The 72,089-nt window shown below is 40.6% G+C and overlaps 1 pseudogene; it reads right to left on the bottom strand.

Annotated features, from left to right (window-relative positions):
* Window positions 1-33,357: 33,357 nt before the first annotated feature.
* Window positions 33,358-56,785, bottom strand: LOC100606819 (annotated as a pseudogene).
* Window positions 56,786-72,089: the final 15,304 nt, after the last annotated feature.

The raw sequence follows: 72,089 nt of genomic DNA, 5'->3' as shown, positions 1-72,089 counted from the left end.
TTCAAGGACATCATCTTCTCCACTCCCTCACCTCCTTAGAATCTTTGCTTAAACTGCCTTCTCAGTGACACCCACCCTGTTCTCCCCATCTAAAATTGTAAACTGTCTCTAGCCCCCCTTCCAGGCACTCTGGGTCATTTTTTATTGTATTCTTTCCCTATCTGCTAAGAGCTACAAACTCTTAGGATGATGTTCAGGTTCTTGATATGACTGCTAGACTTTACATGAATGACATTTCCAAACGGTTACTCATAATTCTAATTCCTGGGTTTAGTTTCCAGCCAGGCACTGTGTTAGATGCTGAGGATGGGTACTTTCATAGGAACATGTGCAAGAAGTTCGAAGAAGCTCTGGAAATGAAACAGGAAGACAGTATGAAGAAAGGGTAAGGGAAAAATTCAGAAGCAGCAACCTCTGAGTTCAGGCGGCAGGATGGGCAGAAGTTTTTGAATCAGAAGGTAAAGCATGTTTTTTTATGTAGGTAGGAGTAGAAGTAGAAAAGGCAGAGAGATGTGGAGCAACCCTGGATCTAGACCACAGAAATGGGGTATAGCTTGAGAAATGGGTGTGTGGGAGGTGGTGCTGTGGTGGCAAGAGATGAGGTTGGACCAGTGGGCGGGGCCAGATCAGAAAGAGCTTTACATCCCATTAAGAAGCCTCAACTTGATCATATAGTCCATACAAATCAATAAGAGGGGAGGGGAAGAGCGTGCACGAGGTTTAGAAATATTTTCCCAAAGGCTTGCAGGGTGGACGGGATAAGAGATAACGAGGCAGGGAACGCAGTTGAGAGTCCTTCGTGACAGTTCACCTATGAAGCGATGAGGACCCAGCATTTGACAAGCGCAGTGACTATGGAGAAGAGAACGCTGGCAAATAATATTGGCAGGACTCAGTGACCCATCTATATAAGGAGGTGAGAGATAAGAAGGACCTCAAGATGGAGTTCATTTTTTTTTCTGGCCCAGGTGGATGGAAGAGAGGATGTACAAGTGGAGAGGATGTCTGAGTGAGGAGTCTGGTGAGGGTGATATTTGGCTCTGTTTTAAGCATCTAGTTTTTGAGGTTCCAGTGAAGGTGTCTGGAGGGTATGGCGTGCAAGGAAGAGAGAGGTTGGGCTAGAGGAGAGATGTGGGAGTTAGCGGCTAGGATTTGGGTCCTAGAGAGAGGACGAAGAGAACACCAATATGTAAACAGTGGGCAGAAGAAGGAGCTGAGCCTGGGCGAGGCAGGAGGGAATCTGAGAGGGAGGTGTCCCAGAAGCCAAGCGCAAAGCTCAGAAGATGTGCTTGGGGGTTAAGGTCAGCTATAGAAGCAGGAGGTGGGGGTAAAGTTTCTTTGTTGCACTTGAGAGGTCACTGGAGACCTGGGGAGGAGGGCATCCTGTCACAGTGTGACTGAGGTATGGAGAAGGGGATGAACAAATGGATCAATTGTGCATCACTCATTCAAGAAAGAAACTTTGCTGTGAAACAATGGAGATCTTGAGGGGAAGTCAGCTAGGGAGGGATGCAGAGGGCGTGGAGCATGATCCAGAAAGGTTGGGAATAGAGGAAGGGGAGTGGACAGACCCCAGGTGCTGAGAGGAAGGGAAGGGGCTCCTTCAAGAGCATGTGGGCGCCATGATAGTATGCCTGACCACAGGCTACAGTTTCAGCACTTCGGTGTGGTTATGTTTGGACATGACTAAAAAATGTCAAGGAAAACTGGGATCCAAATTGTTCTTCTGGGGTGTGACAATGTTGTAAAATGGAATCCTTTAAAGTTTTTAGGTCTTTTTCTGGTCACCAGCGAAATAGTATCATTCTTAGGATAATTGATGTTTTGCTTTCTAACCAGGCAATGGTTTTATCAGACTTGCACTGAATTTGGCTTCTAGCAGAGCACGAGTTTGAAGAACCAGCCCTTCTCTGGATTCCCTGTGAGGTAAGAATTTGAGTTCTGTTTGCCACTAGAATCCACAACTGCAAATTGTTTCTATGTTTAAAGGAATAATTATATTCATCAGATTGGCCATGCCTAAATCAATGAAAAATTAATGGAGAAATTTTCCAGATGGAAGTTTGAGAAGTCACAATACAAAATTAAAATTCAGTTTCTCTAACTCACTCTATTTTGATATCAAACTCCAGAGAATCAGAAACATTAATGGCTCTCTGTGACACAAGAGAGGGTATACACTAGCATTCTCTGTCCTAACATCTGGAATCACTGAGATACTTCATTTAAAACTTGTTTCCCCAAAAGATTTGATGTGTTGATTTAAAAAAATCCAAATTAGGATCATAAGCTACACCAAAGACATAAGTAAAATACACATTCTTATCAAAGAATGCAAGGTATCTATATATTTTACCTTTATAGATTAGGCAAGATTTGCTGGAGAAATGACACCAGGCCTCTAACTTTCACCTGATCTGTTAGTGTTTTTTTGTTCTTATTTATTGGCTTGGTTCAGCCAAGGATAACCCCTGCTCTTGCAAGTTCGCATTATAAATTGAGGTTGCTAGACATGGAGGATGATTTCCTATTTCCTCCTCTTACCTTTCCTTTTTTCTTTCTTTCTTTTTGATATGAGGAGCAGAAGGATTGTGTGTGTGTGTGTGTGTGTGGTGCACATGTACCTCCATCTTTGTATGTCTGTCTCTCTTTCAAATTTTGAGGATAAAATAACACAAAATTACCAAATGTCCAAGTGAAGCCCATAGTTTCTCTTTTCTGGCTCCACAACCCTCTCAGCTCCCCAGTGAGGAGGAATGTAGCCCTGGTTTAGAAAGGCAAAAGATCCACACCAGGCCACCTGTTTTGGAGTGGTGCCTCGGTGGAGGCATGAACAGCATGGACAGGGGCCAGCACCTCTGTGTGTCTCTTCATTCCGGGCTGCTGGGTTTGAGGAGCCCAGGCCTCTTTCTCTCCTTTTGTTTTGTTTGGATTCACCGCCCATCCAGCTCCAGCCCAGGATTCAGGAGGGAAACTTCTCTCCTCCTTCCTTTCTCCTTCTTCAATTTTTCATTGTTATGACATATTCTTGCAACTAACCATTGCTATCTTGCTTTCATACCTCACTTGCTTTCTTTTAACTTTTTTTCCATTTCTTGTAACCTTTTGGAATTTGGCTAAGCTGGACTATCCAAACTCTGGCTAATTGTATCTTAAAAAAAAAAAATCAAAGAAGCCAGAAGTTCACTTTTGACTTAGAGGTATACTGCATAAGATTATTACCTCTCTTCACCTTTTTTTTTTTTAAAGGAGGGTCACTATCACAACCGAATTTAGAAAGAAAGTAGTACTACCTTTTTCCAATACTAACTCATTCAGCATTGGGGATTTATCTTGAGTTGTGTATGATTTCTTTGATTAAGAAATGCATACTTTCCTCTAAGCCAGCATTTCTTATGTACATAGGAAGTTAAGGTTTAGAGAACAGGATCTCAGCACATGCTTTCACCTGAGTAAGAAAGAATATCATGTATATAAACATTCTCATGGAAATATATGCATGGGTCAAATGAAAAGCTACCTTGCTGTATCACAGTATCTTTAGGTGTTTGGCAAGAAACTAATAATTTAGCATGTGGAAGAGATGTCTCCATGAGAAATAATGAACCTGAGATGATTGGGTTTTCAATAATTTCTTCTTATTATTATCTTTTAAAGAGGCAGGTTCTTGCTCTGTTGCTTAGGCTGAATTGCAGTGGCATGATCATAACTCACTGTAACCTCAAACGCACCACCGTGCCTGGCTAATTTTTTCTTTTTAAAGAATTTTTTGTAGATATAGGATCTCGCTATGTTGCCCAGGCTGGCCTCGAACTACTGGCCTCAAGAGTTCCCCCAACCTCAGCTTCCCAGAGCACTGACGTTACAAACAATAATGTCCAATAGCTCTTTTTTTAATTACAGAAGTTTCTTTAGTAATTTCAGTAAATCCAGATTATCAGAAGAAAACAAAGCACAAAATTAATCTCCACCATCTTTCTCTTTATACCCTTCTTGAACTCCTCATTCCTGCTTGATCAAAACTATAATTTTTTTTTTTTTTGCAGATTTTTTCTTCAGCAATGTTCAGATATCTTGGGCCCTGACTTCAATAATGTTTCAGTGGCTCAGACTGTTCAGGCCACCACCGAGTTCTACGGTGGCCTGAATGTGACAGGAAGCAAAATTTTCTTTGCCAAAGGTTTCGTGGACCTTTGGCATGCTTTGAGGGTCATAAAAGATATCAGTAAAGATTTGCCTGCTGTTTACATTGAGGGTAACACAGTTGTTAGTATTTGTAGGGATACAAAATGAACGACTTTGTCAACTATTGGGCTTAAAGGTTTTTCGATAAGTGGTTTACGCAGTTTCAGATAATGTGACGTAAGGTCACATTCTTTCAGGACTCTTGTTACTCGTTAAATTGAGCTATTTTGTCTACATAAATTTGACTTGAAGGCAGATGATGTACCCAATGATGTATCTACCTAGTTTTTAGTGCAATAAATTCATGAGAGATGCAAGGAAACTGTGACTGAAAATTAAGTTTTCTTTGTTGGAAATTATTGAAGTAAGCTTTAAAATAATCCAGAATAATCCATTTTTCGTATTGAGATGTTCATGTGTTATGCCACTTGCAAAATGAAAATCTTCCGTTTATTATGTTAATGTATTTGCAAAGCTATCACCTTGATTTCAAGCCCAAAGTCCTCCCAAATCCTTGTAAATCAAAGAAAAGTCAGGTGTATGTGCATGGAGGAGGCTTCTATATGTATTTCTAGATCACTGTTAAGTCAGGACAGATAAAATACATGTCCTGGTGACCTGGCTTCATCAACACGTGACTTTACAAGTCACGTAAACTATCTGAGCTTCGGTTTTGTTTTGTTTTCTTTAACCTGAAAAAGAAAGGAAAAAAAATTTATTAAACATAGCTTAAAATTCTACAAAACTATAAATCATGCTTTTGTTCTTATTTTAGTAGCTGTTAACTTTCTACTTGTAACTTCCGGGGAATAAACTCATATCCTGAGAGCTTAATTTATGTCATACTTTTGAGTTGAAGGATGAGATTATTAAAAACATTAATCTCTAAATTGGCAAGATTAGGCAATTTCCTGTAGTGTTCATCCATTCGTATCACTTGATAATAATAAGCAATACATGTTTTAAATAAATATTGGACCAATTAATTGAGAATTTCTGGGAATTGTCCTGGACAAGGTATTTTTAAAAGCTCCCCAGATGTGTTGATGTGCAACCAGAGTTAAGAATACTTGCTGTAGAGGTATTCTGATCTTTCCTTTTCACATTTTAGGTGAAGCTCACTGTGCAAATTTGTATCCAGCCCAAACTACCGATTCAGCTGAACTAACTCGTGATGAGAAAAAAATCTTCTGAGTTTCTGCAAAAGTGGCCAACTAACCCAAGTGATCAATGAGAAAGGAAAGCTCAGTGGAATGCAAAATCTGCCCTCCATTTTCTCACCAAAACACAAAACCTCAGCAAGGATGAAGTTAAAGGAGATGGAAGGACAGTACTTTTAGATTTAAATGGTGTGTGTGTGTTTTATATTTTAAATAGTTTTTTAAATCAAGTTCTTCCTTTGTGATGTTTAGAAGCATCAAACCATTCCAACACTTAGAAATTCATTGTACTGGAGGATCATGTGCATGCTAATTATTGGTTGCTACAGAAACAGACTGGATTTCCTAGAACTATGTCAATTTCATGTAATCTTGTTGTTTTCAAAAAAGCCCATTTATGAAATGCACATATATGATTTGATTAAATCATTTTGTAAGCCATCTGTGTGTGTGTGTGTGTGTGTGTGTGTGTGTGTGTGTGTTTGGTTAGGAAACTTTCTGGGCCCAGGTGTCCCTTTATGAATTTTTTATACCTGGGAATTTTGCCATCAATGTCCCGTGTCTACATCAGCCAATCAGAAAGGAACTTGTAAAGCATACTAGAATCCCTAGGAAACATTAGTTCCTAATCCTCTTGGAACTTGGAGTCTGTCATCTACTCGCAATAATACCAATGGTAACATTTCATTAAAATTCTGTCCAGATTAGTTTATTTTCAGTTCTGAAAATAGACTCAGTTAACAAAATTCCATGAATTAAGAATTTTTTAAGTTGGATTTTTATAGCACGTATTTTTCTACAGAGAGCAATTCTGTCATTGTTAGTCATATTTATTCAAAATTCAAGATTCAAGAGAAAGCCTTCTGAAACAAATGCATAAGCACATTATTGGATTACTCTGCAGCTTTCCTTAAAGATGCATTTTGTCCAAGTACATTTTTACCCTGAAAATGAATTGCTTTTAACCTCCATTTGAGCTGCGAGAGTCATTCAATGGCTTGCCATTGCTTTCAAGGTGAAGATGGACTTGGTTCATCTGGTTTCAAAGGCTCTGAGTAAGTCATCCCACTACCAGCTTCTCTACCCTTGTTTTAGACCAACTTTTCTCCGTTTCTCCCTTCCAGCCACACTGTCTTCTTCAGCCCCTCATAGTCTTCACGCTTTGCTGGCCTCAGGACTTTTGCCTATGCCATTTTTACCACCTGGATTGTTTCTCTTGGCTTTTGTGACCTCATTATCTCCCATTCACCTTTGAGATCTTACCGCAAACATCTCTTGTTCAGGGTGGGCTTACCCAACTTTCCTTCCAAGATAAAATCTCCTCTCAGATAAGTCAGGATCCTTAATTCCATCTTCAGCCTTAATTGTCTTTTGCCATGTAACCTGATATATTCACAGGTTGCAGGAATCTTTGAAGGGACCATTATTCTGCCACAGGTTCCTCGTAAGTATGGGCCTCTGCTCACAGAAGCATCGTAAGCAGGGTCTTTTCTCCTCCAGATGTGCCTTCCAGACATCAATTTGTATGTCTTTCACTTTATTGCCAACAATTGACAACAGGACTGCTTACAAACCTATCTAATTTGTTACATGCCAACAGGTATTCTGAGAAAAAAAAATATTAGAAGGACAGTGAAAGGGAAGAATATAACTTTATTTAAGCTAATTGACTCTTTGGAACCCAGTTCCTTTCCTTTCCCTCCCTTCCTTCCTTCCTGCCTGCCTGCCTTCCTTCCTTCCTTCCTCCCTTCCTTTCTCTCTCTCTCTCACACTCTCTCTTTCTCTCTTCTTTCTCTTGCTTGCTTGCTTTTTTTTGAGACAAAGTCTCACTCTGTTGCCCAGGCTGGAGTGCAATGGCACAATCTTGGCTCACTGCAACCTCTGCCTCCCGGATTCAAGCTATTCTCATGCCTCAGTCTTCTGGGTAGCTGAATTACAGGCACGCACCACTAAGCTCGCCTAATTTTTGTATTTTTAGTAGAGACGGGGTTTCACCATGTTGGCCAGGCTGTTCTCGAACTCCTGACCTCAAGTGATCCACCCACCTTAGCCTCTCAAACAGGCATGAGCCACTGAGCTCAGCCAGCTTTTATTATTTCTAAATGTAAGGATGGAATTAGGTATTCTATAAAGTATGTTGAGGTCTAAATCTAGGAATCTTTAAGCATAATGTAAGAATGAGACTTTATAAAGGTTATGATTTAGTCACCTTGAGAGTTTTAAATGACATTGTTTCAGAGAACTAGAAGCTTAAAAAATGCTAATCATCTTGATGACTTCTGTTTTTGTCTCACCTACTCTGCAAACTGACTCATAGAGAAGTTTGGCAAAATAAATGAGCATAGTTGGAATCTAATTTTAAAAAATGCTTTGATAAGCTTCTAATTAGCTAAGAAAAAATGTGGAAAACTTGTGATACACAGGATACTGAGTTTTTAAGTATTTATATGATTGTTTTAAGGCTAATATTAACTGATTCTTTGACATAAAAAACATTGATTCTTGGCTCAGCTCACAGACCCTCCCTCCACTAAACCTCGGATAAAAGGGCTTCTATCCCAGCTAGACTCCCACTGCACTAATTCAGTACCTCTCTTAGTATTCATCACATCTCAAGGTTAAGTGCCTTTTCCCCACTGCTAGGTTAGATTCCAAAGAACCTGGAGGTTTTATTCCTCAATGTTTCTCCTACCGAGCCTTTGAACATAAGAGGTGCTTAAGCAAGATTTGTTGAATGGGCACATTTATTCTAAATGGTATTTTAGGGAAAGCTGGAGGTAATAAAGAGGCACTTAGTATCAACTCATGGTAGTAAATGGAGGTCACAGCTGATGTTCAACAGCTCATCAATGCTGTCCAATGGCAAATGGTAATATCCATCAGCAGTTGGTCAAGCCTGTAACTTAGTGGATTAAACATTAATAGTTCCTACTTTAAGGTCAAAAGAGAGGAGACATTCCTTCAGTTGATATCATGGGTCATGGTCATTATTTTATAAACTATTTCTGCACAAATCACTGGTCAAGCACTGGTAAACCACTGCTAATCAGGCTTTTTCCACCTTGGGGCTTTGTTCCTTCCATCTGAAATATTCCTCCCCGCACTCTTTCAGGCTGGCTTCAGATTAGATGTCACTGCAGGTTCAGGTCAAATGTTACTTTTTAAGAGACATTGACCCTTCACATCTTATATAAGCAGCTCCAGTTCCCAGCTGAGTATGTGGCACACTGTAATTCCCTTTTATTTCTTTCTTTCTTTTTTTTTTTTTAGATGGAGTTTTGCTCTTCTGGGCTGGAGTGCAGAGGTGCGATCCCTGCTCACTGCAAGCTTTGCCTCCCGAGTTCAAGCGATTCTCCTGCCTCAGCCTCCTGAGTAGCTAGGATTACAGATACCCGCCACCATGCCGGGCTATTTTTTGTATTTTTAATAGGGACAGGGTTTCACCATGTTGGTCAGGCTAGTCTCAAACTCCTGACCTCAAGCAATCCGCTTGCCTTGGTCTCCCAAAGTGCTGGGATTACAGGCGTGAGCCACTGAACTGGCCTGCAATTGCTTTTTAAATATTTTGTTTTCTTCATGCACAGCTAAGGGTGGGGCAAAAATGAGGCTTTGCACCCTGGATGCCAAAGGCGAACCAGGAACCATGTCCACAGCTGCCTGGGCTCTGGGGCTCTGTCAGCCCTCCCCCTCCCTTACTTGCACCTGCTCCTTCTCCATTCCCAAGGCTGCACTTCTCTTGCTTTCCTATTAGCTTTGTGCAGAGCTGGATGCCCAGTTTGCCTGACCCAGGACAAAGTGAAAATGTAGGGCTCTTTGTTCAAAAATCAGGACACTTTTTTCTGATTCAAAAAGAGAATACTTTTTTCCCTGGTGTCTCTTGACCTGCCGTGTTGTGTTTTATTCACTAGTTAGTGTTGCAATTCCTCTACACTGGGCTACTCTTGAAGGAAGTGTGTGTCTACCCTAGGCCCCACCCATGTGCATGCTCAAGCCTCCATCTGGAGGTGGGCGGTTGGGGACAACTCCAGGTCTCTCTCGGGAGGTGGGGAGGGATCAGGAGGTGGGACACACCTGAGTAGAGGCTCCAGCCCTTGTGCAGCCCATAGGACTGTAGACAAATTCAAAGATAAAATTATTAAGCATTTCAAGACAGTGACCCCAGAGCATTACACCCTTAGCTCAGGGTCCCCCTTTCTGAGTGTGGCACCTTGGGCGACAGCTCTAGTCCCTGGTCCACGAAGTCACCCTTGTTTTGTACTTAGCTCTCAAAGTCTCCCTCCCTTCCTGTCCCCTCCCCTCCCCTCTCCTCTGCTTTCTTCTCCTCCCCTCCTCTCCTCTCCTCTCCATTTGATTCGATGTGAACAGTGAAGTCACACACTTGAAAATCACTTTCAGTGTTTTGGGTTTCTCATTTCTTCAAGTCACACCTCCTGACTCTAAGAAGCTGGCAGCCTGGCAGGGAAGGAGGGCAGCACCACCATCCTCAGACTGCAATGCTCACAGTGCAAGGCTGCTTGGGACAGGGGGTTACAGAGAGGCAGGTTTTCTCTGGCCAGGAGATGCAACCATATTCTGTCATTGCAACAGCCAACCATACTCTGTCATTGCAACAGCAAAGCAGCTGTTTGAATTCCTGGGGACCCCTGTGGTGGTTGATTCCAGTCTGCAGATCCATTGGAAGCTATCGTGCATTTTATATTCACAGAGAATTTTGAGTTTTATTTCCTTTTGGCTTATGCAGTCATTTGTCAGACTCCAAAAGGCTATTTTCAGCAGGATGTTTTATAGACCATATAAATCTCTGCCTTGTTTTCCCCTCTACCATAAAACTGTCACTGTTGGTGGCATCTAGGCAAGGGAAGCCAAGGCAACTTCTTCCTGATGGCTCTTCACTGCAGAGGGTGGGTTAGGTCTCTTTTATTCTTTTCTCCTGGATCTTGTCTTATCTCCTTTCTCATGTGCAGGGAAGTAACTCTCCCACCCCTATGAGTGTATTGGGGTGGGTGTGGGGAGGGAGGTTGAGAGGTTGTGCGGGGGTAGGAGGAGGCAGGGGGCCGCTTCCCACCGTACAAGCTGAAACTCCAGATGTTTGCCTCCCTTCTCTGGCAGTAAGGGCTGGGGACAGCAGGCAACCTTGGCAAAACAGATCTGTTCATTGGAACTGTGGCTGTGGAGCCAATCACGGAAGACTCAGAGTGAGGGGATAGCCCTCCAGCAGCTGGTAGCAGCGGTGTGAGTGCCAGTGTGCTGAGTCCAGGCCCAGGCAAGCTCCGGTATGCAGCCAGAATGATGCCCCTCAGGCCTGATATTGTCTCTGGTTCTGGCTGCGTCTCCTCGCTTTGTTTCTGTGCCTTATCAGTCTTGTTTTCCAGCCTTATCAGCTGTTCCATGAGCTCCTCAATATCTTAACAAAAAAAGTTTTTCAGGTTCTACCTACAGCAGGCTTCTCACTATTCTTTAAACATGTACAGCATTCTTAGGGCCTCTCTCCTGGAGCTTCCCTCCTCCTGGATGGCTCTCTCCCCACAACATCCAGATGGCCCTCCCTTTCTTTTTTTATTATTATTATTATACTTTAAGCTCTAGGGTGCATGTGCACAATGTGCAGGTTTGTTACATAAGTATATGTGCGCCATGTTGGTGTGCTGCACCCATTAACTCGTCATTTATGTTAGGTGTATCGCCTAATGCTATCCCTCCCCCTCCCCCCACCTCACGACACTCCCCGGTGGGTGATGTTCCCTTTCCTGTGTCCAAGTGTTCTCACTGTTCAGTTCCCACCTATGAGTGAGGACATGGATGAAGCTGGAAACCATCATTCTCAGCAAACTATCGCAAGGACAAAAAACCAGATGGCCCTCCCTTTCACACCTTCACGTCTTTGCTCCATGTCACGGTCTCGATGAGACCTACCCTGCTCACATTACACCCTCTTTAAAATTCGCAAACTGTGCCTCCACCTGGAAATCCTGATTGCCTTACGCAGCTTGACTTTTCATTTACCCACAGCACTTACCAACTTCTACCATATATTAACATTTATGTATATTAGTTGGAGTCATATGACATTCATATTTGTTCATTTTTTTGCCCACAAAAAATGGCAATTTCATATCATTCAACTTAATAAAATATACTTATCTTTAAAATAATTTTTTAAGAGATGGAATCTCACTCTGTAGCCCAGGCTGGAAGGCAGTGGCGTGATTATGGCTCACTGCAGCCTCGAATTCCTGGGCTCAAGCGATCCTCCCACCTCAGCTTCATGAGTAGCTGGGGACTACATTTGTGCATCATGCCTGGCTAATTTTTTTTTCAGGTTTTTAAAGATAAGATCTCTCTATATTGTCCAGGTTAGTCTCGAACTCCTGGACTCAAAAATATAGTTATCTTTCACTGTTCCCATTCCCATGTGAGCTGGAGAAGAGCAAAGATCTATATTTTATTTTAACAACTTTATTGAAGTGTAATGGACATAGCATAAATAACCAGTGTTGACTTAAGCTCAACAACAAGCTGCATATATTTAAAAGGTATCATCTGACAAGTTTCAACATGTGAAACCACCATTGCAATCAAGATAAAGAATGTGCTGATAATAAACGTGAACCCCCTGAAGGTTTTCTTGGGCTCTTTTGTAATTCCTCTCTCCTGCCTCTTTTCATATCACTACCCTCTCCTGTCCCCAGGCAACCACTCATTTGCTTTTACTGTAGATTAGTTTGCATTTTCTAACATTTTACATAAATGGGATCATTTAGTACATACACTTTTTTGGTCTGCATTATTTTATTTTGAGACTCATCCATGATGTTGTATGCATCAGAAGTTCATTGCTTATTTTTTTTTTTTTTGAGATGGAGTTTCGCTCTTGTTGCTGAGGCTGGAATGCAGGGTGCAATCTCGGCTCACTGCAACCTCTGCCTCCCAGGTTCAAGCAATTCTCCTGCCTCAGCCTCCTGAGTAGCTGGGATTACAGGCATGCACCACCACGGTCAGCTATTTTTTTTTATTTTTAGTAGAGACAGGGTTTCACCATGTTGGCTGGGCTGGTCTTGAACTCCTGACCTCAAGCAATCTGCCTGCCTCAGCCTCCCAAAGTGCTGGGATTACAGGTGTGGGATTACACTGTACCCGGCCTCATTGCTTTTAATCAGTGAGTAGTATTCTGTTACATGGATATATCACAATTTGCTAGGAACATTTATGTAAAAGTCTTTGTATAGATATATGCTTTCATTTGTCTTGGGAAAGTATCTAGAAGTGGAATAGCTGGGCCATATGGCAGTTTCTTTGTTTGACTTTTGAAGAAATTGACAAACTGTTTTCCAATATTGTTGTACCATTTTACATTCTTACCAGCAGCAAATGAGAGTTTCAGTTGCTCATCTTTACCACTGCTTGATCTGGTGAGTCTATTTTGTAAGTAGTGGTATTTCTAGTTTGTATATAGTAGTGTCTCCTTGTGGTTTTATTATAACTTGCATATCCTTAATGACTGGTGATACTGAGTACTTGTAATGTGCTCATTTGCCATCCATATATTTTCTGTAGTAAGTATCTCTTCAAATCTTGTGCCCATCTGTTTATTAGGTTTGCTTTCTCATCAGAGTTTATTAGAGTTTTGGTATATTTGACATTGAATTCCTTTATCAGGTAGGAGATTTGCAGATATTTTCTCCCAGACTGTGGCATGCTTTTCATTTTATTAACAGTATCTTTCAAAGAGCAGAAGTTACTCATTTTGATGAAGTCCAAATTTTTCCTTTATGGATTATCATTTTGATCGTATCTAAGAATTCTTTGCCTAACCCAAGGTCATACAAATTTTCTTTTATGTTTCTTCTAGAAGTTTTATAATATTACATTTTACATTAAGGTCTATGATCCATTTTGAGTTTAGTTTTATATAGCATAAAGCATATGTTGAAGTTCTATAGGAAACAAAGCATGCTGGAAATGGTAATTGTGTGGGTACAAATACAATTTTTTATTATTTAAATTTATTGTTTAAAGCAAAAACATCACAATATAGTTTGGTGTTTAAAATATAGGTAGAAGTAAAATTTATAACAACAATGCCATGAAGACAGACAGGAGAAATGAAAGTTCTTACACAATACGTGAAACTTTAAATTGCTTTAAAGTTCTTATGCAACACATGAAATCTACTTGAAGGTAGACTGTGATGGGTTAAAAAGTATGCTATGAACCCTAAAGCAACCATCACATAGCCATGCAGAGTTATAGCTGCTAAGTCAGCAAGGGATCCAAAAGTATGTGGAAAACAAGGAAAAAGTGAACAAAGAACAGATGGGACAAGATGGTAGATGTCAACCCAACTACAAGAGTAATTACATTAAACCTTAATGGTCTAAAGGCATCATGAGGGTTTTCTGTTCTCCTCAACAAAGAACTCACAAAGAAAAGCAGCTGAACTCAACAATCATTGATTATATTGCACAGTTTCTGAAAACCAAGAATCAGGGAGCAGCTTAGCTGGGTCGTTCTGGCTTAGGATGTCTCACCAGGTTGAAGGTCAAGCTGTCAGCCAGGAATACAGGCATCTGAAGACTTGACTGGGCTGGAGAATTTGCTTCCAAGCTTTCTCACATGGCTATATGCAGGAGGCCTCAGTTCCCACTATATGGACCTCCACAGGACTGCTCCAGAGAGACAGAGAGTGAGAGAGAGTGGGAGAGTGAGAGGGACAGAGACAGAAAGAAACTAAGACAGAAGTCTCAATGCCTTTTATAATGTAATCTCAAATATTTATCCTAACAGGAGGGATGCAGGCACAAGGGTAGATACGGGCTGTTGGAATCTGTAGAAATTTTCTTTGATTATTTAAGTTTTAAAATGTTGAATGTAAAATCTTCAGCTGAGAAACTGTCATCGAAGTTTGCTCTCTGCTTTCAAGCCAAGCATCATCCTGAATTTATTTTTATTTTAGTAATTTTGGCCTCAAATAGGTGAGGCATGAAAAAATAAATTCCAGATAAACACTAAACTGCCTCTAATTAAAACGGAAAAGTAGGGAGTTAAAATTTGTTTTTGACTGCCCTAAATCGAGAAATTAAAACAAAGGAAAAAAAAGAATAACACATAGCTAGGAATCTGCTACAGGTGCAGCTGCCTCATCCATCTAGAATGCTTACTGGGGATTGATATTAATGTGATAGTTTCCATTTAGACTTCTACAGCTGCAAAGACAATTAAATCACAGCAGCAGTCCCCCAGCAGTTTTGAGAGCATGCGTGGGTCCATCCTCGTGCTGCAATGTTTAGATTCCAACTAGCCTATTAAGGAATGCTTCCTGAGCGCCTATCAGGCAAGCAGTGCAGTGCTAGACACTTGAAATATTCCTCTATTCAGGACTAAGCAGTGTTAAATTAATTTCTGTGACTTCCTCCTAAGAGAAGATGTCTCATAAATTCAGAAAAAAAGGGACATTTTTTCCTGGAACTCTCCAAAACAGGATTCCTGGGGAGCTCTGTTTTGATGGCTTTGCATATCATGCTAAAGGAGCAGAGTTTTAAACGGCCCCATAGGCACCACGGAAATGATCGCCATGCGCAAAACCATGTCTATTTCTGTAGACCTCACTTAACAAGTCCTAACGTAATGATCTTAAAGAATAAAATGTAGCACAGGATCAGGACTCTGGGGAAGGTTGTACATTTGTGAGCAAAGCCCTACTTGAATTGATTCTCATCAGTTGTGATGGGCCAAATTTGGTTTTCAGTTACACCTGTGAAGGCGTCGGTATGTCTGGAGCAAAAGCAATTTAACGCATAATTTAGCTATGTGAATATTTACAGTTTGCAAATGGAAAGGGAACATTCCAGTGTGACAGATAACGTTTGCCTCCTAAGATATTTCCCTTACTTATGATCCTATCACTTAGAAAAGATGCTTAAGTATTGTTGTCATCTGAATCATCTCTATTAATTTAAAAAATGCTACACCTACCTCCTTTGGATCTAAATAGAGAGGATACCATGTTGTTGTCCTAAAAACTGCATGGCTCTACCATACCACATACTAAAATTGAGTTTATAACTATCTTAGCTTTTAGGCAGTGGTTGTGTCTGTATTTTTGTAGCTATGTGTGTGTGCATGTGTTCACACCTACAGAACTGACCCTTGGTTGTTTTTTGTTAGAGAAAACCAGCATGACAGATTTAATAAATTAGTGTTTCCTCTCTACTGACACATACGACTGTGATTATAAGATCGCTGCTACTAATAGAGATTGTGAAGGGGAACAAGCTCAGAGATCAGGGAGAGCTGGGGAAGGCGTTAAAAAATGTGTCGCAGTGGCTCAGTTTCCATCCTGTTCGGTGTCTGCGTCCTAGTTTGTGCTTCATTATAGTTGCAAGAAGGTCTGGAGAGGACCAGTGTGCCAGGATGAATGATGGAGAGGTGGCAGCAACGCCCTTTGGTTCAGTTCTCTCTATGTGAGAGATGTCAGGACAAAGAAGCATTCAGTCTCTGGCCTGGCGATTTTCTTAGGTGGATGAGGTGATGCACTGAGGAAGAAGGGATGAGTGATCCTGTATTCCGTGTTCCCGGGGGATAAAGTTATGGAGTAAGGAAAAAGTACCTAGTCAGACTGCTAATCTCTGTGACCAATAGCCACAGCAGCTGTCTCCTTTATAGATGGAAAAAGCATCCAACCAATGTTCCCTGAAGCTCGGTAGCAGAATTGCCTGGCATCTTAGACAATGAGACTGGAAGCCTGAGGCTGTGTAAATTTCCAGTGCAGTAATAGTCATACCTAACATTTATTGTGCATCTGCTATACACTAGGCTGTGTCCTAGACCTTACATGCATTCACTTGTTTAGCCTTTACACCAAACCTATGAAGTAGGGACTATTTTGACTGTCTCTGTTTTCAGATGCAGAGCTGAGGCCCAGAGAGGTTAATTAGCTTGCACAAGGTCACAGAGCTGCTAATGGGCGAAGCCACAATTTGAGCACAGGACACAAGACAGATGGCATTCACATGAGGAACAGAGATCCGTGGACATACCTGAAATTGATACTACTCAGATCCCAACACACACATATTGAAGTATACAGTGTTGCATATTTTTGGGGGGAAGTCCAGGAGTACATTAATGTAGTTCATTTGTGTGTGTGTATGTGTATCCACAATCTCAAAGGTAATTTCATGGAAAAAACAAATAAATATTACCCATTTAATTACAATGGGAAGAAACTCTGCAACATCCTGCCTTCAGTAATGCAAATTTAGATACAATAAAATTGGTGATTGGCTTCCCTCCTCTAAGGCAGGCTCACACCAATCATTTTCTTATTCACGAGGATTTTCACAGCATAATTATTGTACTTCTAACATGGAGAGGTATATGCACTGTCCATAGTTTGTTCTATCCCTGATCTTCTTACTTAATGTAAATTTATCCATGGTTAGAGTGATTAGAAAAAGGCAGACAACTGCAATGTCACACCTCAGTAAATGAGAACTAGTCTATCTCTTGAAACATCAGAAAATAAGTGCATTAAAATGATGCTGTCATAGGGGTGACTTTGAATCTTACTAGTAGAAAACAGATTATTCGCAGGATTGTATCACGTTATTAATCACAAAACACATTACTTGCACAACTTACTTTCATGGTATTTTAGATGATATCTTCTAAAACATCATTTCTAAATTGTGTGTTGTAAGAAGATAGAATATGTAATAAATGATTTTTTTTGAGATGGAGCTTCACTCTTGTTGCCCAGGCTGGAGTGCAACAGTGTGATCTTGGCTCATCACGACCTCCGCCTCCCCAATTCAAGCGATTCTCTTGCCTTAGCCTCCCAAGTAGCTGGGATTACAGGCACCCGCCACCACACCCGGCTAATTTTTTTTTTTTTTGTATTTTTAGTAGAGACAGGGTTTCACTATGTTGGCCAGGTTGGTCTTGAACTCCTGACCTCAGGTGATCCACCCACCTTGGCCTCCCAAAGTGGTGGGATTACAGGTGTGAGCCACCACACCCAGCCAGAATATATAATAATTGATTTTTTTTGTAAGCAAATCTTTGTATCCAGCAAATTTGCTGACTTCTCCTATCAATAGAAGAGGGAACAGCCCATGCAAAGAGTCTTAGTTGGGAATAAATTCTGAGTGTTCTGCAGATTGAATGAAGTTTGCCTGTAGCTGGGGTGTGGCTGGCAAGGGACGAGTGAGAAGTTGGTGAGTCAGAGTGAGGAACTGGCTTTTATTTATGGTGCTTCTGAAGGACTAATTGGATGGTTTTCTTCAAAGGAGCACCTCAATCTGATTTGCAATAAACAAGCAAATACAGAAATAAGCAAGATACTTTCAGACCGTGACACAAATTATTTAGCAAGTAAATAAATGAGATAAACAAGGTATAAAGGATGACATGAATCCCTTATTAAGCAAAATATGTAAATAAACAAGATGCTTTTGGAAAACCACCCAAAACCAGTCAACATTGTGTGTGTATCTTTCTCTCCTCTCTTTTAAAAATACTTCCACAGCTGGCTGGGCGCAGTGGCTCACGCTTGTAATCCCAGCACTTTGGGAGGCCGAGGCCGGCAGATCAAGAGGTCAGGAGATCGAGACCACGGTGAAACCCCGTCTCTACTAAAAATAGAAAAAATTAGCTGGGCGTGGTGGTGGGCGCCTGTAGTCCCAGCTACTCGGAGAGGCTGAGGCAGGAGAATGGCGTGAACCAGGGAGGCGGAGCTGGCAGTGAGCCGAGATCGCGCCACTGCACTCCAGCCTGGGTGACAGAGCGAGACTCCATCTCAAAAAAAAAAAAAAAAAAAATACTTCCACATCTAACTTCCTTTCTCAGATCTCTGCTTTATTTATGGATAAAACACTTCCAAATACAAGGTGCCACCCTTCTGTCCTTTCTGAAGGATGGCATTTTGCGTCAGGTATAGATTTTTTAATTCGCTAGCCATGAATCTCACTTATCAAATTTTGTAATATCTTTGAGGGTTTTATTTGTTTATTTATTTCATTGTACAAAAATTTTAAGTTCTTGCTCTGCTAGCTACATTTGTGTGCGGCTAAGATAAACAGGTAGAGAAGAGAGGAGGGCAAATGGGGTGATGTTCTGAAGGTCAAGTATTCCAGGAGAGCAAAGAACACAGTTTGGATGCTTGGTGTGGTGCATTTGGAGAAGGAGAAAGGCCTTGGCCTTGATTGATGGGCAAGGAAAGTGGCCTACAAAGAGGCCCCAGAGACAATCAGGCACCCAGAGCATGAAGATCCTGGCAGGCCCTGAAAAGAGATTTAAATGTGGTTCCTGGAGAAAATGGATGTATTGAGAAAGCAGATCTAGAAAACATCACATATTCTTTTTTTTTTTTCTGAGATGGAGTCTTGCTGTGTTGCCCAGGCTGGAGTGCAATGGCGCGATCTTGGCTCACTGCAACCAATGCCTGCCAGTTTCAAGCGATTCTCCTGCCTTAGCCTCCTGAGTAGCTGGGATTACAGGTGTGTGCCACCATGCCCACTGACTTTTGTATTTTTAGTAGAGATGGAGTTTCACCATGTTACCCAGATTTGTCTTGACCTCCTGACCTCAGGTGATCCGCCTGCCTCAGCCTCTCCAAATGCTGGGATTACAGGCATGAGCCAAAATATCATGACATATTCTTCATTGTCAAAAGGAAAATGAAACAGTGTATTTAAGGGAAATATAGATAGCACAAAACTTTTATCTAGACAAAAAACAATACCTCCTTCTATTTTGGTACTTATTCAACTGGACTCCAATTAATGATTTTCCTTTAGATCCATTTCTTGAAGGAAGATGGTGTGAGAGCCTAGAATCAGCAAAGGCTGCTGTGCTGCCCCAGCCTGAGAGCATGCCGTGAGGAAGGAGGGAGGGAGCAGGCTCGGGAGAAAACTGGAGGCTACAGAGACACATCAAGGGCTGGGACCCAGGAGGACGCAGATGAGTGGAAAGGGGCTAGCAACCCCAACCCAAATCCCTGTGGAGGCACAACCACTATCCTATGGCTAGAGCCTCCTAAGTCCGAGAGAAGAGGTGCTGAAGATCACACTTGGGCACAGCATGGGGAAGTGAGTGAACTGAGCTTTGGCCAGGCTGAGAACTAGGACAGATGGTATTGTCCAATATAAATATAATACAAGGCACACAGGTAGTTTAAAATGTTCTAATATCCACATTTAAAAATACAAAAAAGAAACAAATGAAATTATTTTTAGTAATGTATTTTATTCAACCCACTGTATCCAAAATAGGATCATTTCAACATACAATCAATATAATGAGACATTTTTCATTCTTTTTTTTTTCTGCTAAGGCATCCAAATCCAGTGTATTTATAGCATCGCTCTAGCCACATTTCAAGTTCTCAAGAGCTGCCTGTGGCTGGCGGCTACCGCATTGGACAGTGCAGGCTGAAGAATTAGGGGTCGGTTTAACCAGCTAGATGCGGTATGAGGCCAGACCACTCCCTAGAGAACACTACAGCAGAAACGTTCCTGACCACACTGTGGCTTGCAATAGTAGCTTGTTGGGAAAAAGAAGGGAACTTCTAGATGACATTCATCAGAAAAATTCCCAGATCACACTTACTGTGGAACTCTAGGCCACTTCAGCCATGAGCCATCCCAGGTGCTTTCTGTAGGTTTGACCTTGTTCTTGAAGCTATGAGCCTGTGTCAGTTGGGTGGAGGGCAAGTCTGAAAGGACCACATCAAACCGTGCATCACTGAGCCTCCCTTAGACTTCTAACCAAAATGCATTCTATTAACTTGATTACATTGAAAAATGTAAAGTTCAATGAGAAAAGGTGTCATATATGTTTAACACTCTATTCTCACTATAATCAGTACTCTCAACTCAATTTTGTAGTATTTAACCTTTACAAATTCCCTTTGAATTGGGTTCATCCATTTTAAGAGAGAACAGCTTCATTATAAGCCAAGGAAAGGTCATTGTATAACACCTGCCTAAAATACATATTATCCTGTCTCCTTGGCTGCCCTTTATTCATTTTCTTGTTTTAGTTCTCTGCAAGAATTTACGAGCCTTTAGGTTAAGAACTCGAGGAATTTATTGTCCTTAAAGGGTCAACCAACCAAACAAACCTTGAGCAGGCCAGACGTGTACAGAAAATAGAGTTCACGGACTACCTGTCCACTTTGCTCCTCTCACAGATCAGGGTTCACCTGCTCACCCCTTGACAGGCCACTTCTGATTTGATAAGTCTCAGGCAAACTGTCAAGCCCTCAAGTTGTTAAAAAAAAAAAATCCATTTTAAAGTTCATTAACAAGCACATCTTTAAAATATCCTTTTGGGAAATCACCAGAATTTTATTTGCAGCTTCCTTCTTTCTCTTAAGTAAGAAAACCAAAAATTCAGCATAGCAGTTCTTTTGTGAGTGAGGTTTATGCCAAAGCTCAGCTACTACTTTGCAAAGCTCATCTGAAGTTAACCCTCCCTCACCAGCTGAAAGTGAAGCAAACATGCAAATATGCCTGTCACAGGAATAATGTCACCTTAATCCTAAAAGCAGTATGAATGTTTTATATATTGAGGAAAGGATCTGGGCCAGGGATTTATCATGTAGTAAAAGACGATGTATTATTTATGTCATGGGCCCCTATTCAAGGCGTGCTAAATTCTTCTTCATCCGTTGCTGACATTGCCTCTGACACTGTGATGTGTAAGGCAGAGGTCTCCAACCTTTTTGGCACTGGGGACTGGTTTTGTGGAAGGCAATTTTTTCATGGATAGGATAGGGGGATGGTTTTGGGATGAAACTCTTCCACCTCAGATTATCAGGCATTAGATTCTCATAAGGAGCGTGCAACCTAGATCTCTTGCATGCACAGTTCACAATAAGGTCACACTCCTATGAGAATCAAATGCTGCCGCTGATCTAGCAAAAGGCAGAGCTCAGGTCATAATGCTCTTTCGTCTGCCGCACACCTCCTGCTATGCAGCCTGGTTCTTAACAGGCCACGTGGTACTGGTCCGTGGCCCAGGGGATTGTGGACCCCTGGTGTTAAGGCCTGACTCACAATGAAATTTCCTCCCTGGTGGTTACCATTTTTGTGGCAGCAGTTGCTGACTTTATAAGTATTTTTCCTGCTCTTTTTCTTTTTCCAAATTCTACCCTTTTTATTATACTTTCCTCTCCTTAATGCACTACAGAAGCATTTCATACAGGCACAAAAATCTACTAAACATCGTAGCTTAGCTTAGCTGTGATGTGCTTAAACATGCTCACAATGCTTACTTTAGCCTACGGTTGGGCAAAATCATCTAGCACAAACCTATTTCATAATAATGTGTTGAATATCTCATGTAATTTACTGCTGTTTTACTGAACGCATATTGCTTTCACACCATCATAAAGTTGAAAAATTCTAAGTTGAACCATTGTTAAGTTGGGGATGGAGTGAGTGTAGACTTTGCAATCTGTAACTTTTTTTTGGTAGTTGATGATTTGCAATTTGTATATTAACTTTATTGAGCTGTAATTTATATCCAATCAAATGCCTACATTTTAAGAAAAATTTCCTATGAGTTTTTGAAGATCAGCTTTATTGTGGAATAATTTACATACAATAAAATAGCCATTTTAAGTGCACAATTCTGTATGTTTTGACAAATGTTTACAGCTGTGTAACTACCACCATAATCAAGACCTAGAACATTCTCACTACCCCTAAGATTGCCCTTATAGCACCCATAACTTTTTAAACAATATCTTCTAGTTTTGACAAGAAATATTATTTGCCAAGCATGAAAGGGGTAGGTGGGAGACACTGAGTCATTCTATTCTTAACAGTAAAATATCAGATAATAGACTTTTTCAGATATTCCTAGCATTACTGAAGGAGTAAAAAAATTACTGAGAACTCTAACATCATTGCTTATTTTCTAGCATCATTACTATGATTTGAGACAGGGCCTCACTCTGTCAGCCAGGCTGGAGTGGCCACATCACAGTTCCCCGCAGTCCTAACTTCCCAGGCTCAAGCCATCCTCCCGTTTCAGGCCCCATCCCCTGCCCTGAGTAGCCAGGACTGGAGGCACACGCCGTCATGCCAGGCTAATTTTTAAATTTTTTTGTAGAGATAGGTTTTCACTGTGTTGGCCAGGCTGGTCTTGAACTCCTGGGCTCAAGCAATTGACCTCCCAAAGTGCTGAGATTAGAGGCGTGGGCCACCATGCCTGACCCCAGCATTATTACTGGGGGAAAAATAAGAGCTATTTGGTTTTCAACAGGAAGAATTCCCTGATTAGATGATTGTAAAAGTCAGAAATTTTAGGCTGAAGGCTCTTCAAACAGCTATGTAACCTTGAACTTCAGGGGGAAAAAATTTAAAAGACTAGGATGAGACACTTTGCTGAGATCAATTCTCAAATCCTTACTCCCAGCTTCTGTGAATATCTGAGCCTGTGTGGAAATGAGGAAGATGCAAATTATTTCACTGCTCCACAATGAAAACCATATAATAGAAGAGTCAGAGTTCCTCAAGGAGAAAGCATTTATTTCTGCTCTTGAGTTACATCTATCTCCAGGGAAGGTTTGATATCTGAATATATATTTCAGAAGATCTAGATTCACTGCCAAGGGAACGTGTCTGAAACTTCGAGTATAAGCACTATTCTTCTATGTAAGTAAAATAGTAGCGAACATTATACCATATAAGATTTATTATGTGCCCAGTGCTGTCTTAAATCCTTTTGCTATATTAACATTATATATATATATATAATTATATATATATAATTATATATATATATATATATATATATAGAGAGAGAGAGAGAGAGAGAGAGAGAGAGATGAAGTCTTGCTCTGTCACCCAGGCTGGGGTGCAGGGGTGCGATCTCGGCTCACTGCAGCCTCCACCTCCTGGGTTCAAGTGATTCTCCTGCCTCAGCATCCCGAGTAGCTGGGATTAGAGGCACGCGCCACCACACCCAGCTGATTTTGTATTTTTATTAGAGACAGGGTTTCACCATGTTGGCCAGGCTGATCTTGAACTTCTGACCTCAGGTGATCTACCCACCTCAGACTCCCAAAGTGCTAGGAGTACAGGCATGAGCCACCGCGCCTGGACTTAAACTGTTAGTTTTAATAGATCAACTTTACAACAAAAAGAGAGACAACCAGACATTTTAGGTCCCTGCCTTGATGCAATAGGAAATCCACAACTTCACTTGTGAAGTATTCTTGCCAAAAAAAAGGCCGGGTGCAGTGGCTCATGCCTGTAATCCCAGTACTTTGGGAGGCTGAGGCAGGTCGATCACGAGGTCAGGAGATGGAGACCATCCTGGCTAACCCGGTGAAACTCCGTCTGTACTAAAAATACAAAAAATTAGCCGGGAGTGGTGGCATCTGCCTGTAGTCCCAGCTGCTCGGGAGACTGAGGCAGGAGAATCGCTTGAACCCTGGAGGTGGAGGTTGCAGTGAGCAGAGATCCCGCCATGCACTCCAGCCTGGGTGACAGGGCAAGACTCTGTCTCAAAAAAAAGAAAGAAAGAAAAGAAAAAGGAAAAGTACAATCAAACCCATAGATATAACTACTACAATTTACAAAAAGGCACAAGGGATAGAGAAATATGTTAAATGACATCAAGGAAATACTCTAAGCAAAATTCAGACTATAAGAGATTTTATTGGACCAAAAAAGGGAGGAAAGACAGAAAACCAGAGACAAAGAAAAAGGAAAGAAATAAAGAAAAAGAGAGAGAAAAAACAAAAGAGGATCTATCAAACATTCTGAAATGATGGAAATATTCTATATGTCTGTCTGTCCACTAAGGTCGCTATGAGCCACATGTTAGTATTGCAATGTAGCTAATGAGCTCCAGGAGCTGAATAGCTGAATTTTAAACTCTGTTCAATTTATATTGATTTATGTAAATAGCCATGTAAATAGCCACATATGACTAGTGGCTACTAAATTTGATAGCATAGCAAAACCCACAAATCCAATACTTAGGAGATAAATCAACTAATTGCAATGTGTGGACCTTGCTTGAATCCTGATCTAAACAAACTAACATGATGTTTAAGTATAAAAAACAATGATGGCACCATTTGGAAGTTTGAAACACAAAGGGATATTTGATATTAATAACTTTTTGTTAATTATTTTTATTTATGTTATTGTGGCCGTGCTTATTTACTTGTTTGAGTCCATATTGTTTCATAAAACAAAATGAAGTATTTATGGATAAAGTATTATTGTGCATGTGATGTGCTTCAAAATAATACAATGGGGTGTCTGGTGGGGCGTGTGTGTGTGTGTGTGTGTCAGACACCAAAATTTGGTAATAGTTGAAACTGGAGTATTAGTTGCCTATGACTGCTGCAATAGTTACCACAAACTTGGTGACTTAAGTCAACACTTATTTATTCTCCAACAGTTCTGGAGGTCAAGGGCAAAATCAGTTTCACTGGTCTGCCGTTGTGGTACCTGCAGGGACTGCTCCCTCTAGAGGCTGTAGCTGAGAATCCATTTCTTTGACTTTCCCTGCATCCTTAGCTCATGGCCCCTTGCTCCATCTTCAGAGCCAGCAGCATAGCATCTTCCGACTCTGCTTCCCATTGCTTCCATCAAATGTCTTCTTCTCTTTTGTCTGAAGTTAAGTTTCCCTCTGCCTCCTTCTCAAAAGGATACGTGTGATTACATAAAAGGACCCACTTGGATAATCCAGGTTACTCACTCCATCTCAAGATCCTTAATATAATCACATCTGAAAAGAACATTTTTCCATATAAAGAAATATTCAACGGTTGCATGGATTAGGGCCTGGATATCTTTGGGAGCTATTTTTCAACCTACCATACTGGGTGATGAGCACATGGAGATTCATTATTTTGGTTTTTGTACGGTAGTATTGTCAGAGGTGTTTGAACCAGACCAACTCCATCTTGAACAGGATCTGGGTAAAATGAGGTTGAGACCTACTGGACTGCATTCCCAGATGGCTAGGGATTCTAAGTCATAGGATGAGATAGGAGGTCAGCACAAGATACAAGTTATAAAGACTTTGCTGATAAAACAGGTTGCAACAAACAAGCCAGCTAAAACCTACCAAAACCAAGATGGCAATGAGAGTAACCTCTGGTAGTCCTCACTGCTACACTCCAACCAGCACCATGACAGTTTACAGGTGCCGTGGCAATGTCAGGTAGTTATCCTATATGGTCTAAAAAGGGGATGTGTGAATAATCCACCCATTGTTTAGCATATAATCAAGAAATAACTATAAAAATGGGCAACCAGTAGCCCTCAGGGCTGTTCTGTCTATGGAGTAGCCACTCTTTTATTCCTTTACCTTCCAAATAAACTTGCTTTCACTTCACTCTGTGGACTTGCCCTGAATTCTTTCTTGCAGGAGATCTGAGAACCCTCTCTTGGTATCTGGATCAGGACCCCTTTCTGGTAACAGTATCTGTTGGAAAATTTTTAAATTAAAAAGCAAAAAATAAATGTGCCCAGTGTACACGCATAGTAGCTTGTGCAGTGTCATTGATTTAGGGGGATCTCAGGACCCATAATCTGCAGGACAGTTCTCCAGGTGGCTTTGGACTGACCCGGTTCTCCCCACTTTCTTACTTGAAGTTCTCGAGAATAACTGTAGAATATGCGGGGAATGTAACATTCTGAGATAGGGAAGGAACTGGCCAGGACAGCCTGAGCTCTGCTCCTCTCTCCCCTAGAGACAGGATGGCCTTCAGCCCTTTAGCCCAGCGGGACACATGGCTCAGAGGTATGCAACTTTTCACAGTTCCTGAGCTTCTGTGCAAATGAGGCAACACAAATGAGCAGCTTTCCTGAGTTTAAGGGGCCAGCTCAGAATGACTCCTAGCCTTCTGCTGTCTCTCATTGTCTACCTGTAAGTAAAGACCTGCTTCATGTAACTTGTATGTGTGGGTGTTCCACCTCGCTGGACTCAGACACATTGGTCATCAGTGCACAGTGAACCTGCTTCATCCAAATCTTTGCTCTGACAAACCAAATTGTGCTGCCACCCAGTTATCACAAATCACAAACAAATCGCAGGGCATGGCAAATTAATGACCTAAAAGAATGTTTTTTTTTTACAGAGATATTTCATTAACGGTGACTTTTTTTGAGACAGAGTCTTGCTCTGTCACCCAGGCTGGAGTGCAGTGGTGCGATCTCAGCTCACTGCAACCTCCACCTCCCGGGTTCAAGCGATTCTCTTGCCTCAGCCTCCTGAGTGGCTGGGATTACAAGTGCGCACCACCACGCCCGGCTAATTTTTTGTATTTTTAGTAGACACAGAGTTTCGCCATGTTAGCCAGGCTGGTCTCAAACTCCTGGCCTCAAGTAATCTGCCTGCCTCGGCCTCTCAAAGTGTTTCTAATGATTGGAGGGTGACAGCTGCCAGTAGAAACTCAATGTCCTGACTGTCCCCTGCGTTACTTATACCAAGAGAACTTGAGGCCTTCTGCTTACTTCCAGCACACAGAATTAAAGGGCACAGCCAACCAGCAGAGTAACCTGAAGGGTTTCCTTTTCGTGACTTTCATGCGCGTCCCTGTGAAGAGACCACCAAACAGGCTTTGTGTGAGCAATAAAGCTGTTTATTTCACCTGGGTGCAGGTGGGCTGAGTCCGAAAAGAGAGTCAGTGAAGGGAGACAGGGGTGGGGCCGTTTTATAGGATTTGGGTAGGTAAAGGAAAATTACAGTCAAAGGGGGGTTGTTCTCTGGCAGGCAGAGTGGAGGTCACAAGGTACTCAGTGGGGGAGCTTTTGAGCCAGGATGAGCCAGGAGAAGGAATTTCACAAGACGATGTCATCAGTTAAGTCAGGAACAGGCCATTTTCATTTCTTTTGTGCTGGAATGTCATCAGTTAAGGCAGGAATCCGCCATCTGGATGTGTACCTGCAGGTCACAGGGGATATGATGGCTTAGCTTGGGCTCAGAGGCCTGACATTCCTGTCTTCTTATATTAATAACAAAAATAAAATGAAATAAATGGTGAAGTGTTGGGACAGTGAAAATTTTGGGGGATGGTATGGAGAGATAATGGGCAATGTTTCTCAGGGCTGCTTCCAGCGGGATTAGGGGCGGCGTGGGAACCTAGAGTGGGAGAGATTAAGCTGAAGGAAGATTTTGTGGTAAGGGGTGATATTGTGGGGTTGTTAGAAGGAACATTTGTCATTTAGAATTATTGGTGATGGCCTGGATACAGTTTTGTATGAATTGAAAAACTAAATGGAATAAGAGAAGGAGAAAAACAGGTATAAAAGTTCTAAGAATTGGGACGACTCAGGACATCTGATTAGAGAGTGCCTAAGGAGATTCAGCATAGTCCTGCCAGCAAAGATTATTTATTTACTTCAAGAGTTAAGAGTGGCAGTCTGGGGATAGCACCAGGAGATATCAGCTGTGATGGCTTGGAGAAACAGTGTAAACTGGCAGTGTAAACAAGAGCAGGGCATGTATGAGTAATTGAGAACAGTGAATAGGAGTATGACTAGACAGAAGATAGTAGGGATGACAAGTTTTTTGGGGCACAGTCCAAGTTGGTCTGGTGTCTGGAATGAGACTGGGGCCTAATAAAAAGGAGCTCAAATGGGCTGTACCTTGTAGCATTCTGAGGACAGGTCTGACTTCTGAGAAGGGAAAGTGGTAAAAGTATTGTCCAGTTCTTTTTAAGTTGGTGGCTGAGCTTGGTGAGGTGTGTTTTTAAAAGACCTTTAGTCTGTTCTACTTTTCCTGAAGACGGAGGACTGTAAGGTATATAAAGGTTTCACTGAATACTAAGAGCCTGAAAAACTGCTTGGCTGATTTGACTAATAAAGGCTGGTCTGTTATCAGACTGTATAGAGGTGGGAAGGCTAACTGAGGAATTATGTCTGACAGAAGGGAAGAAACGACTGCGGTGGCCTTCTCAGACCCTGTAGGAAAGGCCTCTACCTATCCAGTGAAAGTGTCTACCTAGACTAAGAGGTATTTTAGTTTTCTGACTCAGGGCATGTTGAGTAAAGCTAATTTGCCAGTCCTGGGTGGGGGCAAATCCCTGAGCTTGATGTGTAGGGAAGGGAGGGAGCCTGAATAATCCCTGAGTAGTAGTAGAATAGCAGATGGAACACTGAGAAGTTATTTCCTTGAGGATAGATTTCCACGATGAAAAGGAAATGAGAGGTTCTAAGAGGCGGGCTAGTGGCTTGTACTATAGCATAGCCTGCCTTTGCTGGTGTGTGGCGATTAGGCCTGGTGGAACTGCCATCAATAAATCAAGCATGATCACGGTGAGAAACAGAGAAGAAGGAAATATGGGGAAATGGGGTGAATGTCAGGTGGATCAGAGAGATACAGTCATGGGGGTCAGGTGTGGTATCAGGAATAATGTGGGAGGCCGGATTGAAGTCCGGGCCAGGAACAATGGTAATTGTGGGACTTAACAAAGAGTGAGTACAGCTGAAGGAGCTGGGAGCAGAAAGTATATGCATCAGGTATGAGGAAGAAAATAGATTTTGGAAGTCATGAGAAATGTAGAGAGTGAGTTGAGCATAGTTTGTGATTTTTAGGGCCTCTAAAAGTATTAGGGTGGCAGCAGCCGCTGCACGGAGACATGATGGCTAGGCTAAAACAGTAAGGTCAAGTTGTTTGCACAGAAAGGCTACAGGGTGCAGCCCAGGCTCTTGTGTAAGAATTCTGACCACACTAACCACGCCTAGGAAGGAAAGGAGTTGTTATTTTGTAAGGCATTGAGGTTTGGGAGATTAATCAGACACGATCAGCAGGGAGAGCACGTGTGTTTTTATGAGAATTATGCTGAGATAGGTAACAGATGAGGAAGAAATTTGGGCTTGACTGAAGTAATGGGGGGCTGTCTGTGAAGCTTTGCAGCAGTACAGCCCAGGTAATTTGCTGAGCCTAATGGGTGTCAGGGTCAGTCTAAGTGAAAGTGAAGAGAGGCTGGGATGACGGGTGCAAAGGAATAGTAAAGAAAGCATGTTTGAGATCCAGAACTGAATAATGGGTTATAGAGGGAGGTATTGAGGATAGGAGAGTATATGGGTTTGGCACCATGGGGTGGATAGGCAAAACAATTTGGTTGATAAGGCATAGATCCTGAACTAACTTGTAAGGCTGGTCTGGTTTTAGGACAGGTAAAATGGGGGAATTGTAAGGAGAGTTTATAGGCTTTAAAAGGCCATGCTGTAGCAGGCAAGTGATAACAGGCTTTAATGCTTTCAAAGCATGCTGTGGGATGGGATGTTGGCATTGAGCGGGGTAAGGGTGATTAGGTTTTAATGAGATGGTAAGGGGTGCATGATCGGTCACCAAGGAGGGAGTAGAGGTATCTTATACTTGTGGGTTAAGGTGGAGGGATACAAAAGGAGGACGCAAAGGAGGCTTTGGATTGGGAAGAAGGGCGGCAATGAGATGTAGCTGTAGTCCAGGAATAGTCAGGGAAGCAGATAATTCAGTTAAAGTGTCTCGGCCTAATAAGGGAACTGGGCAGGTGGGGATAACTAAAAGGAGTGCTTAAAAGAGTATTGTCTAAGTTGGCACCAGAGTTGGGGAGTTTTAAGAGGTTTAGAAGCCTGGCTGTCAATACCCACAACAGTTATGGAGGCAAGGGAAACAGGCCCTTGAAAATAAGGTAATGTGGAGTGGGTAACCTCCGTATCGATTAAGAAGGGGATGGACTTACCTTCCACTGTGAGAGTTACCTGAAGCTCGGCGTCCGTGATGGTCTCGGGGGTTTCCGAGGTGATTGGGCAGCGTCAGTCTTCAGCCGCTAAGCCGAGAAGATCTGGGAAGGAGTCAGAGAGCCTTGGGTGAGAGTTCCAGGGGCGCTGCCAGTGGCTGCCAGGTGAGTTGGACAGTCCGATTTCCAGTGGGGTCCCGCACAGATGGGACATGGCTTGGGAGGAATCCTGGGCTGCAAGTGTTCCTTGGCCTGGTGGCCAGATTTCTGGCACTTGTAGCAAGTTCCTGGGGGAGGAGGTTCTGGAGGAATACCTGGCCACTGCGGTTCAGGCGTTTGGAAGTTCTTGTGTGCTGGAGATGTGGCTGGGGTTTGTCTCACAGCGGAGGCAAGGAATTGCAACTTTTTTCTATTATTGTACACCTTGAAGGCGAGGTTAATTAAATCCTGTTGTGGGGTTTGAGGGACGGAATTTAATTTTTGGAGTTTTATTTAATGTCGGGAGCAGATTTGGTAATAAAATATATTTTGAGAATAAGATGACCTTTTGACCTTTTAGGGTCTAGGACTGTAAAGTGTCTTAGGGTTGCTGCCAAAGGACTCATGAACTGGGCTGGGTTTTTCATATTTGATGAAAAAGCCTAAACGCTCACTGATTTGGGAGAGGTCTGATAAAGAAAAAGGAGCATTAACCTTGACTATGCCTTTAGCTCCAGCCACCTTTTTAAGAGTAAATTGCTGGGCAGGTGGGGGAGGGCTAGTCATGGAATGAAACTGTAAGCTGGACCAGGTGTGAGGAGGGGAGGTGATAAAAGGATTATAGGGTGGAGGAGCGGAGGCTGAGGAAGAATTGGGACCTAGCACAGCCTGGCCAGGAGGGGAGAGGTCAGATAGGTCTGTAGAAAAGGAAGATTAGAAAGACTCAGTGACGCTTGGGGTTGGGACTGAGGGGACAGGTGGGAGGGAAAGAAGGAAGATTTGGGATGAGTTGCATTGGGCACAGAGACTAGGTAGGGACCAATGCGTGAAAGAATGCCTGGACATCAGGCACCTCAGACTGTTTGCCTATTTTACAACAAGAATTATTTAGATCTTACAGGATGGAAAAATTGAAAGTGCCATTTTCTGGCTATTTGGAACTACTGTTGAGTTTGTATTGGGGTCAAGCAGCATTGCAGAGGAAAAGAAGATGCTTAGATTTTAGGTCAGGTGAGAGTTGAAGAGGTTTTAAGTTCTTAAGAACACAGGCTAAGGGAGAAGAAGGAGGAATGGAGGGTGGAAGGTTGCCCATAGTGAAGGAGGCAAGCCCAGAGAAAAGAGAGAATAGAGACACGGAGGGAAGGGGTTTGGGGATACTTACCCTCTAGGAAAGGGGTCTGGGCACAGAGATATGAGGTCAGGGCATGGAAATAAGGGATTGGGGCACAGAGTTATAAAGGTTGGGATGCGGAAATAAGGGGTTGGGATGTGGAAATATGGGATTGGGATGCAGAGATATAAGGGGTCGGGGTGCAGAAATAAGGGATCGGGGAGCAGAGATACAAGGTTGGGGTACTTGGCCCTCCCCTAGAAAAGTGGGACTTGCTGCTAAGGGTGAAGGACCAAGGCAGGCTCCCATGCATGGTTTGACACTTCTGAAACCTGGGTGAATAATCAGAGAGGCGTCCCTGCAATGATTAAACACAAGGGAAGGCTGCCTTCCCAGTCTGTGACCGGTGCCGGAGTTTTGGGTCCACGGATAAAACATGTCTCCTTTGTCTCTACCAGAAAATGAAAGGAATTGAAATTAAAAGAAGGGAGAGATTGAAGTGTGGCGCCAAGATTGAAAGGAGAAAGAGGTTGAGGGATAGTGAGGGAGGTTGGAGAAGAGAGTAAAAAGAGGTCATTTACCAGATTTGAAATTGGTGAAATGTTTCTTGGGCTGGTTGGTCTGAGGACCTGAGGTTGTAGGAGGATCTTTTTCATGGAGCAAAGAGCAGGAGGACAGTGGATTGATCTCCCAAGGGAGGTCCCCCGATGTGAGTCATGGCACAAAATTTCATGCGCGTCAGTGTGAAGAGACCGGCAAACAGGCTTTGTGTGAGCAATAAAGCTGTTTATTTCACCTGGGTGCAGGTGGGCTGAGTCTGCAAAGAGAGTCAGTGAAGGGAGATAGGGGTGGGGTTGTTTTATAGGATTTGGATAGGTAAAGGAAAATTACAGTCAAAGGGGGTTGTTCTCTGGCAGGCAGAGTGGGGGTCACAAGGTACTCGGTGGGGGAGCTTTTGAGCCAGGATGAGCCAGGAGAAGGAATTTCACAAGACAATGTCATCAGTTAAGGCAGGAACAGGCCATTTTCACTTCTTTTTTGGTGGAATGTCATCAGTTAAGGCAGGAACCGGCCATCTGGATGTGTACGTGCGGGTCACAGGGGATATGATGGCTTAGCTTGGGCTCAGAGGCCTGACAGTGACTGTTCTTGTTGCTGTTGCTATACTCTCTCTCTTTTTCATGCACTTTTCATTCTTCATATGCCTCTTTCAAAAAGCTGAATATTTGAAAATTCAAACTATCACAAAGAAAAACTGTAAGTAGGCTGGGCATGGTGGCTCACACCTGTAATCCCAGCACTCTGGGAGGCCAAGGCAGGCAGATTACAAGGTCAGGAGATCAAGACCATCCTGGATAACATGGTGAAACCTGTCTCCACTGAAAAAAAAAATACAAAAAATTAGCTGGATGTGGTGGCAGGTGCCTGTGGTCCCAGCTACTCGGGAGGCTAGGGCAGGAAAATGGTGTGAACCCAGGAGGCAGAGCTTGCAGTGAGCCAGTGAGCCAAGATCACACCACTGCACTCCAGCCTGGGTGACAGAGCGAGTCTCCGTCTCAAAAAAAAAAAAAAAAAAAAAAGAAAAAAAAACTGTAGGTAGAGGATGGGGATGGGGCAACTTTCTTGATGAAAAGATTCACATGAAGTTTCTTTCAAATAAAATGTACTCCTTCTGTACAACAATTCCATGGATTTTCCTGAACATATTTAGCAACATGGTATACCTAGTAATATTTTTTCCTCCAATGGAATTTTAAATCTTGAAAATTGCTCTCACCAAGGAAGCAGGGGTGACTTTTTGTTAAAGCAACTCGTCAGTGGTAACCAGATGCCCTACTAAAGTGCAGATTGCAGTGGGAGATTGAGAAGCAAGAAAATGAAGACTATTGTTGCCTTGATAGTTTATTCTTGCCCCCTACATTGTTGGCTTTGTCAGTTGAAAGATGTACACTTAGTTTTCTTTTTGTTATTGTTGTTCATGTTTTTTATTAACTCATAGACAATCACTTGCCTTCTGGTTTGTTGAGGTGATAAGTCAGACACCCTGTGCCACAATAATGTGTCAAAGTGGCTAGTCATAAAAACTCTAGGGCCACATTCATCTGAAGGACACTCCCAACAGAGGTGACTAATTTTGCCATTGTCATCCATCCTATAGTATTTCAGGACAGCCGGCTTCACCTTCTTTCTTTTATGCTTATTGTTCTTGGGAGGAGTGTAAGACTTCTTCCTTTTCTTAGAGCCACTACAAAGTCTCAACATGAGATGAAGAGTAGACTCCTTTTGAATGCTGTTCTTATTGTTCTTGCTGTTCTTGGGAGGGGTGTAAGACTTCTGCCTTTTCTTAGAGCCACTACAAAGTCTCAACATGAGATGAAAAGTAGACTCCTTTTGAATGTTGTAGTTAGAGAAAGGATGCCCGTTTTTATTTTCATGCTGCTGATAAAGACATACCCGAGACTGGGTAATTTGTAAAGAAAAAGAGGTGTAATGGACTCACAGTTCCACATGGCTGAGGAGGCCTCACAATCATGGTGGAAGGTGAAGGGCACGTCTTACATGGTGGCAGGCAAGAGAGAATGAGAGCCAAATGAAAGTGGAAACCCCTTATAAAACCATCAGATCTCACGAGACTTACTCACTACCACGAGCACAGTATGGGGGAACCACCCCCGTGATTCAGTTATCTCCCACCGGGTCCCTCCTACAGCAAATGGGAATTATGGGAGCTACAATTCAAGATGAGATTTGGGTGGGGACACAGAGCCAAACCATACCATCCATCTTCCAGTTGCTTGCCAGCAAAGATACGTCTTTGCTAACCAGGAAGATTTCCTTCCTTATCCTGGATCTTGGCCTTTACATTTTCTGTTGTATCTGAAGGTTCAGCCTCCAGGGTGATGGTCTTCTCTGTAAGAGTTTTTATAAAATCTGCATTTTGATGGTGGTTCCACTGCAGATGGTGTATCGAAAAGCTTGTTTTCCTGTTTATAAACTGTTCATTTCATAAAGTAAAGCAAATAAAATGAAGTTTAAAAAGTACCCCTGAAGGTTATGAAAAATCCAATGTAATGTCAAAGTCTTTTATTCCCATTTAAATAAGAAGTAAGGATTGCTTTTTACAACCCTGAGAATGTGATTAGTGTCAGTGAAGTGATACCTTTATTATATGAGTCATAATTCTTGGTACTGTTTATCATGACAGACCAATAATTACTTAAAATTCCACCAACCTCTTTCTAGCTGTGACTCCACAAATGTGATTTTGGATTCTAAGTCATTTAACTTTTGAAGGGGAGGTGACATTCTAGTAATGTCATTATGGCTACATTTCTTCATTTGAAACTTAGGTTTGTGTGTGGGTGTTAACAATATTTGATATCCTACAAATAGTTTTAAATCTGGGTTTTCTTTATTAATCTCTCTAAGGAAACAAAATAATTTTCAAATATGGGATAACTTATGTTGAGTGAGATTAAAGCAGTTTGCCATACAAGTCATCTTCATGAGGTTGAAAACTCTTGCCAGACTCAACTTCTTGATTTCATTATCCTTCAATCAGTTGTTTAGGGAGGGGGAAAAGATGATTAACTTCTGAATGTTCTGCACATCCCCCTTTCCCCCAAAACGCTAATGGAAATTCTTCATTGGCCTGGCTCCTTTTTCCTGACCCTTTTGAGACCCATGCAGAAGAGGCTAAACTGATTTACATAATAAAAGTCTGGGGGCAGAAGGAGAAGAAGCCCTTGTGTTTGGGTTGTAGGAGAGAGTCTAGGGTTTGCCTTATACAAGATTTCCAAGCAGGAGCACAAGGGAATGGAAGCAGAGGCTTTTGAGTTTTTAATTTAGGTTATGTTTGAATCGCTTTAATCTTTTTTGAGAGGAGTCAATAAAGAATGAAATTTCTTACCACTGGCTGTTAAATGATGTGTCTGTAAATTTGACTTAGCCACGAGCATGGAGCCTTCAAAATTGTCCTGTAGCTCACCATCCCACCACTGATCTATTATAAGTCTTTCTTCATTGATCTAGCTTTGAAATCGCCATAGGGTTTTCTATGAGTTATGCTGGTCATGAAACGAACAGTTTTGTTTTAGAAAAATCAATTTGTTTGGAAAAAAAAATTTAACATTATCTATGTGAATGTAATTCAGCAAAAGACTACCAGGAATATACCTGTAGTTAAATAAATAAAATTTATAACTCATTGCAGCCAAGGGAACATACACCATGGGGGTACTGGGGCATCTCAGTAAAAAGGTGTTAGAATCTACAATGGAATTTGCACCTTGATGGAGTAATTTGGGGGGAGTCTAAGGAAGTGGGGAGACTTGGGTATCTCAATAAACCTTATCCACATGGTGGGGAGAAACAGCAGTTATTCATTTTGATCCAAAAGGAGTATGCTTGGTATTTTGTAGGTGACATGATGACCTTGTTTTTCTCTGTGCGTAGACAAAATTAAGAAATTATGAAGTGGCCTTTCTTGGTCCCTTTTTATCATGGTTTCAGGGTAACCTTGTCTGAGATTGAATTTCTATGAGATTATTTAGGAGATTATTTACCTAGGAGAAAACATGGACTAGTTGTGAGTGCCAAGCCAGCTTCTAAATGTCAGAGGCAGTTTTTTTCTTTTTGTTTGTTTTTTGTTGTTTGTTCTTAATTTCTCCATTCCTCTTTTGGCCAAGGGCAGATGAAGTCACAGTATAAGACACTGACCTATGATATCCAGATTTTCACCATTGCCAAGTTTTGTTAATTAACATTAGAACAGTGCTCACTGAACATAATCTAGTGATCCAGGATTAATCTTTCATTGTGCTGTGGGATGAGTTGTTGACCTATTGAAGAGACAACGGCTGTATAGTAGCATTTAAGGCTCTGCAGCAGATATATTGGTTAAATGTAGCATAGTCAATTTTAGAAACAAAATATTATTAGTCTTTGTAATAGATCTTGAAACTAAGCCCTACCTTATAATAGCAAGGCAAGAAAACATATCCCAGAATCTAGCTGCATCTGTTTTAGAGAGCCAGGTGATTTTTTAAAGAAAGCTCTGTGATAGACTGTTCTATTTGCTCTGTAGTATTTATATAGGTGGAACAATAGTATTTGCTCTAGTACAAATTCCCCATTGGCCAGCTAAGAGAAAATCAAAGAGTATATGACAGTCTTTGACAATTGTGGTTAATTGATTTAGACCAGAGAGTTGGGCTTTCAGAGCAGAAGTGGTGTCATTTCGTGTCTTCTGATAAGATTAGAGACAAGATCTGGGTCACTTTTTATAATTGTATTATACCTACTCTGGGAACTGTAGCTATAGGGTCCGCATGAAGCGTGAATCTGTAATCCTTCTTGTAAGTTGCTTCAAATAACCTGTGCTTGCTGTATTTTGGAAGCTTCTGGTATTATTTTTAAGGAAACATGATTTCCTGGGGGGATGGTAGTTTTAAATATCTGAAAATCTCTAACAATGACTACAAAATAGACAGGGTACATTGTATGTGGTAGTCAGGTATACGGAGTAATATCTTAGTGGAGCATAGATTGTGTGGGGAGTATAAGTATTATTTATTACAAGAGATGGGCGCCAATTTTGTGTCCCTCGAGTTAGACAAATCCTAGAGTGAGGTTGAACAGTTCCTGCAAGACAGGCTGAAGTGTCTCTGAAGAAAACAAACTGACTATTGCAGTCAGGATAGCCCCCATATTCGTGCTTATTCTTGATTGACTAGATCTTGCTGGTAGGATTGTGTTGATGTCAGCAAAAGCAAATTGTCAATATGAGTTCAAGGTCTATTATTTGCAAGACTGAAAATTGGGATTGATGATATTGGGGAAATGTATATACTAGAAAGGCCCTATAAAAGGGAATTTGCCTTCTGAAGTATGTAAAGGATTAGTTACTAAATTTTGTCAGGCATGTCAGGTAAATGGTGGTAGATCCAGCACCCATTTGACTCAGTGGTTAACTATAGTCGAGGAAAAACGTGTAAGAGAGTTTTATTTTTCCTTAAGTGGTAGGAGACCATCGGGGTCAGAAATAAGTGGACGAAAATAAGGAAAATACTACTAGTGTTTTAGAGGGCACCAAAACGGAACAATAGGCTGGAAAAGATGTTGAGGAATTATAAGTTAATCTTGTTCCACCTTGGGCAGAAGGTGTTCAATTTTGAGGTTTGCTACTCGTTCTAGTTATCCTGGGCAAAAGCTGTCCACCTCAGAAATCAGCATCTTCTAGAAGATTCCTGAGAATCCTCAGTTTACAATTTCCAGAAGGAATGGATGTCAAGTAGTCAAGGGAAAGGTACGTGTCTTTTTTGAGCTGGGAAACATGAGAGTGAGGAGGAATATTTTGGGGTTTTACTCTTGTGTCAGTTGTTAATGCTCCCTGATAAGGTCGTCTTCATCAGGACCTAAGGGCAGTTTTTCGGTAGTGTCTTTTTTTGGAGACTACATCTCCAAATTGTAGATTACATAGAGACTTTAGGTGGGTAGTTAGAAAAGATAGTTCATACCTGTTGCTTATAGAGCTGAATGTATCGTCTGACTCCCTTGTAGTAATCAATCATATTTCATTGTAATTTGGTAGAATTTAAGTTTGGGGGTGAAATGTCTACATTTCTTGAGGTAATCTGTTATTAATTAATAGAAGTAGAATCTGTGGGGTTGTGAAGGGATTGACCTTATAAATATTAAAACTAATGGCAATGCTTTAGGACACGGGAGTTCAAGGATTTCTAAGAATTTTGCTAATTTTGGTTTTGAATTCCATTAGTTCTACTTTCCCTCCCCCCTACTGAAAAGTATAAATAAGAAGAGTAAAGTTTCTGTAAGAAAAGGCAAACCTTTATCGAATTTCTTAATAAAAGTACCAGTAAGACAAGTGTCTCTGTCACAAAAGAAATAAATGGGAATTCCTTAGGGCAGAAAAGCAAAATCAAGTATTTTTTTATTTCTTCAGTAAGGGCTTATAGGCTTAAACCGATACTGAGAATAAGCATACAATAGCCATACATAAACACACAATAGTCATTCTGACCTACCAGAGGCTAGGCTGTTATTAAAAATATTTGCTTACTTTCTTAAAATCTTTTTTAACGTTTAGCAGATGGCTATCAAGTAGGTGGCTAGGTGACTTATAATTTCCTGGGATAATGGGCTATATTATTTGGATAAATCTTTACTCTGAATGCAGGAGAAAAGATTTAAAAACATCTTAAAAACATCAAAGAGATTAGAAAGTAGTAAGAAATTGCAAGGCTAAAATTGAAGGGGAAGTGGGAAAAGGGGAAGAGTGGAAAGCTGGCAACTGCTTTTTCCTTGAGGGCACTTTTGGTGCTGAGCAATTTGAACTTCTGTTTTGACAGCCTCATGGGCAAGCAAGACAATTCAAAACTCAGGGCTTGCATAAAGGTGGAATGTGTAAGGAAAGACTTCCTCACTATAAGCAAGGAAGAATGAATGAATCCCAAGCAAACAAGCGCTTACGTATGTCTGTTTCTTCCGGATGATTAAGGGAATCTGGAGCTATGGATTTGTTTAAGGTCATCCTAGATTACTGGTACCTCAGGTAACTGGAAGAGGCAAACACACTCATCTCTGGAACAAAGTATCTGTATCCTTGACTTTAAATTATTCCTACAAATTATTTTTAAAGTAAATGACCACTACACAATTAAAAATAGCAACTCATGCAAAGTCAAGACCTTGTGAGTGAAAGCCATCAAAAAACCAAAGAGAAACAGAGCCACAAAAATTTCATAGGTTGGAATTATCAACGCAGATTATGTATGAATTATGATTATCATGTTTAAAAACATAAAACACATCTAGGGCCGGGAGCAGTGGCTCATGCTTGTAATCCCAACACTTTGGGAGGCCAAGGTGGGCAGATCACGAGGTCAGGAGATCGAGACCATCCTGGCCAACATGGTGAAACCCCATCTGTACTAAACATACAAAATTTAGCTGAGCATGGTGGCACGTGCCTGTAGTCCTAGCTACTTGTGAGGCTGAGGCAGGAGAATCACTTGAACCTGGGAGGTGAAGATTGCAGTGAGCAGAGATCGCCACTGCACTCCAGCCTAGTGATAGAGCAAGACTCTGTCTCCAAAAAAAAAAAAAAAAAAAAAAAAGAAAAGAAAAAAAACCACATCTAAAATACCTGTGACTAGAATAGAAAAGTAAAAATAAAAAGTGACAGCAGATTTGAATGAGAAATATAATTTTAGAAATAAGATAAATGTAACAAGCAAAATTATAATCCCCGTAGAAATAATCCACAATACAACTTGGAGGAAAATAAAAGGAAAATAAATTCTAATGAGAGATTAAAGATATATGTTTCATATTTTTCTTGAGTTTCAGAAGGAGATATAAGAGAATGAGCTCCACACCTAGACATATCATAAACATCTCTTCAGAAAATCAAAGAAAAAGGGAAAAAGGATAATCTTCAAAGGGCCAATATTTAGAGTCATAGCTAACTTCCAAACATCAACAAGGAAAATCAAAAGAATGTTATCTTGTATATATTTTTGAATGAAGTCATTTTAAACAAATGAAAGAGTTTTTCTATAAGTGGACCCTCATTAAAAAATTACAGGCTGGGCGCAGTGGCTGACACCTGTAATTCCAACACTTTGGGAGACCGAGGTGGGAGGATCACTTGAGCTCGAGAGACCAGCCTGAGTAACATAGTGAGAACCGTCTCTATTAAAAAGAAAAGTAGTAGATGGTGCATTTCAATCAGGATAAAACTGATTGTATATGGAAGAGTTGAGATGTAATAACAAAGAATTAAAAAGTGAACTAAAATAATTGTGGAATGTAATAATAATAATAATAATAATAATGAATTATAATACACCCCATAATAATATATACGTTGGAAAGGGATAAGTTGAATTGAAAAGTTTTCTTCAAGGTCCTTATATTTTGGAGAAAATAAAGATGCTAACTGTAGACATTGATACGTTAATACACAAGTTGTAACTTTGGGTAATAATTAAACGAATAAAAGAACAACGCATAATTTCTATATTACCAGAGAAAAACAACAGAGTGATTAAAAAATTGATTTATTCAAAAGAAGTCAAGAAAGAAAAGGATAAAAATAGGTAAGATAAAATGCATTGGTTACATACTGCTACATAACAAATTATTCCCAATCTAGCAGCTGAAAACTACAGGCTGAATACGAAAGTGGAAATATCTAGAATTTGTTTACAAAATAGATATGTGAACGAACAAGTACGAATAAGTACTAATACATTACTTTTAGTTAAAATGAAGATGTGTGTGCTTGTGAAAGACTGTATTATTCTCCATTCCCCTAATTAGCATATGTCATGAGCTGTCAATAAATATCCTCAAAACTAAGATTCTCATGACTCCATGACTGCATTGTAAAGTATGTTGCATCAAATGAATATAATTTATATAATTGTTCTTTTATTATTGAACATACAGATATTTATCTGCTCTTCACAATGGTGAACATAAACATTCATGAACATGAAATTTTAGTGAATTTTTAGCATATATTTCACATTGGTTGTGAGCAACAGAGAACCAAAATAACAACAGTGGCATAATGACAGGTGCTTTTTATTTCTTTGTAACACAAAATTCTACATTTAACCATCCCATAGAACCATGAGTGGCATTGCATCTCCTTGGTCATCTGGGACCCAAGCCACTTCCAGTTTTCTCATCTAACACTAATGGGGTGAGGATCTCATCTTCACGATCCAAGATGTAGCCTCACCATCCATTTACATTCCAAGTGGCACAAAACAGGAGAAAAGACATACTGCAGCTGCCTTTTAATGACTTTTTTTCGGGAGCTTATACATAATACTTTCAGTTATATCCCATTGGCTAGAATTTAATCAGTTTGTGTCTGACTGTAAGGATGGCTGGGATATGTAGTGTTTATTCTAGGCAGCCACGTGCCCAGCTAAAATTCAGAATTTAATTACCTAAAACTTAAAGAGACAATGGATATTAGGGGGAAATTAGCAAGTTCAGCTATGGGTTCTCAGCTGTGGAATTCTGGAGCCAAGCTATAATTTTGCTGTTTGAAGCCCTTGTTATATATGAGGACACATTGGTACCAGAACGTCTCTACTGCTTAATCCTCCTTAAGCTGTGCATGAGAGAGTCTGCACACTCGTCACGTCCTTGCCAACACCCAATACTATCATCCAAAATAAATCTCTGCCAGTTTGATAGGAGGGAAAAATATCCTGTTTATATTTGCATTACTTTGACAATAAAAAGAGCTAAACTTTTTCATATATTTGCTGGTCATTCATATTTCTTTTTGTGAATATCCTATGTCCTTTGTCTACAATTAAATTAATATTTAGCTAGCTATGGTATTATATGGTTTGAGTGTGTCAGGAGGAAATTTTTCTTTGCAGTAATTAGGATTTTGTAAAATCCTACTTTTATAGGAAACCTTTTTATGGAAAAAACCGCTGAAATTTTTATGTAGTTTTCTTATGACTGAGAAAACTCAGACTCAAATATAGCTTTGTCTGATGTTGCAGGCAAACCAGTAAGACGGGAAAATAACATCAAGTACAATCAGCTATGAGTTTTTTTAATTCTTTGGAAAGAGTTAAATCATTGACATTTTAGCCCTTTCAAAAACAGGCTCTTCTCTGGGTTAGGTTGATCATTTGATGGTCGTCGTTCATTTCAGTGTATGAGAAAAGTCATCCTATGGGTAGGGACAGGCACTTGAATTGCCTTCCTAGTGGTGACAAAAGGAAATGCCATCATCCAAATGCGACTGCAAAAATGCTAGTGATTATTGCTAGCTCCTGCATTCAGTTTCCTTGTCATCCAGATTATCCTAATGAAATTTTCAAGTTGAACCTGGTATAAATATACTTTTAAAATACACATTTTTATTGGATAGTCAAGCCGATTGCACTGTTTTCATAAACAGACTTTGTTTATGCTTTACTTCGGGCGATCTGAGCATGCTGGCCTTTACTGCCTCAGCACAGGTAGCCTTGGCAGTTGTTGTCCCCTTCCAAGTGACAATAGCGAGGATGTGGAGCTCACCACCATATGTGGTTCATGGTGGTGGTTCTTATGCAGGATCCCTTGCAGAGTGGTTGAGGATAAAAATTCCCACCTATTTCCTGCAGCCTTGGACAGCAATCATCACTCCATGCAAAAGTTGTTGCATGTTGAGTGCATATGTAATCTAAAAAGAGTTTCTGTAAGTGCGTAAATTATCTTAACAAGTGGACCTATAATACACAGTTCACCCTACTTGAGCTGGGTTTACGGATCCCCACTTACCCCCACCACCATGATACCATTTCATAAGGGAATCCTAAGATGCCCCCCGTTAGTAGCTGTTATCCATATCTGCAGATACTTTGTTAGTAATAGCTCCTTAATGGGTGGAAATAGTAGGGTAAGTCTTAGCTGTTTATATTCAAAGAAATGAGGAAAAGCTCTTTTTTTTTTTTTTTTTTTTTGAGACGGAGTCTCTCTCTGTCGCCCAGGCTGAAGTGCAGTGGCGCAATCTCGGCTCACTGCAAGCTCCGCCTCCCGGGTTCCCGCCATTCTCCTGCCTCAGCCTCTCCGAGTAGCTGGGACTACAGGCGCCCGCCACCACGCCCGGCTAATTTTTTGTATTTTTTAGTAGAGACGGGGTTTCACCATGGTCTCGATCGCCTGACCTCGTGATCCGCCCGCCTCGGCCTCCCAAAGTGCTGGGATTACAAGCGTGAGCCAACGCGCCCGGCCAGCCCTTGTTTTTAAGGAATAACATTTCCTGTTTCAAATTTGCTTTTCAATTCTCATTCCTACTATTTGAGTGGATGACAAATCATTTATAATTAATGTCCTTAGGATTTTTCCATGTGGATAAATACTGGTGATTGGCAATTTGGGCCTCTGCATACATGCTCCTGTTAAGATGAGTTAAGAGATAAAAGTACTACTCAATTAAGTTTTCCTTGTCTAAAAAAACACAGACAAACAAACCAAACCACACACATGAGAAAACAACCACAAAAATCCAGAGACACATTCTGGGTAAAATTTGTTTTAATATTTCAACTTTTCAGAGGGGAACAAGTATTTGGTTATCATACTAGTTCAGGTTTGTATAAATTTAATATAACCTTATCTAGTCTATCGACTCTGAAAGCTGGAAAATTGAAGTACTTCTCTCTCTGTCACTTTTAAAGAGTGAAGCCATGTCCCAGTTGATCTATAGATCAGAATTTGCCAAACATGTAAGTCTCTGATTGCTACTGACTTTTCTTGCCATCCTGGCAAAATTGTTTAATTGTGCAGTTTCTTAGATGTGCCATTTTATAAGAGAGATAACTGCAAACTTACAAGAGTTGCATTGTATAAATGAATACAATTAAATAATGTTAAATGTACTGGCTTATTATTATTTTTTATAGTCTCAGGATACCTCCAAGTAGTTCAAAGGTCTCTGACCACTCCTAACCAACAAATGTCCAAAAGTAGTGAAAGATACCTCAGATACCATTGAGAGGCTGAAATATCCAGAAAGCTTTGCAAAGTTCACAGTCAATTTCAAGTCAGTAGACTGGTTTCTGTGTGAGAGGGTGTATGCCAAAATGGTCTAGTGTTTACTTGAGTTTTACAGCATTAACATCCTTCCCTTAAGTAGGTCTTGTGTCTACTTACCTGGGAAGGAAGAAAGATTTTGAACAGTTTGATTCTTTTTGGATATTGTTTATGTTACCTTTTTTATATCATACAGGAAGGGGGACTAATATCACTGCAGATGTTTTAAAATATGATGGGAGTGGATATTAAAGGAAAAAACTGTGGGAACAACAGTGAGATGGAGGCTCGCAGGGAAAAGAAAGTGTGAATTTCACCACTGGGATTTCTAGGTAGCCAAGGGCACCACAAACACATTTATTCCTGGAGAAAGAGGGTTAACCAAAGAGAAAGGAACCTGAAAAGAAAGCGTGCCATTTCCATGAACCAAATCATGTTGATGTTGTCCACAGGGTTTGGACTACTAAGACACGATGTGACACTGGAGCCCTTCAAGCACTGAATGAAAGTAGATTTAGATTTAGATTCCCCCTCGTGCTGTTGAATAAGGAAGTCTATGTTGTTCTAAGATCTAGACTAGAAATTTCCACGGTAATGGTGGAAGCTCTTTTTTCCAAAGTAGGAGAGTTCCTTGCAACTGAATTTGGCAAAATAAGATAACCTAAAATGACAGATAAGAAATGACGGTGTTTGTCTTTACCTTGAAGAATGGAAGAAAATATGCATTGGGAGACAGGCATCGAAAGGCATTACACAGTTTTACTGTAGTGGTACTCAGGTTAGAGCAAAGAAAGGAGGTGGTAATAGCTTCAGGATTAACAATATATAAAGCCAAATATCAATGAAGGATGAGGTGAAGCTCTGGAACTAGCAGAAGACCTGCTGGCAGGAATCACAATCTTGCCTAAATGTCTCATAGTAGCCACGCTTAGCTCTCGGATATTATAATAATTAAGTTCTGATGATGATAAAATTTACCAGCAGGGGGTGCCATCTCCTCAAATTTCCTTTCTTGGACAATAAAGGTCATTCTCAAAGGTTTTAATGTCTTTGCAGACAAGCCAAGGCTAATTGTAAGTTCATCAAATAATTGAGGTCTCTCAGTCATGGCATTGTCTAGACTGGGTATTATCCAGATGAGATGGGAGCATAACTATCATCTTCACCTACCTTAGGCAACTGGCTTCTAAACATTCACCTTTGGCCACAAGGTGACAGGAGGAGACTGTGTGAATGGGTTAAACACCTTTTGGGAGGCTGAGGCAGGTGGATTACCCGAGGTCAGGGGTTCGAAATCTGTCTGGCCAACACAGTGAAACCCCGTCTCTTCTAAAATACAAAAAAATTAGCCGGGAATGGTGGCAGGTGCCTGCAATCCCAGCTACTCGGGAGACTGAGGCAGGGGAATTGCTTGAACTAGGGAGGCTGAGGTTGCAGTGAGCCGAGATCACGCCACTGCACACCAGCCTGGGTGACAGAGCGAGACTTTGTCTAAAACAACAACAACAACAGCAACAACAACAAAACCACTTTTCATGGGAAACTGTCTCAACCTACACTGTCTGCCAATGGAAAGTCAAGGCATGTGTTGCCTTCAGGTCAACATCATTTAGATTTTTGTTTATAGATTTTAAATGCTAGTTGGGGAAGAAGGTCTGCAAACTTTCACTCACAAATCATGTTTTACATTTAGACTGCAGAATTAAGTTGAGGCACATTATTACACATTTTAATATTAAGTTAACTTTTCCTCCAATAATTTTTTCAAGCTTTTCAGTTTGCTTCATGTTCCCGTTCATGTTCTTCAAGATCTCAGCTGTCCCCCATAGGGATCTCCTGGGACACTCAGCCAGTTTGCTCCAGGCTAGTCCAGGCAGCAGTCCCTGTGTGAGCTGAGACTTGCAGGGAAGACGCCATCTGCTGTGGTCTTGAGGCTTGCGTGATGTGACTGCTCACACTAGGGGCATGGCTGCCATGACCCCATTTGCTCATAACCTTGCTGGCTGAGCAGATTCTCCTCCCCAAAGCTCTGTGGGTGGTCGGCTGTCACCCCCACATCAAGGGTGGAACAAGAGAGACCAGAACTTTTGGGGCTTCCTGAACCTAAGCTCCCAAATTAGAGCCACTTGCCACTAGTCCTTGCCCTGCTAAGCCCTGGACCTGGAATCTAACTTGAGCTTGGTTTACCCTTCAAAGCCCTCTAGGTTCAAAAGCAGTGGATTAGGGTTCAGAAGAGCCAGGCTACGCTTGCGGGAGTTAAACAAGATGCTGCCCAGGCCTCACTCACACCAAAGCGCTTTGCTTTTCTAAATTCTACTAGGACTCTAAATGAAACTGTCTTGTCTTTTCTCCTCATTTATTATTTTCCTCCAATACCATTTATGCTCTCTCCTTTTTCTTTCTGTTCTGCCAGCTTTTCCTTTGTTCTGGCTAGAATAAAATATTCCAGAGACCCTTGATGTACTAAGGCAGCAATTCTCAGCCCTAGATAGGGATTGGACTGTGGGATGCTTTTTAAAAATACAGAGCTCTATATCACTCCTCCCACCACAGACCTACTGGATTAGACATCAGTATTTCTAGAAAGCTCACCAAGACATTCAAGGGCACAGCTGAGGTTGAGAATTACAGAAAGGTGGGGATAGATTCCAGAGAAATGTAGTCCCTGGGAAAGGAAGGCTTAAATATTAAGTAAATATAGTAAAGGAAAAAGTAATTCCGCCAAGGAAAAAAAAAAGCTGGTAACAGGATGAATTAAAGCTTTCCTCTCCACTGATAAAAACTGGCATAGATATATCTTTCTCTTTTATATTCTTGCTCTTTGATGTTTTCCTTCCTTTTCCCCCTTTTCATTCTCCTCCTGGAGGGAGTAAGGAAGGGAATCAACGTCAGGTTGAAGAAGACTGGGCTGGGTTGAGATGGACTGGAGGACTCCGTTGAAATGGAAGGCTGAGGGTTTGCAGGCATAATGACAAATTCTGACATCCTAGCTTGGGCATTGGCAACCCAGGCTGGTAGCAGAGGGGAGATTTTCAGGGGCACAACATCTGTTCTCAGGGCGTGGGCAATACAGCGAAGTAAAAGTTCTCAGCAACTCTCATTTCTTCTGACTTTCCAAAATCCTGAGCTTTTAAAACTCTACCTTTGCCCAATGTCCCCTCCCTCCAATACTACCTCTTCCTTCTTCTACTTCCCAAAGGAAAACGGACTGGGATCTCATTGCTGCCAAGACATAAGAACCTTGACCTGACAGTTGGTCATTAGTTGTCTTTGACATCTAGGAGGTAAGATGTGCCATGGTGTTGGTAGCATCAGTGTTCCCAAACTTTATTACTTTACTAGATGTGAATACATTAAACTAGCTTAAAAGGCAGATTACATACATTTTATTGGTTAAAGTAATCACAATATATGCTTATTAATAAATGTTTCATAGAGCTGGATATTTTAAGAGAAAATTCATAATAATCAGTAAATTCACAGAATCCTAGAAGCTACTCAGAGAATCCCCTGGCTATGCCTCTGCTTTTATAGATGATGCCAGAAAATGGGGAGTTTGGGTGATTTTGCCCAAAATCACAGACCCAGGAACTAACTGTGGTCTCTGGTTTTCAATTCAATAATATTTTTAATCAAAATCATCTTATCATAGGCATTGAATCATACCAAAGTTAATTCTCAATTAATTGCATTTTTGTGGAACTTCACTATTTAAGTGGACACTGATTAACCATTATTATTCTCGATATTAAGCAGAACGACTTGTTGGAAAAGCATGCTACTTGGAGATGCCTTTTTTTTTAATACACAGAACTCGCCAATATCCAGTTTCATTTTCCTTCCTTCTCTTTTTGATCCAGTTGTTCATCCATTCACCCATCCACCCATCAACCATCCACCCAACCCATCCATCCATCTATCCATCTATCTATCCATCCATCCATCCATTCATCCTGGACACCGTGATAGGCACTGGAGATAGAACAGGAAGAAAAAAAATGAACAAAGTCTCTGGCTTTCATGGAATTGATAGACATGTAAATGGACACAAATAAGATATCAACAATAAGAATTACAATTACAACCTAAGGTAAACCTTCTAAGAAAAGAATGAATAAGATTCTACAAATATCTAGGTAGGGCATGGCGGTTCACCCCTGTAATCCCAGCACTTTGGGAGGGGGAGGCAGGAGGATTGCTTGAGCCCAGGAGTTTGAGACCAGCCCGGGCAACATAGTGAGACCTCACCTCTACCAAAAAAAAAAAAAAAAAAAAAAAAATTAGCCAGGCGTGTTGGTACACACCTGTAGTTGGAGGCTGCACTGAACCATGATTGTGCCACTGCACTCCTGCCTGGATGATAGAGTGAGACCGTGTCTCAAAATATATATATATATATATAAAAAATAAATTTTGAACAAAGGAAAGAAATTATCCTAGCTTGAGGGTAGGATGGTAGACTTCCCCAAGGATGTGGCCCTTAACCTGCCTTCTAATGTATGGGATCTATATAAAGGTGAAGAGAGGCAGGCAGAGAGTATTACAGAGAGAGCAGCGAGGACAAAAGCCCTGTAATTCAAGGAACTGAATGGAAGCCAGTGGCTGGAGAGCAGAGAGCAAGAGGCAGCGTTTCCGTTGGAGGCAGGACTCTGCCGAACCTTGCTGAATATGAGATGGGAAGTGTCTGGCTGATTTTAAGCGGGGAGATTAGGGGTGTCATAATTATGTTTTCATTTTAAAAAGACAATTGGTCTGGGCACAGTGGCTCACTTTGGGAGGCTAAGGAGGAAGGAGGGTGGATAACTTGAGGTCAGGAGGTCAAGACCAGCCTGGCTAACATGGTGAAATCCCATCTCTACTAAAAATACAAAAAATTAGCCAGGTGTGGTGGCAGGCTCCTGTAATCCCAGCTATTTGAAAGGCTGAGGCAAGAGAATTGCTTGAACCCAGGAGATGTAGCTTGCAGTGAGCTGAGAATGCGCCACTGCACTCCAGCCTGGGTGACAGAGCAAGACTCTGTCAAAAAAAAAAAAAAAAAGAGAAAAGAAAAGAAAAGACGATTGGCTGTTGGGCTGAAATGGACTGGAGAGGAGTTGGTATGGAGAAAGGCAAACCAAGGGACAGACTTTCATAGAAATTACAGTGACTTGGACTAGGATACTGCTCTGGAGATGGCAAGAGATTTTAGAAAGATTTAGGGGATAAATATCAGTGATGAATTGGACATACAGTATGAGAAATAAGTAGATGTCAAGAATAATTCCCGAAATTTTGGCTTATATAACTGGAATGAATTTGTCCAAATTTTGGCAAAAAGTACAATTTAATTACATTTAATCAGTCTTTACTATTCCTAAGCACTAAAGGGGTTACAAAGATGAGTGAGACATGACCGAAGTCTAGTAGGGTCACCATACCCTCAAAAACAGGGCAACATTCAGAACACTATAGTAAGTATTTCCTTTACATGGACACATTCTAGAAATGAAGCAGCTAATAGAAAAATTCCTATTTTAGAGTTATAAATCAAAAGTGGGTAGAGACAGAGTTGTTTAAGCTTTGGGATATATATAAGACACTTGCATTTGTAATCAAATTCCTACACTGGATGAGCAAATGTTCCAAGCAAAATCAGACTAAATATAAATGCCCAAAGCAAACTTGCCTTATGGGATGTATTGTTCAGTGTTAAGAAAGTTTGGGTTCACGTAGATGTACAGAATTGCTGAAGTCCCTTTTTATACTTTTGGGAGGGCAAAATTTTATGCCCAGTAAATAAAATTTTGCCCAATTTCAACTTGGCTGGGGGAGTTGGTGAGATCACGGATTCGTTCTCACAATGGACTAAGGTTGCAGATGTCCATGTATCTCAGGTGGATGCCAAGGCCACCCGTTTGTCCACTGAGACTCAACTCCTTTTCTGCACCTTTTATACACCTTTAATTGAGTCCAAAGGAAATCAATTTCTGTCTGCTTTGTTAGATTTCTGAACTATGCCTATGCTGCCTAATGAAAAAGGCCCGCCTTTTAGTAAATCTGCAGGCTCAAGGCTTTCCTATTGAATAGCTTACCTACCTACCACCACGGAGCAATATTTAATTCCTTAAATTGCTTATGCAAAATGAAAGACTAGCTTTTTCTTACCCAAGGGCTTGATATCATAGGCACTATATAGTGACTATGATAACAGGGCACTTAATTCCTTTGGTCTGAGTTTTCTTATACGTAAAATAAAGGGGTATTATCTAATATCACTACCTCCAAATTTTGGGATTCTCTCTGCTTTCCACCTGCTGCTCCAAATTCTGTCTGCAGCATGTGCCTCCCTGAATTATTTTTTAAAATGTTTTTATATCAACCTCTAACAATTTATGTTAAAATATGTTTTCATAGAATCATGGAGTAGCTAGAGTGTTAGTGCTATGAGTACATAAATAACATCAGTTCATTGGCTTACTGTACCCCAAAATTGATACATATATTCACATGCGATATGTTTTGACATACAGATTCCTGGGTCTCCATAAACCTACTGACTCAGAGTCTCCAGGGAAACAGGAGTAGAAACTGCATTCTTTCTCTGGTTACATAGACAAAATATTCATTATATGAGACTATGTGTCTTCTTAGTAAGTTGGTATAAAGCTTGAAAATTTCAGTAACATTTGTCTCCACACTGTGTCATCATTTCTGCCTCTGGGTTTGTACACATGTTGCTCCCTGTTCTGGAATGTTCTTTCCCTTCGTCTTAGCAAAATTCTATCCCTCAGTCAGAACTTTGATCAAGTCCTACCTCCTGAGTAAATAACAGCTTGTAACTACATGCCAGACACTGTGCTAAGCATCACTCAGACAAGCCTCGTGATAGCCCACAAGGGAGGTGCTATTCTTATCCCCATTATACAGCCAAGGGCACAAAGGCTTAGAGAAACCCAGGGTTAGGTTGTTAGCCTAACCATCACTCCATGAGTATAGACCGTGGGGTCTGAGCATGCTCTGCCTCACCAAGGACCTCTGTCACCCTCTGCATAGATCACCTTCCTTGCTCACTGCACAGTACAGCTCCCAAACATCTCTCTTGTCTCTTAACTCCCCCAGAACATGCAGTCTGAGCCCACGTGAGCACCTATTTCCAGGCTTTGCTATTCTTTCCTTGCATCTTCTGTCTTCCCAACTAGACCACAAATCCAGCAAAGGCAAGGGCAACATGGTAGGCTTGACTAATATTTCTCAATTGATTAAACATGAACTGTGAAAATGTGCAAGATTGTTATCATGTTTTAACCACAGAAGAGTATCAAGTAGCAAGAGAAAATATCAAGTGCAGCGTCAATCTTTGTTTTAGAAATACATTTTTTTTTCTTTACGTAAGTTTAGGAGTTAAGAGGAGATGGAATGACAAAAATCACAGTGGAAAGAAATCTATTTCCCAATGGCCATATTTAGCTTCTCGGAGACTGCGCGCACCTCTAGGACCACTCTACTGTATGGATTGTGCTGACCCAGAAAATATGAGAATTGTGGTCTTGTAAAATATTTTTTGGCTTAAATCAATTCCATATGAGGACAGCAATATAAGCTCCCTTGTAGATGTTACACCCTGCAAAGCATGCCCCTAATCTCTTAACAGACAATTGGGTAGAAGAATTTGTTGATGGAGTTACAATTTTGAATTGGGTCACTTTATGAAATGAATGAATTAAAATGTGTTTTCTTTTGTCTTAGGGAAAATAATTTTTTCATATTTATTGGTACTTTCCACATTTGACTTAAGAGTAATGTTGGTTTCAACATTAGTAACTAAAGTTAAGTTATATTTAGAGAAACATTTTTAGATAGCTTCTGACCTAATGTGAATTCTATTTGAGGGCCTTTAAATTCTCCTAAGTGGAAATTAAAGATATTTGCTGGAGTAAATGTGTGCAATGCATTATTGAGAGACTTCTGTTAACGGTAAAATGTAATCACCTGTACTGTTCTTTTTTGTCTTCTCCTACTTTAAAATATTTTTCTCTAATTCACCTCAGTACACACATAGATTCAAAGAAGAAAAACTTGTAATGTATATTAGCAGTTTTATTTCCCTAAGCTTTTAAGCATCTAAAATCATTCAGGCAACTTTGAGTTCACCTTGTGTATTTTTGAGTATTTCTCAAGTTGGGAAAGCTAGGATACTAAAATAGATTATTTTTATCATATTTAAAAAAATCGATAGCTAGTAGTTCCTTTGAATGTTTATAATGACTTAAGTTAACAAAGTAGTTTTTCTCCCAAGGGTAAAAATAGATTATGAGATATTTGAACATTAATTTAATTGTAGAGTTATAATTAGTAGCAGTAAACATGTAGAAAGATAAACATCTAAATTTCTTAAATGTCTATACAGCTTTTATTTTGGCTTTAGAGGTAATAACAAGTGGCAAATTATTCAAGATGTTACTCCAAATATAATTTAGAAAACTTTTCTTGTCTCTTAATCATGGAACTAATATATTTAGTTAGGTTCCATTAATTTTTCAAAACATTGTTCAGAAATTAAGTTTTATTTCTTAAAAGCCCTGTCACCATACTCTGGAATTTTCAGCCTGCTGTCACTGTCTATTACCAAAGGCTTTCTTTTTGAGGCCCTACAATAACAATTTAAACTCAAGGACTGACTCCAGTTTTTATTTGCTTCTGTCTTGCTTTATTAGTAGTAATTATTTTTATTCTTTGTGTGCTTGTTGTATGCAGGGCATGGCTCATGATGGAGGCTTTAAAACATTTTGAAATGATGAATTTCACAGAGAATTATAGGCATGGAGAAGGTCTTAGTCTGTTTTTGCTGCCTTAACAAAATACCTGAGGTAGCTTACAAACAATAGAAATTTGTTTCTCACAGTTCTGGAGGCTGGGAAGTCCAAGATCCAGGTGACAGTGGACTTGGGTGTCTGGTGAGGGCTTCCTCTCTGCTTCCACAGTGGCCCCTTGTTGCTGCATCCTCGCATGGCAGAAGGGATGGAGAAGGAACAACCTCACTCCCTCAAGCCCTTTTGGTAAAGGTATTAATCTCATTCATGAGGGTGAACCCTCATGGCTTAATTACCTCCCAAAGGCTCCACCTCTTAATCCCATCACCTTGGGGCTTAGCTTCCAACATATAAATTTTGGAAGGACACATACATTCAAACCATAGCAGAGGGGCCCCCAGTTTTAATTCCACATATATTTAATTTGGTATTTTAGGTGTTACAAATTTATCTACACGTGGACACATCGGGGGATCAACACACACTGGGGCCTGTTGTGGGGATGTGGTGGGAGGGGGAGCATCAGGAAGAATAGCTAATGGATGCTGGGCTTAATACCTAGGTGATGAGTTGATCTATGCAGCAAACCACCATGGCACATGTTTACCTGTGGAGCAAACCTGCACATCCTGCACATGTACCCTGGAATTTAAAACAAAAGTTGAAGAAGAAAAAAGAAAATGAAAAAAGTATTATCTATGTGTCAGTCAGTCTAGAGTGTGTACTTGAGTAATCCTAGCAGGTGACATACTTATTCTTATAATATTGTCATTATTCAAAACATTTACTTTCCTTGGATCTTATTTGGAACTGCCCTAGAGTCAGTTTGCACACTGGAGAACAAAGCTCACCATTTCACATTTTGGATCAAAGTGGAATTGTATGGCTCAGTTGCCCACTTTAACTCATCTGACTTGGAGTTAAGTGACTTTTCATTGTTTTAAAAAAAAATCATACAAAGGAAAAATTTTATCATTATTAAGGGCAGTAAGCAATGTCTCTAATGGCAATTCAAAAAAGCAGTTTCCAAAAATAACTTTTAGATGGCTGAGGCACACTTCTGGGATGAGGGAGCCATCTCTCAAGGACACTTCTTTGAAAAGACCATACCCACTTGTTATGTGTGCTTTGAAACTAGACACATTATTTTATATCATACCTCATTCATTTAATTTATCAATCCAGATACACTTCTGTTAGGAGCCTTTGGGAGTGCGGTTTGATTTTTTAAAGCATCACACTGTGCCCATATTCTACATTCCACAATGAGAAATGTGGACTTTAGCTTCTATCTTTCTTTAAGAATTAAGTTCTGTAGATAGGTTACAATGCTACAAGTGGAGAATAAGCAATATAAAGGGCTTAGTGAAATATGAACTTGGGAAAGTGAGCTGTTAGTGTCTGAATGGTATTTTAATATGTCAAAATTAAGTTTTGACAAATCAGACTGGAGACATGTCATAGAATTTAATTAGTGCAAGGGCTTTTAGAGATCCTCTAGTTACAATCCCATCATCTTTTGGATTTAAAATATTGATGGCTCAAGCTTACATGACTAAGATAAGAGAAGTAATTTTCAGCCCTCAGAACTAATGCATCAACCTTTGAGCAGAATATCATCCTCCCATCCAAACTGACCCAGTACTGTTAGTTCCCCCATGGTACCCATCGCTGAAATACTTTTTGAAATTGTGCATTGATGAAGACATCTACATTTCTTTAGCTATTTTTTAATATATGATTTTTTATTGTATAAAGAAATTAATATATCTCATATTTGATTAATCTATAGGTGCATTGATTTCTATGTAATGTGTGTATTTGACTTTGCATTTTTGGTACTGCCTGTTTTATTAATGAGCTAAAAATTGCCCTTTTAAAAATATAGAGTAAGGATTTTGTTCACAGGTTTTGTATGTATGCAAGAATTTTGCTTTTTCAATGTCATCTGTTTAAACTAGATGAACTTCTTTTCATCCTTTAAGTCTCATAAGTGTCAGTTTCTTGGAGAAGTCTTCCCTCATTTTTCAAACCTAGTGAGATGCACCTGTGCTTAAACCTTGGCATTGGAAACCTATACTCCTTCCTTGCAACTCTCAACATATTTGTAGTTAATTGTTCATGGCAGTCTTCCTTGGTAGACTCTGGACTCCACAAAGGCAGAGACCCCAACTGTTGCGGACCCCCATGTCTCTCCAGCATGTAGCATGCACGTGGCAAGCATTTCTTCTCTTCAGAACTCTGGGTTACAAGGTTACAACTCACACCAACTTATGCAGGAAGAAGGAACCAGTGGCTCATGGAGCTAAAATGTCTAGAGATAAAAGTGTGTTGTTTCATCACAGCTGCGTTCCTGGACTTAAGTTTTGTCCTTAGGATGATTTTTCCTCTTGTTGCTTTTACTCTTAGATATATTCTGTCTTTGTAGTGGCCAAGATGACTCTGGTTGTTCCAGGCTTACCTGATCCTTGGTACCCCATGTCTCACAGGGGTATCAATTCAGCAAATATTCCAACGAGAGTTTTCATTGTTCTGCTTGGGTTGTGGGCTCATCCATGAGCCCCCCACGGCTGAAGAGCCTGGTGCTCTGACTACCTTAGTCAGGATTGGGAGACATTCCAAAAACTTGGAGCAGAGGTCAATCCCACCTGACCCATAGAGATTGACAGTGACTTCTAAAGGGAGAAAAGGAATTCTCTTATCAGAACAGGGGGAATGAATACTGGGCAAGCAGAAACATTAATAACAATATTGATGACTTATATTTATGCAGTGATCTATGTGGATTTACTATTTTTTTTTTAGACAGTGTCTTGCTTTGTCACCCAGGCTGGAGTGTAGTGGTGTAATCATAGCTCATTGCTGCCTTGAGTTCCTGGACTTAAGCAATCCTCCCATCTCAGCCTTCCAAGTGTCTGAGGCTACAGGCATGCACCACCATGCCTGGCTAATTTTTGTATTTTTTGTAGAGATGGAGTCTCACTATGTTGTTCAGGCTAGTCTTATACTCCTGGTGTCAAGCGATCCTCCCACCTTGGCTTTCCAAAGTGCTGGGATTAGAGGTGTGAGGCACTGCACCCGGCTTTTACTAATTTAAGATGTGCACTAAAATGCTCAGAAAACTGTTGTTGAGGGAATGAATGAATAATACAAAGTTTTATGACTAAGGCCGGCCTATATTTCCTACTTATGGCATATTGGTAATATTATGATTATATGATTATTACTATTACTATTTATTGACTGCCAGAAACTTTGCAACTGGATCCCTGTACAGTGATAAGAGATTTTTCTATCATTTATTACAAAGCAATCTGAAAGGCCAGCATCCCTCTAATTGTTTCTCATCCCATATGTATTTGAAGAACTTTGTACATGTCTTTGTTTGTGGCTTGCAATTTGCATCTAATTTCTGGCGTTTATTTTTTTCATTTTAGCACAATCACCTGCTATCTCATTGTCTTCTCTTGGGTAAGCTGACCAAGTTTTTCTTATAATTTTAATTTGTATTTCGAATGTTTGCATAATTAATTTGGCTTCTTCCCACTCCTTCTTCACTTTTTCATATAGGATAGCTTCCCATCCCCGACCCCTAACTCTTGGGATCTTTTTATTGTTCTTTTGAGAAACACTGAGCTTCACTAGATGAGTTTTCTGTTAAAAGTCTGGTCCAAAGAGATTTTGCTATTTTACTAAGCCTATTAATTTTGGCATTCGCTTTGTTATTAATTTTTTTCTAACTTCATTTCCCCCATAGTTTTCTTAAGTATTCTAAATTCCACACTAAGACCTTCCTGTTTTTCCACTGAGTTTTAACCTTCTTTGAGGAAATGTAGCAAAGTTCTTAAAATGGATTCTTGAAATCCCTGAGACTGCGAAAACTTCTGCATGAGCATTCCCAGACACAATTTCCAGGGGCAAGGATGATATCTCTCATCAGAGTTCAAGTTTACGAAGCATTAATCTTTCAGAGCTGAGGTCCTCTCACCACAATCCCGCTGGTAATTGATGAACTGATCTTCAGCTTCTCGTATAGAGGATGAGGGCCAGGGCTTTTTGTCATGATTGTGTCTTGGACTTTCGCCCTGTTCTCTATATAGGGAGGGTTTCAAAAGAAGAGGGCTCAGACTGTCAACAAACTTATCTTCTGTCCTGGGTCAGTGACTTCAGAGGGTCAACTTCTCAGTATGACACGGTCTTTGAAGACTTCTGCGACCCTGCTACTTTGTGGCACCCTCTCCAGATGCAGCACTGCCCGCCCCCTGTCCAGCCATGATTTATCTGCAAAGGTAGCACCCTCTCCTTTTCCACACATGCCTATTTAGGAGATTAGTGACTTATCACGTATGTTGTCTTTCTCTTTCCTGTATTCCTGGAGAGTTCTAGGTCTCCCTTTACTTCTTAGACTTGAATACATGGGTATGGAAGCTGGATGTACAAAAACCACATCAGGCAGCAAGCTCCTATCTTCTTTATGTCCTTATTGATGTTACTGTGCTCTGGTTATGCTCTGCCCAAGTGTAACCACATTCAGTCCCTGCTGCATGTTTTCCAGGCTGCTGGCACTTAGGCTCCTCTCTCCCTCACAATTCACCTACAGTGCTAAGCAGGGCATTCTTTGCCCAGGCCATCACTAGCAGAACAGAGGAACGCAGGGATCGGGTTGAAGCTGAGAGGAAGGACTCCCACAGAAGACTCTGTGCCATAGGGGTAACCAAGCTAAGGTTCAGACACAACAGACTACTTGTAAACACCACATTCTGTACATTAGAGGTGAGATGGAGGCCAATGCTGTAAATCCAAGGGTTCTGAGGCTGCCAAAAAATGTCGGGCGGTTAAAGAATTTGGAACAGGATATAATGATTTAGCTGGATTGAGATGTACAGCTACAGTTAGGCTGGAATAAAATGCAAGCGGTAAAGAAACAAAAGAAAATAATACCTGGGATTCTTCCCTACAATCTAAGACTTCCTCAGCATCATTACTGCAGGGTTAGTGATCTGCTAATAGACACCGTTTGTGTGCTTGTTTGTGTAGTGATAGAAGAATGAGGTGGACACATGCTCATTGTTGACCAGTATGATTGGGAAGGGCATCAAATATCACTTTAGTCTTTATTGACTAAATATTATGGAAATATACATATTCCTTAGAGAATGAGTCTCCTGCAATCTCAATCTTCCAGTGGTAACCATCGTTAACAGTGTGATGTCTATTCTTCCTATTCATATATTAAAATAAATGCACATGTACCCACACATAGATATTTCATACACCAATGGGATCATCCATAATCCTGTTCTGTAGCTTGGTTATTCTGCTAACAATGTATTTTAAGTACCACCATTTAAAAAATAAATTTTGAAAACAAAATATATGAATATTTCCTGAAAATTTTACTGAAGAGCATCAGATTTGATTACATCTCTAAAGAAGCACCAGGGAGAAGTTTAAAAGATACTGATGATTAAGTCTGGAACACTTCTTAGAATCAATGATTACATTTCATAAACTCTTTTTTTTAAGTGAAAATCATGCTGGTACAGAATTAGATAACTCAATGTGAAAATCGCAGCAGTCACCAGCTGACAACCAATGAAACACAGATGTCACTTTGGAGTGTGTTAGCTATTTAACAGGTTCGAATCAGATCAGAAATTATGAGAGTCAGATTAAGAACTGAAATTCTAACAAGTTCCATCGTACATGCTTAACATTTTGCTCTCTGTACCCTTGACATCTATTTTTTTAAAACTCGCTGTGATTATTAAAGTATCACATTCTGAACTATAGTGTTAAGTTAACAAGTGATTATACCAGGGCCATCAAGGTCAAAGGTTGAAACCACATAAGTAGTAGAAATTCATGAATTAAGACCTCTAGCTTCTAGGTTTCAGCAAAGGTTTCTTTTTGATAAAACACTTTCTATTTTGAGAGAATTACAGACTCACAAGAAATTGCAAAAATATTACCAGGAGACACTGCGTACCCATCCCCCAGCTTCCTCCAGTGGTAACAACATCTTATTTAACAACAATACATTATTAAGCCTAGGAAATTGACATTAGAACAGTACAATTAATTAGACTACAGATATTACTTGGATGTCACCAGATTTTGAATACACTTTTTTTTTACATGTTGTGTGCATAGTTCTATGATTTTACTCCACGTATAGATTTGTGTAACAACAGAGCTAACAAGACACAGAACTGCTCTGTTACCACGAAGGAGTTCCTTAGCACTACTCTTTCATGCTCAGATCCTTCCCTCCCTCTCTAAGTCCTGGCAACCACTGATCTATTCTCCATTTCTATAATTTGTCATCTCTGTATTTTTGGCTTTATGACGTTCTTTGCTACCTCACAATCAATATTTCTGGTGCAGATCTTCTCTGAAATGTCCATCTGGTCCCATTCAGTCTTCCATATTCTGAGGCCTGGATTTCCTTGATTCAATCAGCCATAAAGGTCACAGATGATCAGTGGTTGATACTGCAGTGAAGAAAGCAAGGTCCGTAGAATCTAACGCCAGTGACAATGAGAACTTGACTCAGCCTAATTTCACCAATGTATTTCTGGGGCTATTGTAACAAAGTACTGCACATTGGGTGGCTTAAACAACAGAAATGTATTGTCTGACGGTTTGGGGGCTGGAAGTCTGAGGTCAGGGTGTTGGCAGGGCCATGCTTTCCCTGAAAGTGCCAGGGAAGGATTGGTCTTATGTGTCCCTCTTACCTTCTGGTAGTCCCCTGACTCATGGCAGCACAGCCCATCTTCATTTGATGTTCTCCCTGTGTGCATGTCTTCACGTCATGCTCTGTCAATACATCTCTCTCTCTGCCTCTCTGTGTCCACATTCTCTCTCTTATAGGGACACAAGTCATATTGGATTAGGGCCCATTCTAATAGCCTTATTTTAACTTAATTGCCTCTGTAAAGATCCTATCTCCAAATAAGGTCACACTTGAAGGTACTAAGGGCTAGAACTCCAGTATACTATATTTTTTGGGGAGACATAATTTAACCCTGTGAACAAGTTCCCTGAAAAGAAATTTAGAAAAAAGAGGGTTTATTCCAGTGAAAAGTTGCAAACTGCAGAGATGTAGCTTCAGTATTAACTGGAAGTGCATTCCAGATAATAAGAAAAGGGTTTATCTTTTATAGAGAGTGTGCCCACCTAGGTTCCCTCTGAAGTCCTCTTACGTGAATGAAAGATTCAAACTTGCTTAGTTTTGATTGCTTGATCTTTGTTGAGTTCTGATTGGTTATATAGGTCTCAGCCTATTAGGTGGTTTAGGTGGCATAAAGAGGAACAGTGAATGTCCCAAAGTTAAGCTGACCTGCAGGTTTTCCAAAAACTCAGGGCATGTGTATGACCTTTATCAGTAAATGGCCTAAACTGAACTATTGGAAACTATTGTCTGCATGGTGAAATCCAAGAAAGATGGCCGGGTGCAGTGGCTCAGGCCTGTAACCCCAGCACTTTGGGAGGCCGAGGTGGGTGGATCACCTGAGGTCAGGAGTTCAAGACCAGCCTGGCCAACATGGTGAAACCCCATCTCTACTAAAAATACAAAAAAAATAGCTGGACGTGGTGGCGGATGCTTGTAATCCCAGCTACAGGGGAGGCTGAGGCAGGACAATTGCTTGAACCTGGGAGGCAGAGGTTGAAGTGAGCTGAGATCACACCACTGCACTCCAGCCTGGGCAACAAGAGCGAAACTCTGTCTCAAAAACAAACAAGAACAAAAGCAAACCAACAAAAAACCCAAGAAAGATCCTTTCTGCGGCTCACCTGGGCTCCGTCTAAGTTCTTGTTTCCCTTACAAGAGACTCACTTCTCTCCCAGTTAACTTCAGAAATGACCTCATCATCCCAGAGAGTTACCTCCTCTTCTGAAATGTTCCAAGAAAACGAACGTTCTTTAACTCTACAGTAAACATAATCTCTAGGCAACAGGGCTTCAATGCCAAAAATAAAAATGGAAGGCTTGGTTTTCTTATAGAGTGACTCAGCTTTTTGTTTGTGTAAGCTAATTTGTTCTGAACGAGAACTGCTGAACTATATAGTTTACATAGCCTGATAGATTGCAGACTAATAATGAGAGGTACACCACATCTTTCCAGCCGTTATTTAGAGGCAGTAGGCAACGAAGGTTGGAGAATTTTTAAAATGCTTTTTTCTCACAACCAGTTTTGAACATGGGGGATTGCTCAGTATTTTCTCTGTTTTCTAGCGTTCTTTGTCTTTGCACATATTCCTTAGGGTAGATTTACAAACAAAGCAAAATATTAAATAATGCCAAAAAATAAAAATTTAAAGTCTCAGCTAAAGAATTTTTAAAATCGTGCTTCTAAAAGGCGTAAAGCAGAGGTAGCAAATATAACTTATTGATAATAATTATATCTATAATTTATTAAATACTGATTGTGAGCCAGGCACTGTTCTAAGCATTTTATATGCATACACTTATTTTACAATATAATTAAGGAAACTTAAAAGGGGATAGTAATTAGGAATTAATAGCATTCTGAGTTTTTAAGAAACATGGATTTTTGTCTGGCCAAGTAGGTGGTTGAAATGATCACACAGATGTAAAAAAAATATCAGGGAGGAATAATGGCACACAAAAAAGAGTAATGTATTATGATCTCTTTAAGACCATAGTATCTGCCGGGCGCGGTGGCTCATGCCTGTAATCCCAGCACTTTGGGAGGCCGAGATGGGCGGATCACGAGGTTGGCAGATAGAGACCATCCTGGCTAACACGGTGAAACCTCTTCTCTACTAAAAATACAAAAAATTAGCCAAGCGTGGTAGTGGGCGCTTGTAGTCCCAGCTACTTGGGAGGCTGAGGCAGGAGAATGGCGTGAACCCAGGAGGCAGAGCTTGCAGTGAGCCGAGATTGCACCACTGCACTCCAGCCTGGGCAACAGGGCGAGACTCCGTCTCAAAAAAAAAAAAAAAGACCATAGTATCATAAAACGTCAACTTATATAACTTATTCAGTTAAAAAAATGAACTTCAGAAAAAATTCATGAATATTGATCAATGATCAATGGCACTCCAAACTTTTTTACTCATTATACTGTTTGAGTGATAATGTATAAAAATGTTTTAGATCCTAATATACCTTTTTAAGATTTAAGGATGGTCATACGACATTTGTGGTTAAATGAGCTGGTTTAAATGAAGCATCTGAAAAACAGTAGCATTACACAAATGCTGAACAGAATTATATTTATAAGATATTTAGAAAACTTAAGAGTAGTGACCATAACTCCTTCCACAGTAACAACTTTTTGAAGAAATCTAGAATCTATTTATTTAGAGTTGTTTTCTATATTTAGGTTTTAAAGCTCCAGTGACATGAAAGTTCAATATGTTTTCTTTCCTACAGGTTATATGCACCTCTTGAAATTAACTAAGAAACAGACGAGCCTATTTCCTAGAAAATGTGGCAGGTTTTTTATTGGAAGTTGTCCAGTATAATAAGGATGACACATTCTCTAAGATAAGAAAATGAAGGAAGAAGGGGGGAAAAGAGATGGAGAAAGGTGGAGAAAGGGAAGCTCTACTACGTGTTTACTGTATGTCTAGATGCTGTAAATTTATTATAGAGAAAGATACATGGTGTAGCATTTCCTTATAATTAAATAATATTCAAACTTCCAGTCTTTGAGTAGCACTTGTTTAGTGTAGAGTTCTTCCAAACTCAGTGATGAAAAATGTCTGGTGCCTACAATTTCCTCTTCTTTCTCATCTTTTATTCTAAATATACTTGGAGCTATTTCAGAATAATAGATTCACTGTGGGACAGAATTTAACTATTTCATTATAATCTTTTATTTTAAAAATTTAAAAAAGCTTTTTCATTAAGTATGAGTACTTCAAGTTCGACCTATTTCATGGTAACAATTAAAAGTAAATAGAAAAAAATTGAATTATGTCTTATGTGGACTGAAGAGTAAGACATGGGGAATTTTAATAATTTGAACAATTCTGAGTTGCAGGAAATATAAAAGAAAGTTTTAATAGAAAGACAGTAACATTTTTAAGCTCTTTTAATGTATTGGATCACGGAATAAGAAAGGTTTTGAAGTGGAAAACTTGTAAACTTTGATACATCCAGAAAAAACAGCAACTCTTTTGGGAGATTAAGGCAATGTTTTTGAAGAGTATCAGAGATTCTGGGGCATGTCACTGAGTCTGAGATGCCTAACAGAGGCCATCTCACCCGTCAGGTTATCCTGTCCTGCCTTAGCCTGGGAAGCTGCCAAAGAGAAGAAACAAGAACAAGGACAGCCGTCTGATAGAACAAGGCAATGAAAGTGTTTTGCAACTTACGTTGACTTAAAATTAACATTTCTTTTTGTTTGGAACTAATTACGAACTCACAAGAAGCTGCCAAAAGTGTACAGAGAAGTCTCATGTCCCCTGCATCCAACTTTCCTCAACGTTAGCATCTTACATATATAGCACATTATCAGAACAAGGAAATTGACATTGACAGAATACAATGAACTAGACAACAGATCTCACTCAGATTTTACCAGTTTTTATGTGCGCTCTTTTTTTTTTTGGATTGACATTTACAAGTTGAGAATATTTAACCCAAGTTCCCAAAGTCCTAGTCAGCAACGTCTCTAATACTTTCCCTCGCTCTATTCCTCCTCCTTCCTTGGTTCACTCACCTGCTCACTCTTTTCCTGCCTGGTTTCCATCCATTCCACATTGGTACTCATTTAGTACCAGGTGATGTGCTATGTGCTGGAAATATTAGTGAAGACAGACAGTGGTGGTGGGGCCCTCACCCACCACCCAGCCATCTCTCCCACCTTCTCTGCCATCCTCATCAGACCCTTAACAAGCCACCTGATGAATCTTCCAGCCTACCATCTCCCCCAACCCACTCCTTCCTATACATAGCTCTAGGGTAATCTTCCTCAGGCACAGTTCTTAGGTCACTGTTTCTCTTGATAAAGAGCTTTTAGAAATCTCTTATTCACGTTGGTGTGCTGCACCCATTAACTTGTCATTTACATTAGGTATATTTCCTAATGCTATCCCTCCACCCTCCCCCCACCCCACGACAGGCCCCGGTGTGTGATGTTCCTCTTCCTGTGTCCAAGTGTTCTCATTGTTCAATTCCCACCTATAAGTGAGAACATGCACTGTTTGGTTTTTTTGTCTTTGCGATAGTTTGCTGAGAATGATGGTTTCCAGCTTCATCCATGTCCCTAACAAACCTGCACGTTGTGCACATGTACCCTAGAACTTAAAGTATAATTAAAAAAAAAAGATTATTCACTAACAGAATTAACTAGCACAACATGTGTTTAGTAACTACTATAAAAAGTCCTATCCATCCAACGTCCAAAACTCATGTTCTGGCCAAAGTCTACTATTTGTGGTTCAGGAACTCCCCTTCATGTTTTTACCTCTTGTTGCTCTATTTTCTGGAATGTCACCCATCTCCCCCTACAACAGATACATTAAGCGCAGTTCACGTACCACCTCCTCCATGAAATCTCCTCTGATGGCTCCAAGCAGACGCAATTTTCCTTTCTTTAATTGCCCCCACCCCCAGTATTTCATTGGCAGTGTTTATTTTCTCCATCTCATTTGGCGTCAGACGGGTCTATTTCCGCTACTAGATCATGTCTGCCTCTGTAAAGGGCGGAACTCTGCATCATTGTCTTGTAGTTTTTCATTAATGTTTGGAGAACGAACATGGGTTTGGAGTCAAGAGAGAGATTCATAGTCTCCCTAGTCCTGCAGGTCTCTTAAGGCTCATGTGCCTAAGTCTTGGACATTCAGTAAAATACTGCATGTGGAGTGCCTCCCATAGGGCCTGGCACAGGAAGCATGTATGAAATAAAGTCTTCAAGCATGGGTAGAAAATGGTCTTTCCAAAAAAAGAGAAAACAAGTTTTGTAAATACGGCTATCTTCCAAGGAATTAGAGGTTCTTGGACTAGTGAACACCTCAGAATATCTAAAACAAGTGTTGAGTTCAGAACCCTCTGAAAGCTAGAGTCATTCTGAGAAGGGAGCTGCCACTAACTCTTGACAACATGTGCTTGGAATAACACGGTCTGGCTGGAAGCAGAAACTCCCAGCTCCTCTCCCCAAACACACTTTCCAAGGATCTGAAACGGCAGAATCATCCACATCCTTTTTTCTCCCCTCCCCCTCCCCCATACACCTGGATATTTTACCTGCATGTTACTAGATGACAGTTATACTTTTCTCCTAATTCTCTTCAGAAATAATTGGTAGAGACAATTCTTAATTGTTTAATTCACAGAAAGACTTGGCTTATGATTTGCGTATGTGTTACCTAATTTGCATATCATTTATAAGTCTTTCTTTTATTAGCCTGAATGATTGAATTGAATCTATATACATTTTTATCCCTCTAAGGGTACACAAGGCCCACATTTTATCAGAATTCAATGGATTCTTAGGGATATAGGCATTTCCCTGTGATTTAAACTGTAAAGATTAAATCACTTTCTTATTTAAAGGGTTAGAAGATTCACTGACTTTGTAACCAGCATGCCTGGTCTCCAATTCAGCTGGCAGGAGCTCTCTGCAAAATGACAATCATTCCAAGACTTAGAAGCCAAATATTATGTGGGCAGCCTCCAGTGATCTGGAAAAAGTGTTTAGAGGTTACTTTTGAGACTGATAAAGTTGTTCTGCCAGAAGGCCAATATTATGTAATTTGATCTTTTGCAAACTTATGGGAGGTGCACCAAAATAAGTTTGCAAGGAGAGGAACATTCAAGGACCTCCATCTATCCCTTATTGTTAATGAGTAATAATGAAACAATGATATGAATAAGGACTATCACAGAGCAAGGGCTTATCTTCTTTCAGACCTTAGGCTAAGTAGTTTATATTCTTTCTCCTAGAAATTCTCAACAGTATCTCTATCTTAGTCACATTTTTAAGATGAGAAGCCCAGGCTTAAAGATTTTAAATCACTTGCCCATAGCCACAAGGTTACTAAGGGACTGGATCAGGATTTAAAACTGAGTTTCTTTGACTAAAAGCTGTGTCTTAACCACTGTGATCTCATGTATTGTATTTTCTGAACTACTTTTAAAAAAAGACTTTAAATTTATTAAATTACTTCATCCCCCTTGCTTTCTTTTCTTTTCTTTCTTTCTGAATTAAATGTTCACACCATCATGGGGAAAATATTGGATTTAGTAACCATCCACTATCTATCTTATTTACTTTTTTTTTTTTTTTTTTTTTTTTGAGACAGAGTCTTGCTCTGTTGCCCAGGCTGGAGTGCAGTGGTGTGATCTCGGCTCACTGCAAGCTCCGCCTCCCGGGTTCAGGCCATTCTCCTGTCTCAGCCTCCCGAGTAGCTGGGACTACAGGCACCTGCCACCATGCCCAGCTAATTTTTTGTATTTTTAGTAGAGATGGGGTTTCACTGTGTTAGCCAGGATGGCCTTGATCGCCTGACCTCATGATCCACCCGCCTCGGCCTCCCAAAGTGCTGGGATTACAGGCGTGAGCCACCGCGCCCGGCCATCTTATTTACTCTTAATAACCACACTTGTAGGGCATTATTAGCTTCACATTTAAAGATCTGGAAACTGATGTTCAGAGAGGCCATCTCACCTGCCCGAAGTCACACAGCCCATGAAGCAGAGCGCAGATGTGAGTCTGTTGTGAACATGACGGCACAAAAGTGTCTTCCTGGAGGAACGTTTAAAGGAAGCTTATAAGCTCATTAAAATTCAAACCTTACTCTTCATACTCCAGATTCTTTCCCTTAGCACCTGTTGGCTTGTTGATTTTAGTGTATCATCCCCAATAATTTCTTGGGGTGTGCTTTGGAGTTAGGGAGCAGTAACAAGAGGCATGGTCAAGGATAGATTTTTCTCATTGATGCCTATTTTTTTTTAAGTTTCCAAGGTTGTTGTTATTTATAAGAGATCTTATTATACCTTTTGCTTCATGACTGAAATCTCGTAACATTCTTAGAAATATGTGGGTTGGTAACTACAAATTTAAAATCTTTACAGCATGGAATTTTCTTAGGTAAAACATCGTTTATTCAGAGAAGAGATCAAAAATAGATTTGCGGGATTTTGATGTGCCCTATGGGAAGGCAAGTGGTTTATGTAGCTCTAGTTGAAAATTAATGTTTGTCCTTCGAAGAGCCAGGTGGGTGTGAAGAATGTCTATTAATTCCCTGGTACCTAATATGATGTCATATAACACCCAACACTTGACAAATTATGGGTTTTTTTGAGGCTTTTTCCCTCACTCAAGCAAATACTGCTAATCCATGCCTTGTCATAATGAGGCCTCAGCTACGCTGAATCCCCTGAAATGCCACAATATAGGCCATGTGCTGGGAGGTGGTCTTGTCTTTCAATACCAGCATCTAAAGTGATTTAACTCCACCAGAATTTCTCAAAGTGTGGATCAAGGACGATTTGCATCAGCAATATGTGGAATGGGCCTGGAACAGTAGCTCACGCCTGTGATCCCAGCACTTTGGGAGGCAGAGGTGGGTGGATCACTTAAGGTCAAGAGTTCGAGACCAGCCTGGCCAACATGACAAAACCCTGTCTCTACTAAAAATACACCACCTGGACGTGGTGGTGCATGCCTGTAATCCCAGCTACTCAGGAGGCTGAGGCAGGAGAATCATTTGAACCAAGGAGGCGGAGGTTGCAGTGAGCCGAGATCGCACCACTGCACTCCAGCCTGGGCGACAGAAAGAGACTCGGTCTTAAGAAAAAAACCCAAAAACCAAAAAACAAAGTTACTTGGGACTTATGTTGAAAATGCAGATTCCTTTTCACCTCAGAATCTCTGATTGGGATCCAGAAATTGGGTTCCTCAGCCAATACTTCTGCAGAGTGGAGTTTAAGACCTTATCTTCTGTACTGACTACTCCTGTCTATCCTTATCGTGTCTTTAATCCCACAATAAGAAAGTCTTATTGGATGTAAGAACACAGACTCATAAAGGATGTGTACATTTCCTTTCATCATGTTCTGTTTCTCTAGTAACCCTTAATGTATTAGGAGTCAGCTGCAGATTCTCTCTGCAAAGTTAGCATTAGGGATGTCCAAGTTCACAGACGATTCAACCAGTAGAATTCCAAAAATATAATTTAGCAAATGCATTTGACCTTCATCCACACTAAAACTTTCAAAGATTTTAATAAAGCAGCAAATTTGAAATATTGGGTTTTTCACTCCTTTAAAAACATTTCTACAAAGGCCATTTATTCCTCTTATGCTGATTATTAACAAAAGCATACACTTTAGGCATTCAGATGAGACAGGAAAAATGTGAGGATTCTTGGTGTATGTGTGTGTGTTCTGCCTCCGTGGCTTCTGTTAGAAATATTGCATTGGATATAACTGGGCAGGAACCCAGTCTGCACTCCTCTGTCCAGGATAATACAAAAGTAGTATAGGAAATTGGTTTAGGGTACTTTGTAATTTCTGAGACTCTTTCCCCTGGAGATGAGAGATGTTGATCTGAGTGCCTTTCAGCTGGATGAATTGAAATGATGGGGGTAGAGAGAATTATTAAGCCGGAAAGTAATACAGAGCCTTTCCCAGTCTCCCTGGGGGTCAGTTCTATTTTTCTGCATTTGCTGGTGGAAGTAGGGTGGAGTGCGATTGGAAAGCCAAGCTGTACTCTGCAGTTTAGTCTGCAGTTAATGTGAAGACTAGCAGCTGACTTCTTCCCAACGTGGGGAGGCTAAACTTCAGTTGTCAGAGCCGGCTGGGCCCCACAAAGCCCTGATTTACTGCTAAGCTGAAGAGACACTACGCTCCTCCCTAATTAAAACCACGTGGTTTATTTCTGTCATGAAAGTGTATTTTACCGTCCAGTCACTTCCTCTGTTTCCCTCCTCAAAAACCAAAACCAAACCAAATCCAAAACAAAAACCCCTCAAAAACTCTAGAAATAGATATATCAGGATGTCATAATACTGTAACTTCCTTGCTAAAACGGTGTTCAGGGAAGGCACTGTCAGTTCCTAATGAGTATGTTGTTAGCAAATGTATTTTTCTTTCTAAGAATAACTCAGAAGGGACTTTTATGACTTTTAACACGTGAGGTGAGAAAAGTCATGGATTTCTGCCCAAATCCCTTTCTGGGTGCATGATGGCATTGTAGTTGGTGATTCCTTCATGAAAGTGTGAATTTACATCAACGACTTGGTCAGTAACAGAATGTCAGAATATCCCTTCCTGTCCCATAATACAGCCCAAACATACCACCAGGGCTGATCCTCCTTGACTATTCTATTTCATTAACCTGCCCCTCTGTTCAAAAACTTATCATTACTTTTCCTTACGATTTCATCTTCTCAAATTTATAACATTCTATAATCTAGCCACATTCTACAGTCAATGGTTATTTCCACTTTTTTCTTGGATACTTATCTTGGATACACACTATTCTTTTTTTTTTTTTTTTTTGAGACAGTCTTCCTTTGTCACCCAGGCTGGAGTGCAGTGGCGCGATCTCAGCTCACTGCAATCTCCACTTCCAGGCACAAGCGATTATCCTGCCTCAGCCTCCTGAGTAGCTGGGACTAAAGGCACGCACCACAATGCCCAGCTGATTTTTTTGTATTTTTAGTAGAGATGGGGTTTCACCCTGTGGGCCAGGTTGGTCTTGAACTCCTGACCTCAGATGATCTGCCCACCTTGGCCTCCCAAACTGCTGGAATTACAGGCATGAGCCAACGTGCCCGGCCCCTGTTCTGCACACTATTCTGCGAGTCTTGCTCTGTCACCCAGGCTGGAATGTAGTGGCGCAATCTCGGCTCACTGCAACCTCCCCCTCCCTGGTTCAAGCAATTCTCCTGCCTCAGCCTCTCGAGTAGCTGGGATTACAGGCATGTGTCACCATGCCCAGCTAATTTTTATATTTTTAGTAGAGACGGAGTTTCACCATGTTGGTCAGGCTGGTCTGGAACTCCTGACCTCGTGATCTGCCCCCCTCGGCCTCCCAAAGTGCTGGGATTACAGGCATGAGCCACTGCGCCCAGCCGGCTTATTCTTATTGTCTCCATCGAACACATGATCAGACAGGATCAGAGTGGTTATGTGATGAGCTCAGGGTCACACGGAGGCCTGCTTCATCATTCTTGTGGGCCCCACACATCCTTGCCACTACTCCTGCAGACACAGGGTTCCTCTTGCCTAAGATGCACTGTTTTTATCTTTATTTCCCTAAATCTTATACAACCTCTAGACCTACCTTAATTCCTACCTCCTTCAAGAAGCCTTTCCTCATAATTCCTGTTCTCATTAACCTTGTCCCTCTCTTCAGAATTCCCCTAGAAACGTATTACTGTTTTCATACCATATGTGTTTTGTCTTCTTCGACCGGTGCTTCCCAAAGGTTTGATATTTTGCACCTCCCAAAGGTTCTAGCACTGTCCTGACAGCATAGTAGATGTTCAGTTAAGGCTTTCTTACTTGTAAACCCTTCCAAATCAAACATCTAACTGAATGCCAAAAATCTCTTAAGAAAACAGATGCTTTCATGAACTCTGTGCCATGTACAAGGGATATCAACTCACTCCGAATAGACCTTGCAACCCACTTGGATGATCTGACAGTTTTTATGCATTGATCTCCAGGCAAGTCACCAAAGGATTTGCACTTTACTTTATAACAGCAATCAGTTTAGGCATTTAAAATAATTTTTTTGAGATGAATTTCATTAGAAATCAAAAGTCATCCTATGTATGTTATTTCAAGGATAATTGGAGTCTTGTTTCTAATAGAGAATACTGAGGTCTCTGGTCAACATTGATTTTTGTGCAGTAGTAACTAACACCTCACTGGGTTTGCCACATGAAAGATACGTAACAGTTATAAATAAAATACTCCAATAGGATAATGTATCTTGCCTTTCTGTAAATTACCATCAATTAATGGAATCCTCATTTGATACTTCTGGGACCAGCAAAAATTGGGAGCAGGAACCATGTCACTTGGCAAAACTTTGAATTTTCCTTTTGTGAAATGCGAATATAGGAAATCAGCAATATGCACTAAACACTGCAAACTGTGTGGCTGCATTAAGCATGATAAAGCACTATGAGAGGATCACTAGGTAAGGGTTTTACACAAGAATGGGAAGAGAGAGTGAATGAGTCAAGGAGCTTACCATGTACAAATTAAATCACTTTGATAAAAGGGACAGAAGTATTGAGTTCTCAGGGTTTCAAGAAGCAGAGTAAAGAAAGATCACTTCGACATCAATCAAGCATTATTGAAGCTAAGAAAACATCTCACCCTACTCAAATTCTGTATAGAGCAGTTCTCAAACATGGCTGTACCCTAGAATGGCCTAGAGAGATTTAAAAAGTTTTAAAACCACACCACCACCACCTCCTGAAGTCATTTTCAGGTAGGCTGAACTGGAATGTCTGAGAGTGGAACTTGGAGATCAGGAGTTTTAAAACTTGTGATTCTGCTACACGGTATGTGTTGAAAGCCTCTTTTGTATAATTATCAGAATTCAGATGCCTTAGGAGATTGATGCTTAAGGCTTCTTTCCTGCTAACTTCTGACATGTGCTATCACAATATAGCTTTGAGGATTTAGGATTAAGCCCAACTGTACTGGAAAAGCTCACGTAGCTTTTGGGTGTGAAGGAGCCCTCTATAGCCAAAATCTTAAAAGGGCTTTCATGTTAATAGATTCTTGGAATATTCAATTCAAAGTAATTTTTGAAGGCAGTGAGAGTGTAGTATACCTCAAAGAGATCTAGCTAGGGAGTTTGGAGTTGACAACCAGTGCCAGTGGAATAAGGGACCGGCATTAATGTTAATACATGGTATAAGTTAAAAAAGACTTATTGGAAGAGGTCAGGTTCAGGTCCTGCATTTCTGTTTGTCTTTCTGTATTCTGTAAGCTTATTGAGAGCAGAGATAATGTGTAGTTTGTCTTAAAATCTCGACAATGACCAACACAGAACAGGCAGTAGAAAAATGTTTGGCGAAGTGATTCAGGCCCTGAGAAAAGATGGAGGCTAAATCCTGGATTTCAGACCTCTTTGATTTGACCAGACAGATAGAACACACGTTTTTACCATGGTCAAGGGGAATTTGACAATTCCCAAGACAACAGACACCTGTTATAATGCAAGGTATGCTTTCATAGACTAGGAGCTACTGTGGTTATGAGTTTTCATGTAGTAAATGCAAGGTGTCCCTATGGTCAGACTGTAGAAAAGTTCTTGTTCACTAGCTCAATGACTAAATGTTTTGATTGTACATTCCCATTATGTATTAAAAAGATGAATAGAGAGCAAAAAATTAGGCCAGAAAAACAAAATTTTAGCT

This window comes from Nomascus leucogenys, chromosome 22a (assembly GCF_006542625.1).
Source record: "Nomascus leucogenys isolate Asia chromosome 22a, Asia_NLE_v1, whole genome shotgun sequence".
Taxonomy (NCBI): Eukaryota; Metazoa; Chordata; class Mammalia; order Primates; family Hylobatidae; genus Nomascus; species Nomascus leucogenys.
Note: the sequence above shows the minus strand (reverse complement) of the source record. Positions and strands in the feature narration are given on the sequence as shown.